Source organism: Drosophila persimilis, unplaced genomic scaffold (assembly GCF_003286085.1).
Source record: "Drosophila persimilis strain 14011-0111.01,24,50 unplaced genomic scaffold, DperRS2 tig00000124-arrow-pilon, whole genome shotgun sequence".
In the NCBI taxonomy this organism is placed as follows: Eukaryota; Metazoa; Arthropoda; class Insecta; order Diptera; family Drosophilidae; genus Drosophila; species Drosophila persimilis.
The window spans coordinates 13,768,915-13,841,003 of NW_020825294.1; the positions used below are offsets into that span (position 1 = coordinate 13,768,915).

At 42.4% G+C, this 72,089-nt stretch overlaps 1 protein-coding gene across 1 annotated transcript; it reads right to left on the bottom strand.

Moving 5' to 3' along the window:
* Positions 1 to 4,433: 4,433 nt before the first annotated feature.
* On the bottom strand, positions 4,434 to 32,200 carry LOC6603118 (cystathionine gamma-lyase). Its single transcript, XM_002028100.2, has 6 exons — positions 32,042 to 32,200; positions 27,162 to 27,358; positions 25,760 to 25,850; positions 10,266 to 10,536; positions 9,878 to 10,205; positions 4,434 to 4,616 (listed from the first exon to the last, which is right to left on the bottom strand). Exons 1-6 carry the CDS (start codon positions 32,183 to 32,185, stop codon positions 4,466 to 4,468), a joined length of 1,182 nt encoding a protein of 393 aa, XP_002028136.2. The 5' UTR covers positions 32,186 to 32,200; the 3' UTR covers positions 4,434 to 4,465.
* Between the last annotated feature and the right edge of the window lie 39,889 nt (positions 32,201 to 72,089).

A 72,089-nucleotide genomic window follows, 5' to 3' on the forward strand; every position in this document is an offset into this window, starting at 1 on the left:
AGGATGGTGATGTCTCTGCTCTATGTCACGATCGCCATGTGTTGTTACTCCAGTAACAAGGCAGGATTTGGCTGTTTAATGGTCGGAGCGCCTGTTGCTGTCGCTCCGAACTCTTTTATTGATATGTGTTCTGCATTTTGTAATTAGGTATAACTTAGCCTAACGCAGCGCAGTCTTCAGTGGCAGCGCTGCCCTTTTGTATATAAGTCGTTATATGTAATACGTATCTAAAACGAACATATATATCTTATATATAAGTAGCAAAAACGTCGCTGTTGCGATAGAGCGTGGCTTGCACATATATATCTTATGCAAGCGGTCTCTGCATGGGACATGCATGCTGACGCGGCTTGTCTGTGGTTCAAGTCATTTACTGCCGATCATATTTCGGATACTTGGACTGCACTTGAACGTGAAATATGTTTATGTAACAAAGACTAAGTGTCGTTTTCTTCTTATTTATGTTTATTGGTATATATTGGACATAGTGGACCACAATAGGACCACAATAGTCCTTTGCTCGACCGATTTTATATCGTTATAAAACTGTTCGTGCTTACGTACCTGGGGTTGGAACGAGAGTGGGGTTGGAATTTCTAATAAGTAGATTGAAAACATCTTCTTCTACAACTGAACTTTTAAGTTGTTTGGGCAAAGCCTGAGTGTAAATTTTGTACCATCTTTCTATTGCCTATCAATTCACTTTCTTTTCCATTTTGGTCATTATACTAAACTAACGTAACGTAAACGTAGCTTTATCTACGCTCGCTCAGCAACATTCTCTCATTTAATCATCTATTCTTTATCTATGCTCGCTCTTGTTATATACCGCTTGATATAGTTGGAGAACAGACCTTTTTTGTCCCCAATCAATTACTTTCGCTCGAGATCGGCTCGCTTGTCTCATCCAAGTGTATCACTCTCTAATACTATTGTAAAAGGCTCTGGCATCTTCGGCCACCCCCAACACACAAATCACCTATAATAAAATTTATAACCTTTCTGAAATCATTAATTTGTAACTTTCTTGAACAATTATAGTCAGCGAAAAAGCTCGTTGTCTTAACAATTGGTGACCCCGAAGGCTGTTGTCAATTATGATATTGCAATTATGATATTGCATTGGACATTTTAAACAATCGTTTCAATAATAAACGTTTAATCTTTCAGGCACACGTCGCTGAGATTCTGAGGCATGAGAAGGTTGAAGAAGGGTTGAAGGGTCAACTACAAAGCTACGTACTTTATCGGAAAAGCTTCATCCTCACATGACAGCGCTTAGGTCGATGGGTACCATGGAGGAAATAGCAGGATGCATCATCGTTCACTCCACATACAAGTATCTCCCAAGTCACCTTTAACTGGCTGGAAAGGGATCCAGCCACGCTAGCAACGTTTGTGGCCAATAGGGTTGCTGAAATCCAGGAATCTTCAAGTGGGGTGATTTGGCGGCACGTTCATACTCAGCAAAACCCAGCCGATTTAGTGTCACGTGGAACAGATGTAGACGGTGTAACGTGCTCTTTGTGGACTGATGGTCCACAATTTCTGCTCAGGAATTCTGAGGAGTGGCCATTTCTACATCAGGTTGAGTTGTCCCCAGAAATGGAATGGTCGGAAAACAAGAAATGTTTGGCAACACATTCAGTGGCAAAGTGTCAGGCCAATGATTACATCGAGTTGATTGAAAGATGCTCTTCTTTTGAGAAATTGCTTCGGATTATGGCATATGTCAACCGGTTCCTACAAGGAAGCAAGCTAGTTGTTGGCCAAATTTCGCTGGTCGTTCCGCATCTTCAACGACTAAACCCGTTCATACATACGAGCAAACTCGATGGAGTAACGCTTCGACTGATTCGAGTGGGAGGCAGGTTGCTCAACGCAGAAATTCCGTACGACGCCAAATTTCGTCTGCTGCTGTCGCAAAAGTCAAGTTCGTGACGCTCTATCTTCGCAATTTGCATCGGACTCACTATCATGCAGGCGCCAAAGTCATGGGTTCGTTACTAAGGCAGCAGATCTGGCTTATTAATGCTCGAGAAGCATTCACAAGGATCCTAAGAAATCGTGTGCACAGTTTCCGATACAAGCCAGTCCTACAGGGACAGATCATGAGAAACCAGCCAGCTGACAGAGTGCGAAGGGCTCGCCCCTTTATGATTTGTGTGGTAGATTTCTGCGGCCCATTCTACGTGTCTCTCAAGATTCGCGGCAGGCCCCTTATTAAGATATATGTAGCCGTCTTCGTCTGTTTTTTATCAAAAGCTGTTCACCTGGAGCTTGTTGCAGATTTGTCCACTGATAGTCTTTTATCTGTTTTTAGAAGGTTAATCGGTAGAAGAGGTCTTCCGGAGAAGTTGAACAACGACAACGCCACCAACCTCGTGGCCGCGAGCAAGGTGCTGAACGAGCTTCATCAAGGGTACCGGAGGGACCAGGACCGGCTCAAGGCGTACGCAGCGCGCCAAGGCGTCGAGTGGAATTTCATACCACCGAGAGCACCGCACTTCGGCGGATTGTAGGAGGAAGCCGGCAAATCCGCCATGCAAAGGTGGGTCCGCGGAGTTGGCAACGCCAATCTTACCGCGGACGAGCTGTGCACCCACCTGGTAGAGGTAGAGGCCCTTCTGCCAATCGCGTCCCCAGGCAACGGTCCCAGCGATGGAGAAGCGCTAACACCAGGGCACCTGCTGATCGCCGCCCGAATCAGATCAAGACGACAGATGCAGCATGGAAAGCTTCGCATATTTGAATCGGTAGCGAATGCTGTCAGCAGCAGTTTTGGCAGTGCTGGTCCAAGGACTACCTGGTCAACCTGCAGAAGCGTCACCAAAGGGCCAGACTTGGACATTGGCTGTCTGGTGCTCGTCCACGAGGACAACACATCGCTACAGAAGTGGACCACAGGACGAGTGTGGCCGTAATCGAGGGAGAATATGGGAGACTGCGTGTGGCCGAGGTGCGAATACCCACGGGCGTAATTAAACTCCACATGTTGTGAGCTGAGCTTTTGATCTCACAAGCGGCGCTCTTGTACTGCTCTCTGAGCATTCAAGATCGGCTCTGCGTTGGAGGTTCTGGCTGCGACCAGTCGAATAAATACTTTGAAGTCGACCACTTGTTTTATTGTTCTGATATTACTTGACAATTTGAAGTGAAAAAATCGCACCTAGAGCCGGCTGGACCGGAGTCATCGTAAATTTTAATTTGGAAAAATTGTTCCCAATTTTAATGTTAATTGAAGGTTTGAGGTTGGTCTGACAATAAGAAGTCTAATGAAATCTTTATTCGTCAGTCAAATTATAAGCGGTGCATACACATCGACAAGGACATGTTCGGCAAACGTACAAGCCAGCGTTCTCAATGCTATAGGAGTTACCTATCTCGATGCAGGATGCGTTTTTCACAGGACCCTTATCAGTTTTACAGCTTCGTAAAAAGTAGCTGGGAACGTCCGCACACCCATCCTCGCAATCATTTCGTAATACGTCGGCAAACGACGATAAGGAAATTTGCGATATTTTTGCGCAATTTTGCAAACTAGAAGGAAAGCTAATCTGGTCATCCGTATCCATACGATTTACTGAGGTCGAACGTCATTTTCAGTCCCTTTTTAAATGAATGTTGTCCACTTCATGATCTTCAACTAGTTAAGCCGGTGTTTTCACCGGGTCCAGACGTGGTTCCAGGTTGTGTACTCAGGTACTGCGCCGAGGCTCTGTGTGGACCATTGCTTAAACTATTTACTCTGTCCATTGATTCTTCCTGCTCCTCTTTCATTATTATAGGCTTCAAAGGAAACTTAACGGTAACTTAGAGGGATGTTATTTGTAACAACTTTAGTAAACCTTGGGACAAGGGCTGCATTTTGTCTGGGATCCGCGCGTAACAGCCTTCTGCTGACGTTACACGGGCCACTTGATGGCGCATTAATTGCATCGCCACTTGAAAGATGCAGCCATTGCATATCAACGCCCAGAATATTCTATATTTTTTTCCGCATATGTTTTTGATTTCAAAGTCAAATCTTTCAAAGGCCGTTTTTTATTGTAGCATTTTGGTCCTCTTCGTGACGTTTCTTACTATTATATTACCTTTGCTTTAAGTACGGAGTATATCGAGTTACAATTCCAGCTGTTAGATTGCATTATACGCTTATATACAAACCACAATTTTATTAATATCATAATTTTATTTATATTCTTGGATTTAAAAGAACAGCAAGTAGAATCGATAGTCGATAGCCGGTAGGATAATTATTTATATATCAAATTTGCAACTTTAGTTTTAAATGCCGTGAACTAAGCAATATTTGTATGCTAGTGTTAAACAAATGACACAAAATGTTACATATCCCATTTGGTGCTACAGGATTGTTTATAGCTTCCGAGACTGAGCAACAATTAGAAATAGAAAAATATAGCGTTCTACTGTATATGTGCGAAGTAGTATTCATTTCTGCGAATTATATTTTTGAAGCAATTTCAAGTGCAAGACTCAAGTCATTTATCAAATCATCGGAATCCTCAAGACCAACCGAAAGCCGTATAAGCGCATCAGAGATTCCTAAGGATTTCCTGTCTTCAATTGGAACAGATGCATGCGTCATTATGGATCTAAGAAATGAATATATAGAGTAGGTACGAAATTATTCAAGATATTATTTTGGAGCGACGGTACAAATGAGAACCTGAAAGATGATTGTTATTGATTGTTGAAAATGTTTACGAATAAGTATAGGAGACTAAAACGACTAATTCTCAATTTCTCTCAGTTCACTATCTGAAACTACAGTTAGTTACGTTTATAAGACATATATTCAGGCAGGCTCCGTTGTTCCCTTACTTTTGCGGATTACGTTTTCAGCTAAAACGTTTCCTTTTCGTTTTAAGGTGCTCCAGTTTTCCTATATTTTTGGATATGTTTCATCTTTAATCGTTTCTGGCTGACCTGGCTGCTGTGTAAAAATACAGCCTTTTATTTTTTCAATTGCTTGTTTTAAAGCAAAACGACGGCAGATCTAAGATCTAGACATCTTAGATGCAACACTTGAGTATCTAACATGTCTGACGAACTGTGAGTAACAGCATGCAAATTGAAAATTAAACTGCCAATGGTCAAGATTTCAGATTTGTGAAGTCATTTTGGATCGACAACAAACTTTCAAAATGATTGTGGAGAAAGACGACTTATGCCTTCCCCTGGATATAAAGAACAAAGCGGTAATTTTAGAATACAAAATTAATTTGCTGCACTTACATTTTTAACTCTGAATAAAATGGGGCGGGAAACAGCTGTGCTCACCCAGATGTTCTGTTAAGCGCATGCTACAAGCACAGTCTGAGCTGTTACATGGAAATTTGTTCTGTTATGTGGGAACATTTATTTCTTGCCAACCAAATCGGCTGTTTTTGCACCAAAACGAAAACTGTTGTTATGTATAAAGAAAGCACAAGTTAGGCCGTCAGCCATCGGGTGCTACAGGGGGTTAAACGGATGACGGGGTAGGGCTTGCCCTGTATTTTTGTTTGTGCCCCACACCCCGAGGATAAGGACGGTTGCGAGCGAGCCGTCACCTGCCGTAACTGTACACACCGGTGAGGGTGCAACTACACTTTTCCCGTGAAGGTGGCTGTTATATGCCGAAGGATGCATGGCCGAGAGGGTGCTCAAATATTAAAAACAAAAACATTGCAAGGGAGCTCGGTACTGTTTTTATAGTAGGATGGACAAGACCATTCCTCTACATCAACGCCTGGGAAACCAGGTCTAAGAAAGACGGGGAAGGAGACTCAGTCGGACCACCGTCTTCAAGAAGCAGCCTGAGCGAGGGGGGGCCCGAAAAGCCAATCGGGTCGTTCCAAGTCTGGTGGATCCAAGGGCGAATCGCGTACCGGTGTGGGTGCTAAGCAGAGCGTAATCGCGGCTGGTAAGCGCTCCGGGACCGAAGATCCCATGGGAGCCCCGGCGGCCTGCGTCTCTGCACTACGGGGAGGCAAGCTGTCGTGCTAGGACAGGAGACGAGCGGCCTTTTATCCTCGCCAACGAGGACCCCAACTACAGGTCGTCAACCGATGGAGTTGAGCAGAGTCTGGTGGCCACCTTAACCATGCCGCTTGATCAGCCAAGGCCCCCAATAAACAACAACGCTTAGCGGAGGACCCCGCTACTCAGACAGACCAAGCCCAGCAAGCCAAGCGGGTGAAAACCCACCTCAACAACCGATCGTTCGCTGAGGTGGCGAGAGGCAAGACCCTAATCGGCGTCCTGGACAGGGGCGCCGAGGACGGCCATGTCCCTCGGGACAAGTGGCATCTAGTGGAAAACGAGCTTCAGGACCATTTCCTACAAGAACTGGAGGAGAATGGCGGACCACCGCCAAAGTGTGAGGACGCAGGGTGGCATTAAGGCAAGGTGAAAGCCATTGCCTGCCAAGAAGCTCGCTCTGCGGCCCTCTACATGAAGGCGGTAGATGCCCTCGTGGAGGTCTACCCAGGGGCCAAGCTGGAGGCCGTGAAATGGGAAGATGGCCCCAGTCGACCGAGAGCCAGAGCATGGGTGACGACTAAGCCTGCAGATCCTGAGAAGATCCTCAGGTTACTGCAGGTCTACAACCCCCACCTTGCTACAGCCGATTGGAAGGTTGCCAAGGCAGAGGACATCCAGGGGCAGAGGCGCCAGATTATCCTCGTCCTAAATGACGAGTTGCTAGAGCCCCTCGCCAAAACGGACGGTGTGGTCGACTACGGGTACAAAAAGGTCACCATAACAACCTATAAGTCGGATCGCAAGGGCAGGCAAGCGGAGGTCGAGCCAGACCCGGAGCTGCCGAAGATCCCGAAAGAGGGGCCCTCGTGCGAGTAAGACAACCCGGCGTCGGATGCGGCGTCCATGATGTCGGACGACATCTTGGATGATTACACATTCGGTGAGAGCGACCTAGCCAGAGGTCTCAGCCACATCGTTGTCGGGGTGGAGCCGGAGTTCCCTGACAGCGATCTAGAAACTAAAATGGTGGAGGTAAGCCTCAGGAATGTCATTGACGCTCCTGCAGATAAACCTTCACCATTGTAAGGCAGCATGCGCTGCTCTATTGCTTCACCTGGCCAAGGGTGGAGCCGACATAGTCCTCATTCAGGAGCCCTGGATCCTCGGAAACAGGGTCTCCGGTCTGAGGACTTTAGACTACAAGCAATACGTAGCTGAAACCGTAGGTAAAACTCGTACCTACATTCTTGCAAAAAGAGAGTTGCACTTATTTTTGCTCCCAAATTTCCACAATGAAGACCACACCGCAGTGAGCCTCAAAGGCCAGGAGCGCTCACTGAGGATCTGCTCCGCATACATGGGGCATGATCAGCCAGACACCCCTCCACACGCGCCTCTCCGGGCTTTAATCGCAGACTGTGCGGCCAAGGACATCAGCCTAGTTGTGGGGTGCGACGCCAACGCACATCAGAGCCAGTGGGGAAGCACTGACACAAACGAAAGGGGTGAGTACCTTTTCAGTTACCTTCTGACCACTCAGATGGTCTTATTAAATCGGTACTCTGACTACCTCTGTAGTGTTCTCCATGAGTCCCCACCACAGCCAAGCAGCTATTAAAGTTTTACTATCAGTTTTACAGTCACCCGAGCAATCCCGGGACACTGGCAGTTAGGCACTCACGCCTCTAGACTGTCAATCCCTCATAACGACTTCTGCAGGAGTTGTCGCGACTAGGAAGAGGAGGAATCAGTCCCCCCTTCTTCTGCCACTGCCCGGCTCTTGGAAATCGTCGTCTTCGGATTGTTGGACACGGACATTTCGGACCTATCCGATATCAAACCAGAGACCTTGTCCAAATTCATCATAGCCTCCGAATGGGACTGCCCTTAACCTGCAGTAGTCTGCTCTCACGGTTCAGGCAACGAAAAGGGCACAAGCCCATGCGGCAACACAATGGACCTCTTATAGGTCCAAGTGAGCTTGGGGGCGCTGGTTTTTTATCCCCCCTTCCAGGCTAACGCGTTAACCTAACCTAAGCTAAGCACAAGTTAAATTACCCTGATATAGGTGTCAAGTTTGTTTTAATGCAGCAATAAGTCATCTAGTTAATTCCTTTTGCAATTAAGTTTCTTTTTATACCAGATACTCAAAATGAGTATTGGGGTATATTAGATTTGTGGTAAAAGTGGATGTGTGTAACGTCCAGAAGGAATCGTTTCCGACCCCATAAAGTATATATATTCTTGATCAGCATCAATAGCCGAGTCGATTGAGCCATGTCCGTCTGTCCGTCCGTCCGTCTGTCCGTCTGTCCGTCCCCTTCAGCGCCTAGTGCTCAAAGACTATAAGAGCTAGAGCAACGATGTTTTGGATCCAGACTTCTGTGATATGTCACTGCTACAAAAATATTTCAAAACTTCGCCCCGCCCACTTCCGCCCCCACAAAGGACGAAAATCTGTGCCATCCACCATTTTAGAGATATGAGAAAACCAAAAACGCAGAATCGTAGAGAATGACCATATGTTATAGACTGCAGAATCTGAATTGGATCGTATAATTATTATAGCCAGAATCAAGAAACCAATTTTATTCTTTCTCGCTCTGTCTCTCTCTAACACACAGGTTTCATTGTCGGTTTTGCCAATTGTAAAATATGAGTTCAAGGATCTCAGAACCTATAAGAGCCAGAGCAACCAAATTTGGTATCCATACTCCTGTGATATCGGACCTTGACCGTTTCGTGTCCAAATTTCGCCACACCCCCTTCCGCCCCCGCAAAGGACGAAAATCTGGGGCATCCACAAATCTCAGAGACTATTAAGGCTAGAGTAACCAAATTTGGTATCCGCACTTCTTAGATCTCACTATAAAACGTATATCTCAGAATTTCGCACCTTTTGTCGTGTCGTTTAATATTAGCGGCGTCTGCCGGAGGAGAGCCATACTGACTAAGCATCGGGTATAAATGTAGAGTTGCGGTGTCCGCAGAACTTACAACGTTCCCCCTCGTTTTTGTATAAGTCGTTTACTTTTCATTTGGTCAACGAAAATGTTTTCGTTTTGAAAACGAAGAAATCTTGGGGGTGTAAAACGCTTTCAAATTTATGTAATTTCAATCAGAAAACTTTTGTGAAAGTGTAAGACGGAGCCTGGCCGATATTATAAGACATAAGACCGCTTTTCTAAAACCAAATATTCAGCCAGGCTGCGGTTTTACTTTTACAAAAAATTTTCTATTTAATCTCGAAATCACATAAGCTGGTGCTCCTGTTTTCACATTTTCAAAACAAAAACATTTTCCTCGACTTAATGAAAAGTGAACGGATTTCACAGCTGTTTCTCGCCACATTTGATTCATATATTTCAGTTTTTTCTTTTTATTTCAATAATATACGTTCAACAAATTCATTTGTGACCATGAGCAATTATAATTGTCAATATAGATGCTGTTACAGTCTTCAAACATTTTAAGTACACAGGTGATGCATTTAAGATGTCTTTATCTTCTTTAATGGCGGACTTTTTTTACATCCTATGCTTCAAAGCAAGCAATGGGAAAAATAAAGCCAGGTGAGCCGTTTTTGTTTGCCAGAATCGATTAGAAAATGAAACATAACGATATCAAACATTTTTGGAAACGGGAGCATTTTGGTTGAAAGCGTAATCCGCCATAGTAAGTGAAAATTGGTGCCTGTCTGATTACATTATCTTAAAGTGAACCAAGCTTTTTATGCGCGGATACTAGCAGTAATTCTAAAAACGACCAATGAGATCTTCCAGATGAAAAGTGCATTACAAATGTTAATTGCGTTAATACCAGCTATGTTTTTTTACCTACCCTTTTAGGGTACAGTATTGGTAATTCGTACTTAGTACGTACTACTTACGGTAATTCGGCCAAGCTTTCGTATCCTCCGAGACTCTCAGCTAATGTAAAAAGCTTTAGAGCTTTTAAAAAGGCAGTAGAGTGCTTTAATTCTCCTTTTATATAAAAAGAGAACACTCCGCTATACCCGTAGGTCTGTTTAAGCGCGACTTGGTGCTGAGGGTGTGAAGGTAAAGCAGGATGCAGTACCTTATCTACAAACTCATGTGCTTCCAGAAATTTAGCTATTTTAATGGCGTTGTGTTGATGTTGCTTCATTCGGAGTGAAAGAGTTTTAAGACTACGATTTACTTGGTAGCAGTCGAATGGCGAGGGAACTATACCAACAGCTGAGAATAAGATTATATTATACGTATTACAAGCAATTTTTCTTTAAGTTGTGGACATACCATTTTGCAAAAACTTCAGACTGTCATAGAGATTATCACAATTCATGGTGATTCCACCCATTACCACATCAGTATGCCCATTCATGTATTTGGTAAGTGAATAACATACCAAATCAGCACCCAATTCAAGAGGCCTTTGGAAATATGATGTCAGAAACGTATTGTCCACGGCTAAAATTAAATCATCTCTGATGTCGTGGCATATAGTTGCTATTTCTTTTATATCCGCAACTTTAATTAAAGGATTGGTCGGAGATTCAATCCATATCAGCTAAAAAAAAAATAAAAATAATAACGAAAGATCAAAATAGGTGAATGGAAAATCCAAAAAAATGTAAATAAAATAATAATAATAAAATAATATAGTTCTTAACGGACCCGATCATATAATTATTTAAAAGTCCAGAGCAACTGGCAATTGCGGACATTTCGTTACAGGATTTGCTTTCCCTACAATTTTAAAATCCCTCAGAAAAAGAAAACTTGTAAAACCAGACCGAAATACCTTTCCAGGTTCCAGGTCCAATTTTTAATTTTAAACATCGTCAATTTTTGCATTCCTGTCGTTTACCAATACTGCAATAAGCATATTGATAATTATGAGTCATAGTTTGGTTTAACTATTACATCTGCCCTCTTTCAAAGCTTACGCTCGTGTTAGCAAGCGCACAGCGTATTTCGCGCAGAGCATTTACGCTCTTTGCCAGATTTAAAAATTCCTGTAACACAATTGAACACACTAAGTTTAAGTTTCATGTTTGCAACGCATTTAAATGACAGGATAAATAAAATTATTCATTTATGTCAAACTGAAATGACAAAAAATTAGGCGAGTACTGATTACTTTGAACTGTAATTGTTTTGGGATCGGTTCCGAAAGTTAATCACTTTTTAGCTTTAGCTTACCATCTGGTAAATATTAAGCTTTCAAATGTAAAACTGATCAATTTACTTGCGGTATTTTTTTTTAGCCCAGGAAACGTCGAACAAAAACATTTTTTTGTGTGTTTTTATACCCGATATTATTATTATTAGCCTGATTTGGGTCCCGGGCCACCAGGACATCGAGGGCAACTGTATAGCGGACGAGCTGGCCAGATCTGGCACTACAATCCTCTTCTCCAAGACAAGGAGGATATCTGTATGCCAATGGCCACCTGTAAGCTTATTATAAAAGAGCAATACAAGCGAATAACAAACGATATGTGGCAAATAGTGCCACGATGGCGCATAACTCGGCAAACATGGCTGACCATGGACAAGAAGCGCACCTCCGAGCTCTGCAAGCTAAGCAGGAAAAGGTGCAGCGTAGTCATACGCTCCCTCACGGGACACTGGCTAATAGGCACCCACGCTAACAGACTGGGGGCCCCACATAACGATTTTTGTCGCAGCTGTAGAGACGACGAAGAGGAGGAGACAGTGGAACACCTGTTCTTCTCCTGCCCAGCTCTCAGCAGAAGAAGGCTACAGCACTTGGGCTCAGCCTTTCTACACGACATTTCAGAAATGTCCAAACTATGTCCCAGGAAGATAGCGAACTTTGTGAGACCATCTGGATGGGATAATTGCATACAGGAACTCTCACAACGCAGGAAGGAATGATCCTATGCGGTATCACAACGGGCCGAAACCGGCCTAAGTGTGACGCGCTCCGAGAGAGCCGCCTCAACCTAAACTAACCTATACCCGCACCGCTTACTTCCGCCCCCACAAAGGGCGAAAATCTGTGCCATCTACAATTTCAAAGATAAGAGAAAACAGAAAATACCGAATCGTAGAGGATGACTATATCTTCTAGAATGCAAAATCTGAACCAGATCGTATAATTATTATAGCCAGAATCAAGAAAACAATCTCACTCTCTCTCGCTCTGTCTCTCTCTAACACACAGGTTTTATGGTCGGCTTTGCCTATAGATCGCAGATACTATAAGAGCTAGAGCAACCAAATTTTTGATCCACACTTCTGTGATATCGGACCTTGACGAGTTAGTTTCAAAATTTCGCCCCACCCCCTTCCGCCCACAGAAAAGACGAAAATCTGATGCATCCACAATATTGAAGATACGAGAAAACTAAAAACGCACAATCATAGAGAATGACCGTATCTATAAGATTGCTGAATCTGGATCAGGTCGGAACATTTTTATAGCCAAAAAGAACAAATTAATTTGCGGTCGCCGCAGCCACTCACAACGTTCCCCCTCTTTTTATACCCGATACTCAAAATGAGTATTGGGGTATATTAGATTTGTGGTAAAAGTGGATGTGTGTAACGTCCAGAAGGAATCGTTTCCGACCCCATAAAGTATATATATTCTTGATCAGCATCAATAGCCGAGTCGATTGAGCCATGTCTGTCTGTCCGTCTGTCCGTCCGTCCGTCTGTCCGTCTGTCCGTCCCCTTCAGCGCCTAATGCTCAAAGACTATAAGAGCCAGAGCAACGATGTTTTGGATCCAGACTTCTGTGATATGTCACTGCTACAAAAATATTTCAAAACTTTGCCCCGCCCACTTCCGCCCCCACAAAGGGCGAAAATCTGTGGCATCCACAATTTTAAAGATACGAGAAAACCAAAAACGCAGAATCGTAGAGAATGACCATATCTTTTAGACTGCAGAATCTGAATTGGATCGTATTATTATTATAGTCAGCATCAAGAAAACAATTTCATTTTTTCTCGCCCTCTCTCTAACACACACGTAGCATAGGCGGCTTTGCTTAGAGTAAAACATTAGCGCCTAGATCTCAGAGACCATAAAAGCTAGAGCAACCGAATTTGGTATCCACACTCCTAATATATCGGACCGAGACGAGTTGGTTTCAAAATTTCGCCACACCCCCTTCCGCCCCCGCAAAGAATGCAAATCTTGGGATATTCACAAATCTCAGAGACTATTAAAGCTAGAGTAACCAAATTTGGTATCCGCACTTCTGTTAGATCTCACTATAAAACGTATATCTCAAAATTTCGCCCCACCCCCTTCCGCCCACACAAAGGACGAAAATCTGTTGCATCCACAATATTACAGATTTGAGAAAACTAAAAATGCAGAATCATAGATAATGACCATATCTATCAGATTGCTGAATCTGGATCAGATCAGATAATTTTTGTAGCCAAAAGGAACAAATCAATTTGCATTGGCTACGCAGCGCCCGACGTCACGCTCAGACTGATTTTCTGTCTCTCTCGCACGCACTCTTTGTCGTGTCGTTTAATATTAGCGGCGCTGCCGGAGGAGAGCCATACTGACTTAGTATCGGGTATAACTGTAGAGTTGCGGTGTCCGCAGCAACTCACAACGTTCCCCCTCGTTTTTTTTTGTTTACATACATTAACTATGCTTCGTTTAAGGTATCATAGCTGAAAATCTATAGATAATGGTTAAGGTGCAGCCGTTTGACGTTTGTACCTTGCGTGAACTACTCGGTAGTTCCTCTTCTTTCTCGTTGACATAAACGGGAGCCGGAGAGTTTAATGCAAGGTGCTGAAGGGTCAGCACCTTTTTCAGTGCGGTAAATATCCTTAGTGGTAGGCGCTGAAGTTATATTTACATACGTTGACGTATTGAAAATATGGTTTCTTGCACCGAGAGCTTGTGATTATGTTCAGCGTCCAGATCGCAGACTCTTTGCATTATTGCTCGCGCCACGCTCAACTCTTTTCCAAGGAACACCACTCAGTCTCTAGGCTGCTGTATTTGACCTGTTATTAAGACAAGTTTTTTAAAGTTAATCAAATTCGCCGACTCCTTTAAAATTTATTTCAGTAGTTGTTCTGTCAATATAAGAAAAAGTGGAGTGGTACTTATTTTTGGGACGGGATTATATTTTCTTATTCTAAATCATAAGAAAATATAAATCTATTAGAGCGATATTTGGTGTAGCTGCTATAGGAATAGCGTACTTTTCAACATTAAGCTCAAGGCTACACCTATAAATATTCTTGAATCGGGACACAACTTTCTATTTTACTGTTTTGTACCAAAATAAACATTTTTAGAACTTTTTTAGGTGCTGTTGCAAAGGAAGAACCAAGCAGATGTGAAACAGATGATATAGGATGATTAACACAGACGTGGCGATATATGGACGACGAAATTCGAAATATCGTGTCGAAGATCGTATCCGTCAATTGGAAGTGATAATTAAGTGATGACTATGACGCTGTTAAGCGTATGGATATGGAGGTGACCACATACGGCAATTTCACAGCCTGAAGGAGGTTACAACGGTAGGCGTTTCTCCTGGCCAAGCCGATTTTCTGGTAAGATTCTAGACTAATGGTTTTATCGTCGGTGTCAGGGATAAAGAAACGCGTTGCGCAATGGTTTTGATGCAAAGAAGGACGATCGAAGCAGCAGTCATTCAAACGCCGACTTCTGAAGCTTTGCTCTTAATAAGCCGTCCATCGCAGAAAGCGCATCTTGTACGGACTGCGGTGAATAATGGTAATCATCTGGAGCTTCATAGGGAGCAGAACTTATCTCCAGAGCAACTCAGGGACTCGAGATGTGTCAATCTCACTATCAGAGGCATAGTACATGGAAACGAATGTGTGTTGACTTTGGACACATGTGCTTCTCATTTAATAATTAGAGCTGGCTTACTTAAAGGAAAGGTTGAGCCTCTACTTTGGATACGACTACAGCTTCAGCTACACAGAAGCTTGAAATTTCGAAAGCAAATTTAGAGCACAACTTTGCTGTAGCTGATCCCATGGACGACATCTTAATCGTAGTGGAATTTTTGATCCGTTATGGTTGTACATTCAATGAAAGAGTTCTGAGAAATAGCAATATGGAATTGCCCGTAAGGGAAAACGGGTTTGTGAGCAAGATTTTCACATCGAACAAAAAAATGTCAAGAGAAAGATCGACGCGGAGTCCAGACAGAAACCGATACAAGGATCGATAAGGTTAACATGCTGGACTTTGAAACCGAGATAGCCCAAGAGATAGTTCGAGCTTAAAGCTGAATAGAAAAGGTGTGAAAAAGCCAGTTTACGTCCAAAAGAAAGTGACAAAACATTACAATTTTCTCAGGAAAGAAAAACACTCCAAGTGTAAAAATATGAATATATTTTACATTTTTGGACCCCTAATTCTATCAGAAATATTTGGTTTGATGCCAAATTTTTAATGCTGTTCCATAGTGTAACCATCTGAAAGCTGTACAGAATCCGTTGAAATAAACTTAGTATTATTCTTGGAATTGTTTTTTTGTATAACTTCCTCTGAGGTGATGAACTTGCACGCTCGGAAATGTGGGTAGTCTACTTCCTACATTAACCAAACTTTGGTACTGTGATTAGGCATCTTTTAATGTGTTCCCACAAAAATGTCAGCCATATTATTATAGTTATCGAAATTATATTATCGTTGAAAAATCGATTAAACAATTCGATTTGAAAATGGGAAAAGATGAATATTGTGCTGTCATAAGATATTTGATTTTTAAGGTATTACCTAGACAATTTAAAGCCGAGTTGGACGGTTACTATGGGGACTCTTCCCCGTCATTTGCAACTGTGAAGTTCTGGGCTGCTGAATTTAAGCGTGGACGTACGAGCTTAGAAGGACGTGTCTCGCCGGGGTGGCCAAAAACTGTGACCCGAAGATGTCAAAAGTCCGCGTTTGCCATATTTTGAACAAAAAATTGAACATGGGAAAGCTTTCGGCGTTTGCTCACTTTTGATCAAGATCGCAGTTCTCTTGGCAATGTTTACGCGAAATAAATCAGACTTTTGGTGCCGACTTTTATCTGTGCTTAAAGTTGCGCTTGGCCGACAGAAATTAATTGACTTGAGAAGTGTATTAAATTAGGAGAATGTTATAAAAAAATATATACAAATTTCCTATAACAGCTATATGATTTAATGCACTTAATGCGCTGCGCGGCTGGCAAAAATCCTCTAGCTGAACCCTCCACGAAGGTGCCGGCAGGGCAATGGACACTGCATTATCCCGGGCGAGGATAATGCACTGTCGCTTGCCCTGCCCGGGGTAATGCAGTGTCTAGCTAAGGCTATGGTCCATAGTCTTCCCGATCTAAAGTCGGGGGAACTGAACCAAGGCCATGGCTAGAGGTGCCTGGCGGACAGGCATAAAACGCTAGGGGGTGGTCCCCCCGAAAAACATTAATCGGTATGGACCTTCGGGCCAAATATGGAGGCTGAAAAGGAGCGAACACGGGTTGGGATGTCGGTGGAAAGCGTGACTGCTACCACCGGCGGGCACAGGGAGGAGCAATCCTCTCTGCGTGTCGCCAGCGGTCACACCTCGGACACGGCGGGAGCAGGCCATGTCAGTTGTATTACTACTGCCACGACGCGATGCAGGGTGAGCCGCGCGGGTGCCGCTGTCGACACAGACTCGGACGCGGAGAGCGTGCTATCCATCAGCAAAACAGAAGAAGAAAGCCTTCTCCGCTCCGAAGCGTTCCAGGGAAGGGATGAAGGCAAAAGCTCAGTATATGGCGGCCCTCAAGTTACTGAGCCGGCTCCAGGGCAAGGCGGATATCTCCCAAGAGTAGAAGTCTAAGCTAGCTTGGGCTGAGCAACGGGTCCAGGAGGGTCACGAACACTACGCGCAGCTGCCCCAGATGAAGGCAGCAAACGGTGGATTCGCCAACAATGTGGAGAAGATGTTGGCCACCAAGAGGCAACGCTCGATCGAGAGTGCTGCCAAAGACACTCCGGCGAGCAAGCGGCAACGCGGGACCAAGGCGGCCACCCCCCAGCCGAAGGCAAGAAAGCCGAGACAAAAAGCCACGAGCGAAGTGTCCAAGAGACATCTCATTGTGGCCTTGATCGACCGCAGCGACGAGAACGGGAAGATGACGGCGGCGTAGTGGAAGTTAGTCCACGCGCAGCTCGTTGAATCACTGTCCACGCGAATGGAGGAGGACCCCAGCGCTCCCATGCTCACGTTTGATGGAGCGGGATGGCTGAACGGGGTCAAGATCCTCAATTTGCAACGACGACCCAACGCGGCAGTGGCTGGTGCAGAAGGTGCCCCTACTGGAAGCTCTGTGGGAGGGGTCAAGCTGGAGGTGGTAGACAGGGAGCTGATCCTGTCCATACCAAAGGCGAAGGTGCTCTTCCCCATTGCTGCCCAGGGGGAACGAGCACTGAAGCTGCTGCAAAGGCCAAATCCGGACGTGCCAACGGCTGACTGGAAGGTGCTGTATGCGAGTAGCCCACTACGCAACGAGGGGGGCCAGCATGTTATCCTCGAGATCAGCAAGGAGACAGTATCTTCTGTCTTGTATCCTAAGTTCGAGAAGATGGCGTGGGGCGTAGGTAGCGTATACCTACGATTGAAAAAGCGCCACCCCGGGGACAAAGATGCGCACAGCCTCCTGGCAGGCGAGGTCGAGACCATAGTGGAGGCCGCCCAGGGTCTTGCGCTGGACGACTCGGAGGAAGAGGAGGACGGTGACCTGACAATCATAGTCAACCCGTCGTTTGTTGTTGAGTTAGCCATCCATGACGCTAAGGGTGCTGCAGCTCAACCTCCATAAGAACAAAATAGCGTCGGCGGAGCTCCTCATTGCCATGGAGCAAGGGCCCGCCGACATAGCTTTAGTCCAGGAGCCGTGGATTTCGTCAGGCAACTCAGTGGCCGGACTAAAGTCCTCAAATTACAACCTTCTCTACTCAACATCGGTAAGCAGGAACAGAACCGCCGTACTCGTATGGAAGGGAATCCATTCTCATCTTATGTCTCATTACAGCACGGATGACCTGACGGTGGTGATGCTGGAGAGCGAGGAAAAGCGCCTAATGGCAGCTTCCTGCTACATGGCACACGACAGGCCCGCTCCACCGGAAGAACTTAGGAGTCTGGTGACGGAAGCCGGCTCCAGAAATCTCCAACTCCTCATTGGCGCAGACGCCAACGCCCATCACAATGTGTGGTGAAGCCCCAACATCAACGATAGAGGTGAGTCACTCCTAGACTTTATCTTATCCACCAACTTAGACGTAGCAAACGTCGGGGAGGAACACACCTTCTTAGGTCCCACCTCGTCAAACGTGCTAGACCTAACTTTCGTCCCGGGAAAGAGTACTCTGATATCTGACTGGAGAGTCCTCGAAAGACCATCCTTCTCAGACTATAAGTACATCCAGTTCAAGTGCGAATTCGAACACTCTTCGAAGATAACAATTTACAGAAACCCCCGGAACACCAAATGGGTAAAGTTTAAAAAGACAGTTGCTTCGAAGCTCGCGAATCCGGGCTCAGTTAATTCTGCGGAGGATATAGAGAAATCCCTAAAGATCCTATCCAACGAGCTACTGAACGCCTACCACGCAGCGTGCAAACCTTCGAGAACGAAGAAGAGGTCCAAGCCACTCTGGTGGAACCGAGATCTCTCTCTCCAAAGGAACAACCTCAAGGAATTCTTCAAGATCTTTAAACAAGCGAACGAAGAGATTGTCAATGAGGAATATAAAATCCTACTTAGGAGCTACAAGAAGGAAATACGTAAGGCACAAAGGAACTCGTGGAGGAACTTCTGCTCCAATATCGAGAAAGTGCACGAAACCGCTAGGCTCCGGAAGCTGCTTTCAAAGCAGCCCACAGTACAGACAAACTAAAACTAGATAACGGACAGTGGACAGAAGGCAGTAAAGAAGCCCTAACAGCACTAATGGAGGCGCACTTCCCTGGATGCACCAGGGTCACTGACGCCAAGGAGCATCAGGACCTGGAAACGGAGAAACAGCACCACCCAACAGGTATGTTAACCACTAAGAGAATCCACTGGGCTGGACTCCTTCGCGGCCATAAAAGCTCCAGGACTGGACGGGATATTCCCAGCCTTGATGCAGTTGACCAAAGAGGTGATCACCCCATGGCTCTTCGCAGTATCCTCAGCATGCCCAAGTACGGGCTATACGAGGGTTGCTATTTATATTTCGGGAATAGGAAATAAGAACAACAATTTTTAAATGAAAATGGTTTTATTGTTTTTCAAAATAATCCCCCCGATGATCAATACACTTTTGCATTCGCTTGAACCATTGGTAATAGCAGTTTTTCCACTCCTCTTGAGACACCTCCAAAAACATGGTTTTTAAACTCTTCAACTGCTTCTTCGGCGCTCGTAAAACGTTGACCACGCAGTTTTTTTTTATGTTAGGGAATAAAAAAAGTCATTGGGTGCCAAGTCACGACTGTAGGGAGGATGAGTCATCAATTCGACGTTTTGACTGCTTAAAAATTCACCTGTTTGTCGAGATGTGTGCGAGCTCGCATTGTCATGATGGAGAATGATTCGTGCTCGGCAGTTGGTTTTGCGAATTTCTCCGAAGACCTCCGGCAAACAAATGGTCGTGTACCACTCAGAATTGACAGTCCTACGTTTCTCTAGCGGAACAGTGGTCACATGACCCATTCTCCCGAAGAAACAGGCGACCATTTGCTTCGAAGTGCTTCGTGCTCGAACAACTTTTGTGGGATTTTGCTCATCTTGAAACACCCACACGGTTGATTGCTGTTTAGTTTCCGGCTCATACGCATATATCCATGATTCATCACCTGTCACGATTTTATAAACATCTTTTGAAGCACTTCGGTCGAACTTTTTAAGCATTTCCTTACTCCAATCGACGCGAGCCTTTTTTTGAGCGATTGATAAGTTATGGGGTATCCAACGAGAGCAAACCTTTTTTACAACTAAGTGTTCATGTTAAATGGAATGTATTGAAATGGAACTAATGTGCAAGGATGCCTCTATCTCACGATATGTCACATGTCGATCTTGCACTATCAGTTCACGCACACCATCGATGTTTTGTGGCACAACAACCGATTTTGGGCGACCTTCACGGAATTCGTCAGCGACTGAACTACGACCACTATTAAACTATGCAAACCAGCGATAAACTGTCGTTTTTGATGGTGCTTTCTCGGCATATAAAGAACTAAGTTCATCAACACATTCTTGTTGGGATAATCCACGTCGAAAGTTGTGAAAAATAATCCAACGAAAACCCTCTCGGGAAATTTCCATTTTTTTGCCAAATTGATTTTTTTAACTGATCGTGAACAAAACAAAAACCAATTGTACATAAAAACGTTGTACGTACATATATGCTAAAAAATGACTAAGTTTATTATGGCGTTGCCAGATTTTACGTATTGGCTTTAGTATTGCCCATTCCCGAAATATAAATAGCAACCTTCGTATCCCTATCCAATGGAGAACCTCGATAGTTGTCTTCCGCCCAAAGGCAGGAAAGTGCAGCCATGTGAGTCCCAAGGATTACAGACCGATAAGCCTTACCTCCTTTATACTAAAAACACTAGAAAAGTTGTTGGATTACACATCTCCGGACATCTCCGGAGCATTTAAGAACGTGGCCACAACCGCAATGACAAGTCGCCTAGAAGCGAATAACATACACCCAGCAATCAACGTTTGGATCAAAAACCTCCTAAGTTGTAGACGGGTGCAATCGGAGTGGGGCACCGCTTCCATGGTTAAGACGGCACACAGAGGCAGACCTCAGGGTGGAGTCCTGCCGCCACTACTGTGGAATATGGTGGTCGACGACCTCATCAAGACATTTGAAAGTAAGGCCCCAAAGATAACAGCCTATGCAGATGATATAAGCATTCTTATCACGGGTGTATGTCCATCGACCCTCAGATCCTTAAGGAACGTACACTCAGGGAGATACGTGAGTGGGCGGAAGAGGTAGGACTCAGTATCAACGCGGACAAGACGGACCTCATCCTCTTTACCAAGAGGTACAAGGTACCGATATGGAACCCCAAAAAATTGACCAAACTAGGCTGACTCAAAAAACACATGTGAAATACCTAAGCACAGTACTGGACAGAAAGCTAGCATGGAGACCCAATGTAGTGAAAAGGGTGAAGATGGCCACCATTGCGCTTTATGCATCCAAGAAGGTGCTCAGCAGCACATGGCGCCTGTCACCTGCTCTAATGCACTGGATCTACATCTCGGTGGTGCGACCAACTCTGCTGTATGTAGCCTTAGTGTGGTGGCAAGCTACTGAAAAGAAGACATACCATAAGCTTATGGAAAAGACTCAGCGACAGGCTCTGCTCTGTATTACAGGGGCGCTGAGGTCAACCCCAACAACGAAACTGTACTCGGAATCGACCCCCTGGACATTCACGCTCGCCTGATTGCGGGAAAGGCAGCACAGCGCCTTATCACAATGATACGGGCACAGTTTAATTGGCAGGGACATGACCAGATGATCCCCCAAACTTTCCCCGACATCAAAACTATCTTATCTCTGAGACCCGAAGACTGGAAAAAGGGAAGGGACCATTGTTAAGCACCTCAACATACACTACTGGCCAAAATAATAAGTACACGCTTATGAGCTTTCTTTCGTGTCCTATAAAACTTTTCTAAAAAATCAAATTTACTTTTAGTTTGCTAACCTACAATAGACTATAAAAATGTTTATCATAAGCATTTTTCATTTCAAATATATATTTTATGACCGATTAAACCTTAAAAACATAATCAAGGGCTGTCCAAAATAATAAGTACAGCAATTCTCTACAGCGAAAAACTAAAAGCGTATCAAAATTTGTCCACTTTTTTCTTATAATTTATTATCCTTTACTAGTATCCTATATAGCCACACTTATTTTTGATGACTTCGGCCATTCTTCTTGGCATACTAGCAAAAAGTTTGCGGCAAGTCTCCACTGGAATCTCATACCACGGTTTTTGCACAAATTCTCCAAAATTATTTTTCTTTTCGAAAACGATTTTTACCAATTCGACGTTTCAAGTTACGCCAAAGGTTTTCAAATCAGTTTAAGTCAGGAGACTGACTTAGCCAAGCCATAACGCTTACATTTTTTCCCGTAAACCAAGCCTTGACCACCTTTGAGGTGTGCTTTGGGTCATTTTCCGGTAGAAAAACCCATCTCAAGCGCATGTTTTCCTCAGCATAAGGTTGTATAATGTCAATAGGTTTTTATACCCGAATCGGATCATATGATCAGTTATGCGATGTATCGGGTCAACGCCATGCCAAGAAAAATAGCCTTAGATACCTATACATCGGCCTCCGTTCTTTGTGTACCGGAAGTCGAATTCTTTGCCTTTGGGTCGTTGTATACATCTTCTGGAGTCATTATCAAAAATATTTAACTTTTAAGACTCATCTGAACCAGACCATGCCAAATGATTATCAACGACTTTTTGCCTCATCTTCACATTTTTTACTCGGAGTAAGTCGAAGTCTTCGACGAACCATCAGACCTGATTTTTCTTTCCCACTTTGAGCATATTTAGCCTTGGAAGACATGAACTGATCCTTTTTTGCAAGACTAATGATGCGGGTGTCCGTTGTTTGTAAAGATTTCTTCTTCCATCCTCGATTTTCAATAAGCACTTTAGATTTTAAAGTATTCTGAAGCAAAAATATCGATCGTCCAAGACTTATAGAAAACTTCTTTTCTTCAGCAGTACGGCCTAACTAAAGAATTTTTTTTAACTCTCATGTAAATAATAAATATGAAAGAACTCAATAAAAACCAACAATCCTGTGACCAAATCCTTATCAAATCCTTTAAAATTTATAAATAACACCAGTGTACTTATTATTTTGGCCAGACCAAAAATGCCCATTCAGCATAAATTTAAGCATAGAATTTTATAAAGATGGTTCCCCACTTTATTTTTTGATTTAAATATTTGGCAAGACTGTAACCTTTCCAAATATAAACAATTGGCATCCATACATTTACGAAAAAATCCGAGCTATTCCATAACAAACTAGCTCGACACCGATATACTCATTTTTTTGGCCATTAGTGTATATACAGACGGCTCCAAGATGGACGGAGGAGTAGGAGCGGGCTTATTCTGCACAGACCCTGAGATAAGGCTGTCGTATAAGCTACCGGACCGATGCAGCATATTTCAGGCGAAAGTTTTCGCCATGCGGAAAGCAGCAGAGGTCGCTCAGCTTATAGAGCGAGCACACGACGGGGTCAATCTATTCGTCGACAGTCAAGCGGCAATCAGATCCATGCAGGCGTCCGTGGTCAGTTCCAGAAGTGTCTTGGCGAGCAAAGAGGCACTAGATACCCTAAGCACGACAAAGTCAGTGCGGATCTATTGGGTTCCCAGCCACCAGGGCATCGAAAGAAACGAGGCGGCGGACGTACTAGCTAAGGAAGGCGTCGGGCTGCAGAATAGGAGAACCGAGAACGTGCCTGTCTCCCTTAGAACGCTGCAAAGCGATCTAGAGAAGCAGGCTAGATCACAAACCGAAAGCAGGTGGAGGAGTACCACCACCTGCAGAACCTCGAAACTTATGTGCAAGGAACGCAATGAAAAACTTAGCCACTACCTACTGCACCTACCACGAAAGGACTGCAGATTGTTAGTGGGAATACTAACAGGTCATTGCCTGGCAGCTGCACATGCAGCAAAGCTTGGCATCACCAACAGAGACAGTTGTAGGAGATGCGATGACCCTGGGGCTATCGAAACCCTGGAACATCTCATCTGCAACTGTCCGGCTCTCTCAAGGGCTAGGAGGAGATACCTGGGCGCGCCAGTGCTGGCATTACTGGTCGATGCCTCCAAAAGGACGCCACAGGAACTGCTCGCCTATGCTAAAAACACCTCGATTCTCGGGGACTTTTACAACCACCTCAACACTCCCGCGATGGTTCATACCACATCTGGGTGTTACTCCAGATAAAGTTTTGGCAAATAGCAACATAATTGCATATTCAGTATAGACAGTATCCAGTCTAATATTTAAATACCAATTTTGGTTAGACTGAATTTACTGCCAGGTGCGTTAAAATTTAGCTGTTAATTTGTTTTTATTGCGTAAAGGACACACAAAAAAAAATATGTGAGTATACTGTGTAAAATGGCTATGAATTATTTTAAATTTTTCTTAAACAGTAATAGATGCTTGTTTGGTTTGACTATGCAGTTCTTATCTCTTATTGTTGTGCTCAGTTATTACAAATTTTCGTGTTCTTTAAACCACATTTGTGGTACCATCAGAGATCAAAGTCGCGCTCTACGTTGAAAACATATATGTGCAAAATCAAGGCAGAACTCGGGTTGACAATCCCCAGGCAACGTGTGAGCCCATTTTTGAACGAAAATTGTAACCTCACATATCAAAAGAAAGTGGGCAAACACCGCTTAACTAAACGTCATAATGATGTCCTTTTGAAAAACACAAGTTCTGGCACCACGAATTATAAAATTGAATTTTTAGTGATGAAAAAAATTGATTTTAGACAATTCAGATGTCTATCATATATATATTGGAGAGACCCGCGTCATCCACGGGCAACTTGCTACAAGCCAAACCATGGTGATGGATCGCTTATGATATGGGCTGCCTTTAGTGCTAAAGTCTCCAATATGTTCAATATCCAGTACAAAACCTTAAAAGAATTAAAAAGCGATCGTTGCAGAATGGAATAGGATAGAGTTATTAACTCTACAAAACTTGGCAGGCTCAATGCACAGTAGGCTAAATAAACTTCAGGACCATAAGTTCAACTGCATTAATTATTAAGAGAGTTCATTTCCCAAAAACTTGCTCTTAGGAAATTTTTTTCCATACAAAATATATTTTGCTGTTATAGCCATTTTCTATGTCAAACATATAAAACTATTTTTATACCCGATACTCAAAATGAGTATTGGGGTATATTAGATTTGTGGTGAAAGTGGATGTGTGTAACGTCCAGAAGGAATCGTTTCCGACCCCATAAAGTATATATATTCTTGATCAGCATCAATAGCCGAGTCGATTGAGCCATGTCTGTCTGTCTGTCTGTCCGTCTGTCCGTCCCCTTCAGCGCCTAGTGCTCAAAGACTATAAGAGCTAGAGCAACGATGTTTTGGATCCAGACTTCTGTGATATGTCACTGCTACAAAAATATTTCAAAACTTCGCCCCGCCCACTTCCGCCCCCACAAAGGACGAAAATCTGTGGCATCCACAATTTTGAAGATACGAGAAAACTAAAAACGCAGAATCATAGATAATGATCATATCTATCAGGTTGCTGAATCTGGATCAGATCAGATCATTTTTATAGCCAAAGGGAACAAATCAATTTGCACTGGCTACGCAGCGCCCGACGTCACGCTCAGACTGATTTTCTGTCTCTCTCACACGCACTCTTTGTCGTGTCGTTTAATATTAGCGGCGTCTGCCGGAGGAGAGCCATACTGACTTAGTATCGGGTATAACTGTAGAGTTGCGGTGTCCGTAACAACTCACAACGTTCCCCCTCGTTTTTTTTGTTATTAAAACAATTGATATTGAATTTGTTTATGCCTTTTTGTTTTGTACTTATTAACAGATAACAAAATAAAAATACAAAATAAATCAAGAAAATACGCGTTGAAAAAAGACGTCATTCAAAGCAGTGCACATATAGCCATTTTACTAAAGTATATCCTAACATCATAGCAGTGAATATACATACCTTTGTAACAGGTTGAATTGCAGCTTTAACACTTTCCAAGTTTGTTGGATCCACAAAAGTAGCAGATATTCCCAAGCGTGAGGCTACGTGTCTGAAACATATTGCCTATTTAATGACTTCAGTTATTTATTCTGATTATAAGATGTTCATTGCTGCTCATTTATGGTGTAATAATTGGAAGGGTTTTTTTTACGCGCGTCAAATGGGTTGCGCAGCCGCTGCAATTTTATTTATTTTATCTGGCTATAATAATGGTCAGTTTCCGTAGATATATTCTTGATCATTAATAGCCGAGTCGTTATAGCTTGTGGTTTGACGACTAGTTCTCAGGGACTATACGAGCTAGAGCAACCAAATTTGGTATCCACAGTCCTGTGATATTGCACTGTTACAAGTGTATTTCAAAATTTCGCCCCGTCCCATCCTGCACCCACAAAGGAAAAAAATGTGTGCCATCCACGGTTTTGAAGATACGAAAAAACTAAACAGTACTATAGAGAATCTTTCAGACTTCCGAACCTGGATCAAATCGGATTATTGTTATAGCCAAAAGCAACAAATCAATTTGCAGTGGCTACGCAACGCCGTCTACGTGCTTACTTATTTTCTGTCCCTCTCTCAGAGACTTTTCGTCGTGCGCCCTCTGGCGGAGAGGAGCCTGATTGAGTATTGGGTATGAATGTAGAGTCGCGGCCGTAGCAGCGACTCACAACGCTCCCCTTCGTTTTTAATTCCTGTTTTGAAAGACATCAACATTTTGATGTGGTCAAAATAATAGTAGGAATACAAAAAGTTTTTTAAATTATGAAATCAACTACATTTTTTGCATGGTTTTTAGTGTTAAATAATACTTGAATGGTTTATTTAACAGTCTTAAGCTTTTATAGTTTTTGTTTTTTTTGTTATTTGGTGTAGCTTTCATGGAGCATGGCGCGAAAAGCGCGAAATAATTAAAATGTTCACTTCAGAAGGAAAGTAATAAGTCGAGGTGGTTGTTTAGTAAAACCTGCAATCGGCGAAGTTAGAGTTAATTTTTTTTTTTTTTTTGTAGATCTTGAATTTTCCCCAAAATAGAATTGCAAAACTGTAAAATACGGTGGATACTCAATAATGGGTTGAGCGAGATATTTTTACTACGCAATTTGTCCAGTATATTGACCGAAATGAGCTACCTTATGCCTCAAAGAACATGCATTTGTTTTGAGGGGTCCCCTGGGTCTAAAAATTTGGAGGAATTACCTTAGTTGTTTTCTGTTATTATAATCTGTAATTAGCTAAACTACTATAAAAATTAAAAATTTTTGTGAATGTGCCTTCAAGTCTTGTTATAAAGGGAAAACTGAAAAACTTGTCTGGGCACTACTATTATTTTGACCGCAGCTATATGTAAATGTAATGTTACCTCACAAGTCGATTTGTTCCACCATACACATCATCGCCCACAATTATGTGATCTCCACTCTTCAGCATTGTTAGCACTGCAGTTGTCGCTCCAAGTCCAGAAGAAAATGTTAGACCATACTTTGCATTGTCAAGCGCAGCCAAACAGGTTTCCAAAACGTTCCTTGTGGGATTACCACTCCTCGAATACTCATATCCCTAAAAATGGATTTAATATATACATTTTTAGATATCGTAAAAGACTTAAGGTGTTTCTTAAAGTTAGGTTGTATTTCGGTATGTAGGCCAAGGGCTTGGTGGCGGTTTCTTAGAAGTCCAAGATGTCTTAAACCGTTTCTACTCTTTCTTGCATCTACGACAGTACGTTTTCCTGTGCCCATTATCGTGTCCATTCGGTCGATAAAACAGTTCCCTCTTTAGTTTGCTGCTTCTCACCTGATTTTTCTAAAGCGTTGAAAGTAATATTTTTGGAGGATCGGTGTTTAAAGGTCATGATATAAATCTACATAGTTATGTATGCCTATCTTTGTTATATGCAAAAGAATGGCTAAATTAATAGACGGACAAACAGAAATGGCAATATACGAATATACTTTATTGGGTCGGACATCTGCAAGAATCTAATAATTCCTTTAATCTTTAAGTACCGGGAATAAAAATGAGTATCAAAATTATTGTTTATCAACTAATATTTCGTTTTTAACCTGTGGGTTAAATGAACAACAAAATTTACAGGTTATCTTGCGGTCAATATTAACACAATAACAAGGCTAGACGAAGCGTTCGAAAATATTCTAATTACACTAGTCAGCAGCCGAAAAAATGTACAAACTTTTTCTAACAAATTCTAAAAAAAATTGTATTTGATTTTTTTAACGTTTTTACAGAGATAACCTTGCATTTTTGTATATGTTACCCAAGCTTAAATAAAATTCCAATACTGAAAAGCTGATGAATACAGCTATCAATTGACCCCTTGCAGCGTAAGCTTTCCGTATTATACAATGAAATTATATTTATACCCGATACTCAAAATGAGTATAGGGGTATATTCGATTTGTGGTAAAGACAAGTTTGTTTCAAAATTTTTGCACGCCTCTTTTGCCCCCGTAAAGGACGAAAATGTGTGGTATCCACAATTTTGAAGATACGAAAACACAAGAGAGAATGTCCATTTCTACCTGTCTGCTGATTCTGAATCAGATCAGATTATTATTATAGTCAGAAGATACAAATTAAATTTCAGTGGCTACCACAGCGTAGAAACGCGCTTACTCATTCTCTTTCTTTTCTCTCTCTCTCTCTGTCTGTCTCTCGAGCTCCCCCAGCGGAGGGAAGCGCAGACTGCCGTAAATCTCTTCACGTCATAGTTCATCAATTTGCTACATGTATCTGTATCTGGCTTTTATGGGTCCCGGGGCATCAGGACATTGAGGACAACTGTACAGCAGACGAGATGGCCCGATTTGGCACTATAATCCCCCTTCTCCAATGCAAGGATAATATTGGCCAATGACCAATGGCCACCTGTAGGCTTATCATAAAAAAGCAATTAAAGCGGCTAATAGACAATATGTGGATATTAGTGCTACGATGTCAAATAACTCGAAAAATGCGCAGCGATTTTTGCACTCCCTCACAGGACATTGGCTATCAGGCACCAACGCAAAAATGCTGGGGTGGAATAAAATGAAAAAAAAATTTATTTTTATGAACATTTTGTTCAATATCCTATGTTTGCCAAAAACACCCAATTAGTGACGATGTACAGTGGCGAGCACGTGTGGATACATGTTTATCACTTTGCACTTTAAGCGCCTGTAAAATCTTTAAAAATCAATCAATCCTTGTGATTTTTTTTTTAAAGATTCATTAATTTATTGAGAATAAAAAAAGACAACAATTTCAATTCAAAGAGATCCTTTTCCTTAAGAGATTTTAATTTGTTCAAAAAATGAGCATGTATCCACTTTTGCACGTTTCAAATTTTTTTACTTTAATAATTTTTTAAAAATATTTGTTCCAAAGGGCCTTAGTTTTTATCATATTCCGAATAAGTATTGGCATACTCTCGACTAAATTTAGTAGGTGCTGGAAAGGTATCATGCCCCACTCCGACCTCACGCGCTCTCAAAGACTCACCCAATCCCTTTGGTGCAGACTCGTACTTTTCCAATGTTTTTTAAACAGAGCCCATCGATTTTCAATGGGATTTAGATCTGGACTATTCAGCAGGCCACTGGATTAAGTGAAAACTCGAATTATTGGGACGATTTTTCACGAATTTAGCCGTGTGCGTCGGGCTACCGTCTGGCTGGAAAGTGATCTCGGATATGGGGAAGTCACATTTCTCTATAAAATTTGACAAAATGAGTTCCTAAATACTAAGATAATATTCTTTCTTCATTACTCCATCGATTTTAACCAATTAATTAACGCTCCACCAAGTGTAGCAGCCCTACACCGTCAGGCTTCCTCGTCCATGCTTTATTGTTTGTTTGTGATTTTTTAGCTTTCCACATGAGCGGTATCAGTAGTTTTCATTTCGATCAGATTAAAAACGGTTTATTTTGGTATATCTGACCCAATTACCTTCTTAAAATTATCCCTGGTCCAGTTCCTATGCTCCTCGGTAAATATAAGATGCGCAGCCCCTTTTTGTGAGAGAGGGCAGGTTTTTTCTGGCTATCTGCCGGTGTCATGCCGATCGTACGCAGAGCGTCCACTCATGGGACGTTCTCCAATTGGTTAAAATCGATGGAGTAATGAAGAAAGAATATTATCTTAGTATTTAGGAACTCATTTTGTCAAATTTTATAGAGAAATGTGACTTCCCCATATCCGAGATCACTTTCCAGCCAGACGGTAGCCCGACGCACACGGCTAAATTCGTGAAAAATCATCCCAATAATTCGAGTTTTCACTTAATCCAGTGGCCTGCTGAATAGTCCAGATCTAAATCCCATTGAAAATCGATGGGCTCTGTTTAAAAAACATTGGAAAAGTACGAGTCTGCACCAAAGGGATTGGGCGAATCTTTGAGAGCGCGTGAGGTCGGAGTGGCGCATGATACCTTTCCAGCACCTACTAAATTTAGTCGAGAGTATGCCAATACTTATTCGGAATATGATAAAAACTAAGGCCCTTTGGAACAAATACTTTTAAAAAATTATTAAAGTAAAAAAATTTGAAACGTGCAAAAGTGGATACATGCTCATTTTTCGAACAAATTAAAATCTCTTAAGGAAAAGGATCTCTTTGAATTAAAATTGTTGTCTTTTTTCATTCTCAATAACTTAATAAATTAAAAAAAAAAAAAATCACAAGTATTGATTGATTTTTAAAGATTTTACAGGCGCTTAAAGTGAAAAGTGATAAACATGTATCCACACGTGCTCGCCACTGTATGTATACAATGGGGCGAAACCTGCCCAAGTGTTTCAAAAAATTAAAAATAAAAACCAAAAAACTCCCATATACTCACTTCTTATTAAAATTAATGTAAATAATAATATTAACATTTTGTGCATAGACCCATATTAGATATTACTTTTTTAATACGGTTTGGAATGCTTTTTATCAAATTCCTAAAAATATGATTGCATTCCGCATCTACACGTCCTCAGAGATCGCCTCGGGTAAAAATTCGCTGATGTAGGTTTTCAATCGTATTAAGTTCGGTTTGAGTTCTTTGAGATGGGATGCGATTTTTAATTAACCAGCCATTCTCGAAAAATTGTCGCAATTTGCTTCGGATTCCTGTCTTTTTAAAAAGTTATTTAAATTCGGGATAGATACATTTCTCCGGAAAATTAAGAAGTTAGGCTTGCAGAAGTTTTAAATAGTCCTCTGTGAACAGAATACCCTCAATTTTTTGTAGAGGACTAACGTGCTACCATGTAAAGCAACTTCAATCATAGTAATATGAAATATTGAAATAATTTGGCTGCTCCCTACTGTATGTATACATTTTCTCAGGTCCCCGCCAGCGGGCGCACACTGTACCACCAGCGCACCAGTAAGAGTTTGTGAAAGAGAGGGAATGAGTAAGCTCGTGGGGGCAGAAGGGGTTTTGGAAACGGTTGAAACGAACTGGATTCAGTGTGACTAGGCGTCAAACAAGACGGACCGACGGCCATACGGATAGACAGAATCGGTTATTGATGCTAATCAGGAATACATATACAATGTACATATGTACTTTATAGGGTCGGAAACGCATCCTTCTGGACGTTACACACATCCTTTTTCCGCACAAATCGAATATACCTACATGCATATACATATCATTTTTTTAGAGTGCTAAACGCAGCGGCCAATGATGTAAATATCAGTAAACACTTAATTATACCTATGGATATGCATGTAGCCTGTCGAGTTCGAATACATATGTACTTATGTACAAACATATGTGTCTACAGAAACAACATAAATATGTATATGTACATATGTACCTACACAATTTACACATTTAATACGTCGATTCTTATACAAACTTCGACTTTTATTTCGACCGATCGGGATCGTAACAATTTACATATGTACATACATACATATGTAGGTATTTATGTACATACATATGTATGTACGGCAATATCTATTCCAACGCATTGGAACACTTTTATTGAAATGTAATATGTATACATATGTATGTAAATAATTGCAATTCATAGGGATATTTAACTTTTTCTGTTTACCAATAAAACATTTCACATATTCGTGTGCCATTTGGACATACATACATATGTACATAAATATATATGTACATACATATGTATATATGTAAGTATAAAGATACAGAATACCAGTTCATATTAATGTGCATTCATGCTTATTTATTGGAAAATTAACATGGTAATAAAAGTAATCACATTTCCTTACCCTGTGTTCCCCCGGCGCATCTTGTTTAAAAGTAGTACTTAATGATATTGGGGGTATTACGCAAGCGCTTTTCCATTGTTCAGGACTCTGTCCTGCGTGAATGGCTTTTGTATCAAAACCATTTGGCTGAATTTTGAAACTCATAATAGCTGACTGAGAGGCAAGAGACACGTTAGTTGATGCTTATAGAAGTGATTTTACTTAAATGAACAAGATCATCAAAAAAAGTCACGTGGCGTTTTGAATTCTATATTGAATTGTTCCCAATTTCAATTACTTTAGAAATTGTATTTCGTTAAAATTATAAAAAACTATCGATTTGTGTTCTTAATTCCGAGCGAAATTCAATCCAAATTACTGTTGAAAACCACTGACTCTATTAGGATTAGTTACGCGTTGTTATAAATGTATGGCACACGCTTCTCACCAGTGTAATGTCGGCATAAGTGTATTTTTTAAATTTTAGATTTGATTCCTGAATTACAATAAAGAAAAAAAAAATCATTTTAGAACATTTTTGCGGAATACCCCTTTTATTTTTTGCGCGCTTTCAAAGTCAGCTGATGCAATTCAAATTGTCCATATTTTGTAACATTTTTCTTAGTTTATTTAAACTTTCTAAACTTTTGTTCTCTGGTTGCATTTTTGTAAATACATTTTTTTAGTTTCATTTTTTGCCTAAAAAGTTTTGAGTCAACACATTCACTTTTTCCTAAAATTTAGAAATTTTAATTCTGGTTCTGTATCCGGCCAAAATATGTTTCTGAATATTATTTTTAGCCAGGCCGCGTTTTTCACTTACTTTACGTTTACTTTTCAATTTAAGGGGCTTCCGGTTTCACAAATCGATATATTTCATTTTCTCTTTTAGTAAACAAAAACAGTTGCTTTGAAAATGTACAGCGTGATAAAAATGCCTTTATTTTTTCAATTGCTTGCTTTGAATTAAAAAGTTGCAGAAAGTGCGCAAGTTAGGAACCCCTTTGTATTTAACATGTCTGATAGTAACAGCATGCATATTGAAAATTAAATCATAAAAGGAATTTGTTTCACTTACATTTGGATTTAAACGTGGCCGGAAACAGCTCTCTTTACCCAGATATCCTGTTACGTGCGTGTTACAAGCATTGTCGGTGCTGTTACAAGCACAGGCTGTGATGTTACTTGCACATTTCTTTATGCGCAAACATAAATTTCTTACCAAAATCGGACTGCGTCAGCTGTTTGCACCAAAACGAAAATAGTGGTTGCCCTGACCATTTATTTCCGAGTCTAATTTGAGGTTGGGTTAAGAAAAATTTTTTTATAAAAATTTATAAATTTATTCGTTGTTCTCTTTCGTAGTGACCAGAAGTGTTTTTTTTTGCGTTCTGGTTCTTTTCCATTTATTTTGCAAATACAGTCGGTGTTTTTCAAAATAAACCTTGATAAAATCCCCTTGATAAAATCCCGTAGCCTTTGCTGTAGCTATCGCTATCCCCCTATTATCACTAACCATACAGTATACTGTATGGTTAGTGTCCAAACTCAATCAACTGTTCTTTCCCTCTCGCTCTTTAAACTTTCTGAGCAATAGCGCTCTCTGTTTAATAGCTCTCGCTATAGCCGCTCTCCAACCTCTCCAAATTTTTTGTTGCAAATTTTAAAATAAATAAATAATAAAAATGGAAGAAGCAGATCACCCACGGTCAGGCGAATGTCCCCTTTCTGGCCTCGTGAGTGATGCTATAGCCAAACGTAATGGGTTGCATTACAGTTGCGAGGCATGCCGTGCGGTGGAAAATGGTATGGTGGCTTTTATGAGACAGACGCGGAAGGGCTTTAAGGAGCTAACCGTATGCCTTAAAGCAGTACGATCGGCTCCTAGCCATGGAGCCATTTGCCAGTCTGCAACTGCTGAATGAGTCTCCGAGGCGTAAAAGGGTCACTTCGCGGGATCTGCAAGTGCCAACCGTTACTCCGCCGAAAAACTGACTTCGACCACTCCCGGTGTGCAGCAGTTGCTCTCGTTTGCCACTCCAAGGGCAACGACAGCTGCTGGCGATGCAGGTTCGGTAGCCGAATTCATCGCTTCGGAGAACGTGCAGCCCAGTACGTCTGCAGCGTCCGTTCCCTGATATTCGTGACAAGTTAATGTCAATTTATCAATAAGTTATATATGTAAGAAGGAGTGGGCCAGCTGGCCAATTGAGGGGGCAGCGGTGATAAGGAACAGCAGTAATAACAACAGCAGAGGAACAGCTGATGAGCAGCAACAGCAGCAGATCAACAGCGGACAGAGAAGAAGAGGAACCGAGCGAAGCAGTGAAAAGGAGAGAACAGCAGCATACGGACGCGACTCAAGCAGCAGAAGAAAATCAGCAGAACATTTAGAACTTTTGTAAGCACACATACCAGGCCACCGCGATAATAATACGAATAAACAATACTCTAAATAATATCTTACATTTGGGGGCTCAACCAGTCGCGTACTGCCTGTGTAAAGTGGAAAAAATCAGAAATTGTGTGTCTCATGTCTCAGAAGCCGGCAGCAGACGAAGCAAGACGGAAAAGCAAAAATTCGGTGCAAAAAAACTGCGCATTAGACTCTCAGAAGCCGCAAGCAGAGGAAGCGAGACAGCGAGTGGGTGAAAAGAAGAACCGAGAAAAAAGGGTTGTTTCAAGCCGGCTGACCACAGGAGTATTGCGCAGTAGAATTATAATGGAAAATACAAGTGGACCACCAGCCGGGAATATGCAGCAAAACGAAGGCCCAAGTGGATCAGAAGCGAACAGGATCAATCGCCAGCAAAACGCGAACGAGGAAGCGATGAGGTCAACACTCCTAGAAGAAAACACACAGACGCTCCAACAGCGGGTTCAACTGCTCTCGATGAAAATAAATGCTGATGAAATAGACAAGAAAAATTATAAAAATTATAAAATTATACAAAATTATTCCAGAATTCAACGGAGAAAATATGTCGGTACAGCAGTGGTTTATTAACTTCGAGCTAAACGCTGAAGCATACGGACTAAATGACAAACAAAAATACGTGCAAGCCCGAGCAAAAATTACAGGTACAGCCGCTCTTTTTCTCGAGTCCACAGCAGTGTATGAGTACGGCCAATTACGTCACCAACTTTTACAGGAGTTCGAGTGTGAGCGTTTATGCAGTGCGCAAATTCACAATAAATTGTCTATGCGAGTGAAGATTGCCGGCGAAAGTTTTCACGAATATATACTACAGATGAAACGCATTGCTGCACGTGGGACAACAGACACGGAGTCGGTGATTCGATACATTGTCAACGGACTGAATTTAAAAACGGATTATAAGTACACCTTGTATGGATGCAGCTCATACAAGCAGCTGCGAGATAAGTACGAAATCTACGAAAGAACGCTCGCGGTTGATGGGGGTTTCGCCCCGAAACAAAAAGACTCACAGCCGTTCGGAAAGAAGTCCAATTTCACCAAATATGAAAGGAAGCAGCACTGCTACAATTGTGGATCCCAGGAGCATCTACGCAAGGATTCCCGAGCTGCATTAAAGTGTTTCCGCTGCAATCAAACTGGATACATGTCTAAGGATTGCCCGAGTGCCGCTGCCGTAAACGTTGCATACGTTGCAATTAACGACGTGCAAGTCAAGCGGCTCATAGACACCGGTGCAGATGTTTCCCTATTAAAGATGTCAGTGTTCGGCAAAATGAGTGGTGTCCATCTGCAAGCCAGTTCGTCAACTCTGAGGGGACTTGGAAACAACATCACACGCTCCGCTGGGCAGTTTACGGCAGAAGTGGAGATCGACGGAATGCGACTGGCACATAAATTCCTTGTGGTGGCCGATCATGCCGTCGGATGCGAATTGTTGCTTGGACACGTCTTTATATCCAAGTTCACAATGACAACAACGCCAGGAGGATATAAGTTTTCTCCCCTGCCGGGGCAGGAAACTGAGGACACCAAACAGATAAGTATTTACAACGTGGTGGAAGCAAATACTGACATAAACATTCCATCGCAGTTCAGAGATGCCGTCCAATCAATGATTCAGGACTGAAAAGAAGCAGACTGCAGTGTGCCCGATCATGCTGAAGATCGTACCGGACGAGAAAATAGCGCCGTTTTGACGTTCGCCAAGTCGAGTGGCCATCAGCGAAGCCGACGTTGTCAAGCAGCAGATCGATGAATGGGCCAACGCTGGGATAATACGACGCTCATCATCAAATTTCGCCAGTCGGACTGTAATTTTCAAGAAAAAGGATGGGAGCAGCCGGGTCTGCGCGGACTATCGTCAGTTGAACAAGATGGTCTTGAAAGATTGCTTTCCCATTCCAATCGTTGAAGAGGTGCTGGAAAAACTGGAAAATGCTAAGGTGTTCACCATCATGGACTTAGAAAATGGGTTTTTCCACGTTCCTGTGGAAAAAAGCAGCAAAAAATATACGGCGTTCATAACGAAGGAAGGCCTCTTTGAGTTCTACCGTGCGCCTTTCGGTTTACACGCTGAAACCGCCGACGAATGCCTGGGAAAGCTGAAGGTTTTTGATTCTGCAGCTGAATACGGGCTGAAGATGAAGTGGAAAAAGTGCCGATTTCTGAAGTCGACCATTACATTTTTGGGTCATCAAGTTGGAGGAGGTGAAATCAAGCCTGGATTGGAGAAAACCAAAGCCGTCAGCCAGTTCCCGATGCCGAAAAACAAAAAGGCTGTGCAGTCGTTTTTAGGATTAACTGGGTTTTTCCGTAAATTCATAAGAAACTATTCGCTAATCGCCAAACCACTGACCAATCTGCTGCAAAAAGATGTCCCATTTAAAATTAGTCTGGAGGAGCAGCAGGCGGTCGCTACATTAAAGGAAGCATTGGTGAAAGAGCCGGTCTTGAAACTTTATCGCAGGAATGCAAAAACCGAGGTACACACTGATGCGTCAAAGGACGGGTTTGCAGCGGCGTTGTTACAATGGCACGAAGGACAATTGCATCCGATCTTATTCTGGAGTAAGAAAACCTCGGTTCAGACTCCGAGGTCTAGGTCGAGGTCTAGGTCTCCGAACACGACAGCATAGCTATATACAGGAAGCCAAAGCAATTTTCCTAGCGTGCAAAAAATTTCGTCAGTACATACTCGTCAACCAACTTTAAGCTCGTAACGGATTGCGCTGCTTTCAAGCAAACGTTAAGCAAGAAGGACGTTCCGCGGGAGGACCAATGGGTCCTGTACTTGCAGGACTACGACTTTGAAGTGGAACACAGACCAGGAGAACGGCTGAAGCATGTGGATTGCCTGAGTAGGTACCCAATTGATGTCATGATGGTATCTTCGGAAGTCACAGAAAGAATTAAGAAAGCCCAGCAGGAGGATACGATGATCAAAGCAGTTTCCGAAATTTTTAAAAGTAAACCATATGACAACTTTAAGTTGAAAGCTGGTCTCGTATACAAAGTGGTGCAAGGCACGGACTTGCTGGCAATACCGAAGTCATTAGAAAAAGAAATAATAACCGACGCTCACAACGCAGGACACTTTTCCGCTCAAAAAACAATGCATACCGTACAGCAGAGCTATTGGATTCCACATCTGGAAGGAAAAGTAATGCAGATCATAGGAAACTGTATGAAATGTATAATCTACTACAAAAAGATTGGCAAAAAAGAGGGATTTCTGCATCAATTCGACAAAGGATCACAGCCGCTGTATACTATACACGTGGATCACCTTGGGCCTATGGATGCTACTTCAAAGCAGTACAAGTACATCTTCGCAATGGTTGATAGCTTCAGTATGATCATATGGATGTATCCCACAAAAACAATAGGAGAAGACGAAGGGAGTGGTCTGATGTATTTGGTAATCCGGCACGCATAGTAAGCGATCGTGGAGCAGCATTTACATCTTCAAGCTTTGAGGAGTTTGTCAAGGAAAAGAACATCGAACACATATGGAGAACCACAGGGGTACCAAGAGGAAACGGACAAATTGAACGCGTAAGCCGATCTATTCTGAGCATCATTTCCAAATTGTCGTCGGAGGAACCTTGAAGATGGTATAAGTTCGTACCGCGAGTTCAGAGGGCACTGTTCATCTGTCTACAAAGCGTTGTCCATTTGAGCTGATGATCGGGGTAAAAATGCGTTGTGGACCGGATAGCGACATACTTCAGCTAATAAAAAAAGAGATGGTTGATAATTTTGAAGACGAGAGACAAAAGATGCGACAAGAGGCAAATGAAAATATTCAGCAGGCCCAGGACAGATACAAGGAACAATTCGATAAAAAGCGGAAATGCGAATACGGATACAAGGTCGGAGATCTCGTAGCCATACGTAGAACACAATTTGTAACCGGAAGAAAGATGGCCAGCGAATTCTTAGGACCATACGAAATAACCAACGTGAAACGAGGCGGACGCTATAATGTTCGGAAGGCAACAGACGTCGAAGGACCAAGCAATACGACCACAAGCAATGATAACATGAAACTATGGAGCTTTTCTGAAGAAAACGAGGACGCATGGTCATCTGGGACTGATGACTAATCAGGATGACCGAGTGTAAGAAGGAGTGGGCCAGCTGGCCTATTGAGGGGGCAGCGGTGATAAGCAACAGCAGTAATAACAGCAGCAGAGGTTCCTCTGATGAGCAGCAACAGCAGCAGCAACAGCAGCAGATCAACAGCGGACAGAGAAGAAGAGGAACCGAGCGAAGCAGTGAAAAGGAGAGAACAGCATACGGACGCGACTCAAGCAGCAGCAGAAAATCAGCAGAAATAAGCCGCAACATTAAGAGCTTTTTTAAGCACACATTACAGGCCACCGCGATAATAATACGAATAAACAATACTCTAAATAATATCTTACATATATATAGTTAAATATGCGACACTGCAGTTTACGTTTTAAAAAAGATTTTATTCTTTCACTTAAACTTAGTGCACATTGATTAGTTATTTCCCCGACGATGACTGATGTCCGATGTCTTGAATGGAATTAGCTTTTGATGAAAGGCTTCCGCTGCGTATGATCGGTGTTGCATTACTTGGGGGTGGCTGAGAATAGGGCCTCTGATTGGTCAGCTACGATGGCGTGGTTCTTGAGAATCGATTAGTAATTGATCTCTGAAGAGTGGCGTGATTCTAGTGCGGCTGGATTCTAGTGCGGCATCTATTGTTTTATGTTCAACTTCTAGCTTAGGGTGTTTGTTTACATTGCCTGCAATCGGCTATGCGTGGTCCATTTCGAGCGTGAGATTGTTTATGGGGGTTCGAAGCTGATGGTGTCGGATTGTTTATAGTATTGTGGGTGCAGGGTAATAGACATAGACAAGGGTATGCGGAGCATGGACTATAGATATGTCACTCCCCCATTGTTAGATTTAAGCCTGTCCTCAGGCGATTATCCTTGGATATAGTTCAGGTGCGTCTAAAACTGTGCCTGCTGGGGATTCCTCGTCTTCGTCTAAGGATGTTTCTATGTGCGGGTCGGTTTTAGGCTTATTGCTTTTACTTAGATTAAACAATTTGTAGCTTAATCCTATTATGATTATGACAAATAGTAGTATTAAGCTTACATGTAATACATTATCGCGTATTTTCTATTACGATTTCTTTGGTTTGCAAATAAGACAGTGGTTTAATTTTTGTTACGTTATTGTAGATGTATATGCTTTGTGCAAATTCTGGTATTGAGTTGGATATTAAGAATTCGTTTAATTGTACACTGCAATCATGTATTTTTATTAATGCGTTACCTTCTACTTTTATTTCTTGGTTTAGGCAATCTTGGCTTAATATGGTTTTTGGTAATTTCCAAGTTAACAATATATTGGGTTCTATGAAACCTAATTGAAAGTTTTGGTGTGCTTTGGTGTATGGACATTTTGCTTCTACTTGTTTGACTATTCCTGAAATACATTCGTGATTTATATTTTGTTTTGATTCTTTTTCATATACCTCGTTTTCTAGAACGTAATAATTGTTTTGCGTTAGGTCAGTGAGGATGTTATTATCTTCATCTGGATATGGGACAATTATAAGTATAGGAATATTTCTGATCTCTCGTGGGATGTTGGAAATTATTAGTATTTCGTTAGTGTCTGATTTCAACCAGGTAGATGTTTTGATATTTAATAATTTCTCTGAATCGATGTGTTTCAGGTAATCCTGACTTAATAATTTTGGATTAAAGATACCTTACCTTGTTAGCTGCATGCCTAATTCAATATCCTCTATATACTCAGTAAAATGTTGAAGGTTAAATATTAATATTTCTAGTTGCTTATTTCTGTCATTATCCTTGTTTAATTTATTGACAACTTCTATGCCAGAATTTACTGCTTGAATTACTAAGTTTAATTCGTTAGCTTGAACACTGTGGCTAGCCAGATTGTCTATTTTCCCTTCTAGTTCGACCTTATCATCTTGATCTAACGTTCCAAATAGATATTTATATATTGTGCCTACTGCATTTATAAGGCCTCTTTTGTTTCTTTTGGCTATTTTTATGCCGTTGAATTCACGTTGCAATTTCTCGACTAAATATTGAACTTGGATTTCGTTATTAAATTTGGTTGCCTGTTGTAGTAAACTCTGATATGTTTCATCTGTTCTTGTTATATTAATTGTTAGATAATGGTATTCATAATTAATGGGTATGTTAATGGTATTTGTTTTGAATATGAGATATCCATTCCTTGAGTTGATGGGATCTATCTCTACATTCTGTCCGGTAGACTGTAAGACGGTGAACATTAGTAAGATTATAATCTTAATCATGTTGTAGTTCCGGATTCCCAGTACTCTCTTCGGGTACTCTGCAATTATCGCTTTTACTTTTATTAGATTTTTTCTTTCTGTTGAATTTTGTTTTATAGTGGGTGATTTTCCTCCCTCTATTTTTCTCTTCAAAGTGTTTTTCGTCTACCTGCCTAATTTCCCCTGTTCTTTTGAACGGGTTGGTTGTTTTTGTTTTAACTAGGGGTGCATTCTTGTAGCGTGTGTCTACTTCAAAGTCAATTCGATCGTTATTCAAATGATTGATCTTCCTAACTTTATTCAGTTGGGTGTTATAATCTGGTAGTCCGGCGTACAGGAAGATATCAGCTGGGGATCTTTTTGTAGTATTATTAACCGTTTTATGGTTATAAGTGTATAGAATTAACTCGAATTTTGTGAGCTTGTTTTCTATGTTATCCTCGCTTGAAATGATTCTTAATTTTTCATTGATCGTTTTATGTAGCCGTTCTACATCAGAAATTCCGTTTTTACTGGTAGTGATTTCGATATTCACATTTTCCGCATTCAACCATGCTTGCAATGCTGCGCACATAAAGGCTGAATCTTTGTCGGCTTTAATTCCCTGTGGCTTGCCCATTTCGTTAAAGACTTTTATGATGGCTCCCTTTGTTTCTAACCAGTCACGACTCTTAACTTCTACAAGGGTAGCGAATTTAGAATATATATCAATGCATGATAGGAATTGTTGATTGCCTACCAAATAGAAATGCATGACATACTTCTCTCTGATATTTTGTATTTCAGGGGTGATTTCGAAGGTTAGATTGGTGTTACGATGCTCTGTTTTAGCAACGTTGCACGTAGGACATTCATTGATAATATTTTGGATTAACTTTTGATAATCGGGGTAGTAGAATTTTCCTTTAAACCAATTAGTGGTCTTTTCGATACCTGGGTGAAGTAGCTCTTTATGATTCTTCAATATTTGTTCTTTGAATTCGGAGTAGTTCGGAATATCTATGAGTTTGGTACTGGATTTAATCAGCTTAGTGAAGTGATTTGGACTGATTATCTCCAGGAATGCCCTTTGGAACAGTGGGAAGTCTACTTCATTATGGAAAGATAGTGCACTCTTTTTGGTACACACATATTCCTTTATTATATCTTTTGCTAATGACTGTCATTTCAGTATATGTGATTTTTATCAGTATCTTGTGGAAATAGTGGGATGTTTCTACCTTATCCTCATTTCCTTTAATCAGTTCTATTTGCCTATTATAGTAATTGATTGGTCGCTCTGAAATTGGAATATAATTTGTATTATCTTCTTGCGCGCTATGGACCGTTGCACAATCACTATTAATGGTTTCCCCGAGTAGGTTTTCGTTAATCCTTACTCTTGATAGCGCATCGGCTACATGGTTCTCCTTGCTGGTAAATATTTTATTTTGAAGTCAAATTCATTTAATTTGATCTTCCATCGTTGTAGCTTCATATTTGGTTCCTTGAGGTTATTCAACCAAATCAAGGGTTTGTGATCACTTAATATCTCAAACGTTCTACCAAACAGGTATGATCTGAAATACTTAGTTGCCCAAACTATAGCTAGTAATTCCTTTTCTATTGCTGTATAATTGATTTCATGTTCGTTTAAGGTTTTACTTGCATAGCAAATTGGTTTGTGGTCTTGCGACAACACTGCTCCTAATGCAATTGTGGAGATAATGTTTTTTATCCCCAATCGGCCGACTAATTATTCCAATTAAATAAAACTCGGCGCAGAAATAAAATTGCGATATGTTCTTTAATGCGTGACATCCAAATTGCAAGTGTGGCTTGCCTGCCCTTTACATTGCCGCTCCGATCGCTAAGCGCAGCTTCGCTCGGCCGACGTCGGTAGGCAGACGCAAAGCGGAGATAGCGAAGAGCGAGCTGGCAGAGAGCGTTTAGCAGGGCAAGCAAGCGCAAAGCTTTAACAAACAAATGAGTGACATAGACATAAGTAACAAACAAAATAAGCGGCTGAGGGCCAAGAATTAGGTGCTATTTGGTAAGCAGCTAATCGGCTGGGTTCTGCTCCGAACATTCACCCCCCGTTGGAAGGCAAAGGCTTTCAACAGATCCATCCTGAAGGGGCAGAACCGCTATTTTGCCAACGGCCCTCTTGAAAAGGTTCCATCTTTTCCTGGGATGACGCTCTCAATGCGGCCAAGCGGCCACCTTAATGGTGGCAGCGTTTCCTCCTTCATCATGACTAGCGCTCCTAGCTTGATGTTTGGAGACGATGACCGCCACTTGCTCCGCTCCTGAAGAATCGAAAGATACGCCATGCTCCATTTTCTGCAAAACGCCTGCTTCATTTGACACAGCCGCTGCCATCGACTAAGTAGGTTGACCCGGAGATGCGTCACATCTGGCTCGTCGAATGCAGATTTCGGGGCTCCATTGAGAAAGTGGTTTGGCGAGAGCACATCTAGGTCATCGGGACTTTCTGTAATTGCATAAAGCGGACGGGAATTTAACAAAGCAGAGATTTCACAAGCCAAGGTCTGAATTTCATCAAGAGTAAAAATTTAGGTCCCGACGATGCGCTGAAAATGATATTTAGCTGCTTTAACAGCCGCCTCCCACAAACCCCCAAAATGTGGTGAGCGAGGGGGGATGAATTTCCAATCGATTCCACTAGAAATGCAGAGATGCGACACAGCCGACGTATGAGGATCGCTGAGGAACATTTGACGAAGCTCCAAAAGCTCATTTTTTGCTCCTACAAAATTTGTTGCGTTGTCTGACCAAATGATTCGAGGTTTGGGACGTAGACTTATAAAACGCCTTAATGCTGCCAGAAAGGATTCTGTAGATAGATCCCGAACGACTTCCAAATGAGTTGCTTTGGTGCTAAAGCATACGAAAACAGCGATGTAACATTTGATAGGAGGCCTGCTTCTGACTTCCGACTTGTGATAAAAGGGTCCGCAAAAATCAACGCCCGTTGTGTGGAATGCTGGATTAGTCCTTACGCGATCCGCAGGCAAGTTTCCCATGATATGTTCCCTCAGCACTGGCTTCAAACGAAAACATCTAACACATTTGCGAATGATTCCCGCAACATATTTGCGTCCACCAATAGGCCAGAATTTTTGCCGAAGCAGTCCGAGCAATCCTTGAGCTCCTGCGTGGAGAAACCTTTCGTGAAAGAAGATAATAATAGAGACAGTGACAGGATGTCCCTTAGGAAGCAGGATCGGGTGCTTCGCGTCGTAGTCCAATTCGGCATTTTGGAGGCGGCCTCCAACCCGCAGCAATCCAAAGCTATCCAGAAATGGATTCAGTGAGGCCATCGTGCTTTTTGGCGGTAATGCCTGTTTGCTGGCGAGGGCCCTTATCTCTTCCGAAAATTGTTGCTGCTGTATTGCCCTTATGAGCAAATGCGTACCATTTTTGATGTCGATTACGGTAAGTTGACCCTTCGACCGCGCTATGCCTTTGTCCTTGAGAATGTAGAATCGGTATATGTAAGCAAAGACGCGCTGCATGGATCCCAATGAGTTTTGAAATTTGCAATCGTACGATACATCCCTTTCGTTTGAAACAAGCAATGCTGCATGACGACGTTCTGGTACATCGGTCGGCAATTGCAAGCCTGCAGGCCACTCTGAGCTCTCAAGACGTAAGAATGGTGGTCCAGAGATCCAAAGGCTGCTATCCTTTAGTTCAGCGGGCGTGGATCCACGTGATATGATGTCGGCAGGATTCAACTTTGTAGGCACGTGATGCCAAGTCATTCCAGCGGTGTGCTCCTGAATCCGCTGAACTCGATTAGAAACAAATATATTAAAATTCAATGGTGATTCTCGAATCCAGGCAAGGGCTATGGACGAATCCGACCAGCAATGTATTTGGCATGGAGCTGATAATCCCTTAACTATGGTGGACACTAGTTCGGCTAATACGAGGGCGCGACTCTGGATTTAGAGCATAAGAGATGACTTTGCACAATGCCAAGAGCTTCCGAACGCATGTATACACAGGCGCCATATGCTGCTTGGCTCGCATCACAAAACGCGTGCATTTCTAATTTGGCTTGCTGCCGAAGCACGTAACGTGGAAACTTAAAGTTTTCAACCATCGACAACTACGAAGTCAGCTCAATCCAAGTCGTATGTAGATCCTGGGGCAGGCTTTCGTCCCAATTCAACTTTAGGCTTTCGTTCCATAGCGACTGCATAAATATTTTAGCTTTTGTGATGATGGGAGAGATGAGCCCTAGAGGATCGTAGAACCTAGCTAGTGTAGACAAGACCGAACGCTTCGATATTGGGCCTGCAGCGGTTCCGACGTGAGCGAAGCTAAACAGAAGATTGTCCGTGGTGGGATCTCAAACTAGACCAAGCGCCTTGGTTACTTCAATTCCGTCATGAAAGGTAAGGAACTTTTCGCGATCCGCCTCCGATACGCCTTCCAAAGCAGCGGGTTCATTGGAACACCATTTACGTATGGGAAAACATCCTTTCGAAAGTAGCTCCTTTACCTGCTGACGAATCTTGATGACAGAATCAATGCTGTCCCCTCCAACAACATCAGCGCCAAGCGGAAAACGCAATTCTTCATCATTTGCCAATTGATGCAAAGCACGAATTGCTAAGAAAGCGGCAGGTTTGGTTCCGTAAGTAACAGTCTCCACCTTGAACACCTGAATCTCCTCCTTCGGGTCATTGCGCCATAGGATGCACTGCACGTGCGTATCGGGATGGGAAACGCGTACACAGCGGTACATTTTGCAGATATCGCCACACAAGGCGACTTTAAAAAAGCGGAAACGAAGCAGAGTTATCAGAATTTTAGGTTGGATGGTGGGTCCAGCCATTAGCGCATCATTCAGTGATACTCCGGACGCTGTTTTGGCAGATCCATCGAACACTATGCGTAATTTGGTGGTTGTACTATCCAGCTCGTTGACGCAATGGTGAGGCAAGAAGTACTGCGGGAGGTCTGACTGCCGCGAAGCTGGCGACATGTGTCCTAAATCACGATACTCCTGGAGAAACTCCATATATTTTGCCTTAAGCTGTGCATTTTTTGCTAGCTTCCTCTCCAAATTGAGAAATCTACGTAGCGCCGCTGATACGATTGTCCTAATTCCTCTAGACTGAATTTGGTTGGCAAACGCACGGAGTAAGCTCCGGAATCTAGGCGAATGCAGTTTGTGACGAAATGCTGTTCGCAATGAACACCTTCCTCCGAATTTGATGAGGACGAATAATCTCCATCGACTTCCCAAAACCGCCTTACAATATCGCACAAATTAGTCTCGCAAGCGGAGATGACAGGGGGATCTTCAACGGCTGCTAGCGCCGCACGGGCTTTCTCAGAGTTTTTAATACTTCCTGACACAATCCAGCCAAGTTTCGTCTTCTGCAATGTTGGCAATTGGTCTGACAGTCGAATCTGTCCAACGCACATTAATTCGAAGAACAAACCAGCACCTATCAACAGATCGACACGCTGGGGCTTGGCGAAATTAGGATCAGCCAGTTTTAGATTATTTGGCATTGGCCAATCCTTTGCGTATAGGCCGAAGTTAGGCTGCATTCCTGTGATTGAGGCAGTGATAATTGCAGAGAGGAAACCGTGATAGCCTTTGTCTTGAGATTGCAGGACGATGTCTACAGCCTTGCTGGATGGTAGAATTGACTCTCCAATACCGGCGATTTGAACGTGAGACGGGTGAGGATCTAACTGCAGCTGATTGGCGAGTCTCGATGTTATAAAGTTAACCTGAGAAGCGGAATCTAAAATGGCACGACATGGAATAAGCGATCCAAAACGGCCTCTGACATATACGATTGCGGTAGCTAGCAGCACGTTTTGGCTGGGCAGAGATTTCTGACTCGAGGGGGGAGGGCTGGTATATTTGCTTGCTACTAGGGCACTTGCAGGATCATGCTGGGTCGGTTCCGTGCTCGGCGACGGCAACTCAGCGTCAGCGCCCGACTGCATGTGGAGCAGTGTGTGATGCTTGGCTTGGCAATTTCTACATGCCCCTGACTTGCAGCGTTGCAATGAATGGCCTTTGTTGAGGCAGTTTAGACACAAATGGCGCTTCTTCACCTCCTTGTATCGAGAAAAAACAGGGAGATCTAGAAATGCCTGGCATCGGGATATGTAGTGATCGGAAGATTTGCAATACTTGCATGTTGAGCTATTATGATCGTTAATGGAGGTGATTAGGGTGCTAGGTTTACTTTCTCCCACCTGCTGGCTAGGAATTGTTACCATAGCCGATCCCAAATTTTCCAGCATCCGACATCTTGCTTCCAAGAATGAGGCCATGCTTGACCAACGGGGCAATCCTGACGTCGGCAAGTTCTCCTCCCATTTCTCCTTGGTCTTGTGGTCCAATTTCGTGCCTATGATGAAGATCAGCAACCCATCCGAAATCTCCTGCGGGGTCGCCAAGGTCTGAAGTGCACGCAAGTGCGAATTGATTTTGTCGCTGAGCGCGCGCAAGCCGATAGCTGAGCCCTTCTCCACCCCTTGCAGCCCGAAAATAGCCTTGACGTGTGCCTGAAAATGTAACAGTTTATTATCGAATCGCAACATTAGCAAATTCAACGCCTTGTCGTAATTCTCCTCAGAAAGTTCCAAGGAACGAATCGTATCCAGCGCAGCACCATCTAGACATCCACGAAGATATTGGAATTTTTCTATGATTGGGATACGATGGTCTTTGTGCACCATTGTCGAGAACATCGAGTGGAATTCTGGCCAATCCATGTAGTTTCCACCGAATCGCGGAAGCTGCAACTCGGGCATTCGAGAACGGCCTATACTATTATAGGCGAACAACGACGAATTCCCCTCGAGAGTATGCCGAGCTGTTGAATTGGCAACATTTACCGTGCGAGCAGCCATCAACTCCCGCGACAGCCTGGACCTAACCTTGACATAAACATTCGAAAAGTCCAGCCGGGCATCATGGGCTAACTGCAGGAAATCCAGCCTTTCAAGGCTCGTTTGAGCGGCATCGAAATCGGCATTTATTCGCTCGATTTGCTCTAAGCGAGCTTGAAGTTCTGCCTCATCTAACTTGGCAAGCTCTTCCTTGGTGAGAAAGCGATCCATGGCCTTTAGTTGGCGCGCGATGGACTCGGCCTTGTGCTTGTAGAAATCTACATCACTCGGCATTGCTGCGTTCGCGACATTGGTATGCTCAGGTGCTGCCATGTTGAGGTTTTAAAAGAGTCAGTCAGCACGACCGAAAAAAACACCCTGTATACGTATAAACGTGGGAACCGAAGGCAAAGGGATTACAGCTAATGCCTTTAGCTGTGCGGCTGTGCGAGCTGTCCGATTCCGCTTGTGTGTATTAGTGAGTTCGCTGCACTGCACTGACCGAATTGTCGCGACAGAGAAATTAATAGCCAGCAATGCGTGTATGTAGGTGTATGTAAGTGTGTTTTAGCACCGAATTGTGCTTAAACGCCGAAAATTTGTTAAGGCTAACGAATGTCGATCGCGAATGATTATTAATTGACACTGCAACTCAGAAATCACGTCGGGGTCACCAAATTTTATGTGGAGATAATGTTTTTTATCCCCAATCGGCCGACTAATTATTCCAATTAAATAAAACTCGGCGCAGAAATAAAATTGCGATATGTTCTTTAATGCGTGACATCCAAATTGCAAGTGTGGCTTGCCTGCCCTTTACATTGCCGCTCCGATCGCTAAGCGCAGCTTCGCTCGGCCGACGTCGGTAGGCAGACGCAAAGCGGAGATAGCGAAGAGCGAGCTGGCAGAGAGCGTTTAGCAGGGCAAGCAAGCGCAAAGCTTTAACAAACAAATGAGTGACATAGACATAAGTAACAAACAAAATAAGCGGCTGAGGGCCAAGAATTAGGTGCTATTTGGTAAGCAGCTAATCGGCTGGGTTCTGCTCCGAACATTCACCCCCCGTTGGAAGGCAAAGGCTTTCAACAGATCCATCCTGAAGGGGCAGAACCGCTATTTTTCCAACGGCCCTCTTGAAAAGGCCTCTTTGAGTGCGGACGACGGCTACCCTGATGGTTCCATCTTTTCCTGGGATGACGCTCTCAATGCGGCCAAGCGGCCACCTTAATGGTGGCAGCGTTTCCTCCTTCATCATGACTAGCGCTCCTAGCTTGATGTTTGGAGACGATGACCGCCACTTGCTCCGCTCCTGAAGAATCGAAAGATACGCCATGCTCCATTTTCTGCAAAACGCCTGCTTCATTTGACACAGCCGCTGCCATCGACTAAGTAGGTTGACCCGGAGATGCGTCACATCTGGCTCGTCGAATGCAGATTTCGGGGCTCCATTGAGAAAGTGGTTTGGCGTGAGCACATCTAGGTCATCGGGACTTTCTGTAATTGCATAAAGCGGACGGGAAATTTACAAAGCAGAGATTTCACAAGCCAAGGTCTGAATTTCATCAAGAGTAAAAATGTAGGTCCCGACGATGCGCTGAAAATGATATTTAGCTGCTTTAACAGCCGCCTCCCACAAACCCCCAAAATGTGGTGAGCGAGGGGGGATGAATTTCCAATCGATTCCACTAGAAACGCAGAGATGCGACACAGCCGACGTATGAGGATCGCTGAGGAACATTTGACGAAGCTCCAAAAGCTCATTTTTTGCTCCTACAAAATTTGTTGCGTTGTCTGACCAAATGATTCGAGGTTTGGGACGTAGACTTATAAAACGCCTTAATGCTGCCAGAAAGGATTCTGTAGATAGATCCCGAACGACTTCCAAATGAGTTGCTTTGGTTCTAAAGCATACGAAAACAGCGATGTAACATTTGATAGGAGGCCTGCTTCTGACTTCCGACTTGTGATAAAAGGGTCCGCAAAAATCAACGCCCGTTGTGTGGAATGCTGGATTAGTCCTTACGCGATCCGCAGGCAAGTTTCCCATGATATGTTCCCTCAGCACTGGCTTCAAACGAAAACATCTAACACATTTGCGAATGATTCCCGCAACATATTTGCGTCCACCAATAGGCCAGAATTTTTGCCGAAGCAGTCCGAGCAATCCTTGAGCTCCTGCGTGGAGAAACCTTTCGTGAAAGAAGATAATAATAGAGACAGTGACAGGATGTCCCTTAGGAAGCAGGATCGGGTGCTTCGCGTCGTAGTCCAATTCGGCATTTTGGAGGCGGCCTCCAACCCGCAGCAATCCAAAGCTATCCAGAAATGGATTCAGTGAGGCCATCGTGCTTTTTGGCGGTAATGCCTGTTTGCTGGCGAGGGCCCTTATCTCTTCCGAAAATTGTTGCTGCTGTATTGCCCTTATGAGCAAATGCGTACCATTTTTGATGTCGATTACGGTAAGTTGACCCTTCGACCGCGCTATGCCTTTGTCCTTGAGAATGTAGAATCGGTATATGTAAGCAAAGACGCGCTGCATGGATCCCAATGAGTTTTGAAATTTGCAATCGTACGATACATCCCTTTCGTTTGAAACAAGCAATGCTGCATGACGACGTTCTGGTACATCGGTCGGCAATTGCAAGCCTGCAGGCCACTCTGAGCTCTCAAGACGTAAGAATGGTGGTCCAGAGATCCAAAGGCTGCTATCCATTAGTTCAGCGGGCGTGGATCCACGTGATATGATGTCGGCAGGATTCAACTTTGTAGGCACGTGATGCCAAGTCATTCCAGCGGTGTGCTCCTGAATCCGCTGAACTCGATTAGAAACAAATATATTAAAATTCAATGGTGATTCTCGAATCCAGGCAAGGGCTATGGACGAATCCGACCAGCAATGTATTTGGCATGGAGCTGATAATCCCTTAACTATGGTGGACACTAGTTCGGCTAATACGAGGGCGCGACTCTGGATTTAGAGCATAAGAGATGACTTTGCACAATGCCAAGAGCTTCCGAACGCATGTATACACAGGCGCCATATGCTGCTTGGCTCGCATCACAAAACGCGTGCATTTCTAATTTGGCTTGCTGCCGAAGCACGTAACGTGGAAACTTAAAGTTTTCAACCATCGACAACTACGAAGTCAGCTCAATCCAAGTCGTATGTAGATCCTGGGGCAGGCTTTCGTCCCAATTCAACTTTAGGCTTTCGTTCCATAGCGACTGCATAAATATTTTAGCTTTTGTGATGATGGGAGAGATGAGCCCTAGAGGATCGTAGAACCTAGCTTGTGTAGACAAGACCGAACGCTTCGATATTGGGCCTGCAGCGGTTCCGACGTGAGCGAAGCTAAACAGAAGATTGTCCGTGGTGGGATCTCAAACTAGACCAAGCGCCTTGGTTACTTCAATTCCGTCATGAAAGGTAAGGAAGTTTTCGCGATCCGGCTCCGATACGCCTTCCAAAGCAGCGGGTTCATTGGAACACCATTTACGTATGGGAAAACATCCTTTCGAAAGTAGCTCCTTTACCTGCTGACGAATCTTGATGACAGAATCAATGCTGTCCCCTCCAACAACATCAGCGCCAAGCGGAAAACGCAATTCTTCATCATTTGCCAATTGATGCAAAGCACGAATTGCTAAGAAAGCGGCAGGTTTGGTTCCGTAAGTAACAGTCTCCAACTTGAACACCTGAATCTCCTCCTTCGGGTCATTGCGCCATAGGATGCACTGCACGTGCGTATCGGGATGGGAAACGCGTACACAGCGGTACATTTTGCAGATATCGCCACACAAGGCGACTTTAAAAAAGCGGAAACGAAGCAGAGTTATCAGAATTTCAGGTTGGATGGTGGGTCCAGCCATTAGCGCATCATTCAGTGATACTCCGGACGCTGTTTTGGCAGATCCATCGAACACTATGCGTAATTTGGTGGTTGTACTATCCAGCTCGTTGACGCAATGGTGAGGCAAGAAGTACTGCGGGAGGTCTGACTGCCGCGAAGCTGGCGACATGTGTCCTAAATCACGATACTCCTGGAGAAACTCCATATATTTTGCCTTAAGCTGTGCATTTTTTGCTAGCTTCCTCTCCAAATTGAGAAATCTACGTAGCGCCGCTGATACGATTGTCCTAATTCCTCTAGACTGAATTTGGTTGGCAAACGCACGGAGTAAGCTCCGGAATCTAGGCGAATGCAGTTTGTGACGAAATGCTGTTCGCAATGAACACCTTCCTCCGAATTTGATGAGGACGAATAATCTCCATCGACTTCCCAAAACCGCCTTACAATATCGCACAAATTAGTCTCGCAAGCGGAGATGACAGGGGGATCTTCAACGGCTGCTAGCGCCGCACGGGCTTTCTCAGAGTTTTTAATACTTCCTGACACAATCCAGCCAAGTTTCGTCTTCTGCAATGTTGGCAATTGGTCTGACAGTCGAATCTGTCCAACGCACATTAATTCGAAGAACAAACCAGCACCTATCAACAGATCGACACGCTGGGGCTTGGCGAAATTAGGATCAGCCAGTTTTAGATTATTTGGCATTGGCCAATCCTTTGCGTATAGGCCGAAGTTAGGCTGCATTCCTGTGATTGAGGCAGTGATAATTGCAGAGAGGAAACCGTGATAGCCTTTGTCTTGAGATTGCAGGACGATGTCTACAGCCTTGCTGGATGGTAGAATTGACTCTCCAATACCGGCGATTTGAACGTGAGACGAGTGAGGATCTAACTGCAGCTGATTGGCGAGTCTCGATGTTATAAAGTTAACCTGAGAAGCGGAATCTAAAATGGCACGACATGGAATAAGCGATCCAAAACGGCCTCTGACATATACGATTGCGGTAGCTAGCAGCACGTTTTGGCTGGGCAGAGATTTCTGACTCGAGGGGGGAGGGCTGGTATATTTGCTTGCTACTAGGGCACTTGCAGGATCATGCTGGGTCGGTTCCGTGCTCGGCGACGGCAACTCAGCGTCAGCGCCCGACTGCATGTGGAGCAGTGTGTGATGCTTGGCTTGGCAATTTCTACATGCCCCTGACTTGCAGCGTTGCAATGAATGGCCTTTGTTGAGGCAGTTTAGACACAAATGGCGCTTCTTCACCTCCTTGTATCGAGAAAAAACAGGGAGATCTAGAAATGCCTGGCATCGGGATATGTAGTGATCGGAAGATTTGCAATACTGGCATGTTGAGCTATTATGATCGTTAATGGAGGTGATTAGGGTGCTAGGTTTACTTTCTCCCACCTGCTGGCTAGGAATTGTTACCATAGCCGATCCCAAATTTTCCAGCATACGACATCTTGCTTCCAAAAATGAGGCTATGCTTGACCAACGGGGCAATCCTGACGTCGGCAAGTTCTCCTCCCATTTCTCCTTGGTCTTGTGGTCCAATTTCGTGCCTATGATGAAGATCAGCAACCCATCCGAAATCTCCTGCGGGGTCGCCAAGGTCTGAAGTGCACGCAAGTGCGAATTGATTTTGTCGCTGAGCGCGCGCAAGCCGATAGCTGAGCCCTTCTCCACCCCTTGCAGCCCGAAAATAGCCTTGACGTGTGCCTGAAAATGTAACAGTTTATTATCGAATCGCAACATTAGCAAATTCAACGCCTTGTCGTAATTCTCCTCAGAAAGTTCCAAGGAACGAATCGTATCCAGCGCAGCACCATCTAGACATCCACGAAGATATTGGAATTTTTCTATGATTGGGATACGATGGTCTTTGTGCACCATTGTCGAGAACATCGAGTGGAATTCTGGCCAATCCATGTAGTTTCCACCGAATCGCGGAAGCTGCAACTCGGGCATTCGAGAACGGCCTATACTATTATAGGCGAACAACGACATTTACCGTGCGAGCAGCCATCAACTCCCGCGACAGCCTGGACCTAACCTTGACATAAACATTCGAAAAGTCCAGCCGGGCATCATGGGCTAACTGCAGGAAATCCAGCCTTTCAAGGCTCGTTTGAGCGGCATCGAAATCGGCATTTATTCGCTCGATTTGCTCTAAGCGAGCTTGATGTTCTGCCTCATCTAACTTGGCAAGCTCTTCCTTGGTGAGAAAGCGATCCATGGCCTTTAGTTGGCGCGCGACGGACTCGGCCTTGTGCTTGTAGAAATCTACATCACTCGGCATTGCTGCGTTCGCGACATTGGTAGGCTCAGGTGCTGCCATGTTGAGGTTTTAAAAGAGTCACTCAGCACGACCGAAAAAAACACCCTGTATACGTATAAACGTGGGAACCGAAAGCAAAGGGATTACAGCTAATGCCTTTAGCTGTGCGGCTGTGCGAGCTGTCCGATTCCGCTTTGTACTCCGCTTGTGTGTATTAGTGAGTTCGCTGCACAGCACTGACCGAATTGTCGCGACAGAGAAATTAATAGCCAGCAATGCGTGTATGTAGGTGTATGTAAGTGTGTTTTAGCACCGAATTGTGCTTAAACGCCGAAAATTTGTTAAGGCTAACGAATGTCGATCGCGAATGATTATTAATTGACACTGCAACTCAGAAATCACGTCGGGGTCACCAAATTTTATGTGGAGATAATGTTTTTTATCCCCAATCGGCCGACTAATTATTCCAATTAAATAAAACTCGGCGCAGAAATAAAATTGCGATATGTTCTTTAATGCGTGACATCCAAATTGCAAGTGTGGCTTGCCTGCCCTTTACATTGCCGCTCCGATCGCTAAGCGCAGCTTCGCTCGGCCGACGTCGGTAGGCAGACGCAAAGCGGAGATAGCGAAGAGCGAGCTGGCAGAGAGCGTTTAGCAGGGCAAGCAAGCGCAAAGCTTTAACAAACAAATGAGTGACATAGACATAAGTAACAAACAAAATAAGCGGCTGAGGGCCAAGAATTAGGTGCTATTTGGTAAGCAGCTAATCGGCTGGGTTCTGCTCCGAACAGCAATGTTACTTGCATCGGTTGTTACCGTGAACATTTTGTTGAAATCTGGAAATGCGAGGATGGGGTCTGAGGTGATAAGTACTTTCAACTTTTCGAAGGCCTCGACGTATTTTTCCTCGGTTGGGTCTATGACTGCTCGTTTCTTTAATTTGAGTGTCATTGGTTTTGCTATATTATCAAAATTGGGAATGAATTTCCTATAAAATCCACATAAACCTATAAATGATTTTATTTTTGTGGTTGTATTGGTTATTGGGAAGTTTATTATGGCGGATATTTTCTTCGGATTAGGAACTATGCCGTTAGTTTTTACTACATGGCCTAGGAATTCCGTTTCTTTCTTCAGGAATTCACACTTATCCATTTGAAGTTTGAGGTTTGCATCTCTCAACATTCCAAAGACCCTTTTAAGAGACAACAAATGTTCTTCCAATGATGTGGAATAGATAATGATGTCGTCTAGATACACAAGGCAATCTTTGAAAATTAAATCTTCTAACTGATTGTTCATGCATCTTTGGAATGTGGGGGGGGCAGTGGTTAGCCCAAAAGGCATACGAGTGAACGCGTAATGACCATGCTTCGTGGAGAAAGCTGTTTTTGGGATTGAGCTAGGTTCCATAGGAATTTGATGGAATCCCTTAGCTAAATCGATTGTGGTAAAATATTGGCACCTACCTAGTTTATCTAGTATTTCGTCCATACTGGGTGTATGGAATTTATACTTGATTGTCACCTCGTTTAGACTTCTATAATCTACTACCATACGATATTTCTTCTTTCCTGAAGCATCTATCTTCTTTGGTATCATAGCAATGGGTGCACAATAGGGAGAATTCGACTTACGATTGATTTCCCATATTTATATGGTCGAACATATACAGGATCTTCGTGATGGGTTTTAATTTCGTGCTTTATAGTACTAGAGAAGGTCAAAATGTCACCTTCTTTATACTACACGTCCTTAAATTCATAAAGAACTTTCTTTATTTTCTCCTTTTCTTCGTCATTTAAATGTTCCAACCTTAGCTGGTTACATTCCCTTAATTCATTCTCTAATGCGGAAGCGAAGTATTGCTCTCCTTCAGGAGATGGGTCAAGGCACTTAGGTGTAGTTATATCTTTCTTTGAAGATGACTTATCACCTTTGTGTGCGGTCTTGCCGTCGGCAATTGCTTCTCCACTTTGGATGATTGGGTATAACCAAAGACTATACAATACCAAGATGTTGCATGAGAAACAAATTCTTTTTCAATTTTTGTTTGACGCTTCATGGTACGGGCGCGCGGGCCTATTACTTCAATTCTCTTTTACGCTACGAATCGTCTGCGTGCCGAAACCGTAGGGCAGCGTGGTCGCTGATGTCTTTGGCGCGGCACAGTGGGGCGGAAATAGTAAAAAAAAATTGTATGAGTGCTTTAGATAAATTTAATGTACGCATCTAATAGAGAATTTTCCAATCGAATTTTCAAGATAGTTTTAGTTTAGGAGATACTCAAAGTTAAAAATTTTTTCAGTGTGCAAATATTTATTGAACTCATATTCACTAACTAATTTATCAAGATAAAACGGCCAAAGGTCCCACTGTGCCGCTCCAAAGACATCGGTGATCCGCGACCACCGCTTCGACGGTGCTGAGGCTCGAGAGTCCAGAATTGCCGATCAGACGAAACCGATGGGCAGCGGGGTCGCGGTAGAGACGAAGTACAGGCGAAAAGGGAATTGAAACCCCGCGCGCTCCCTCGTGCCTTTTGGGTTCTAATTTTAGGACCCGCCATAGAACAGCTTTTTGGTCGCTCATGCAACATCTTGGTATTGTATAGTCTTTGGTATGACCTTTCTCCTAACGTTACCGTTTCATTTCGGTAATCGATGACGGCTATGCTGGCCATCAAATATTCTCTGCCTAAGAGTCTGTCATAATTTTCAGAAAAATTATGAATACAAAATTTTTGTTTTGTTGGACAGTTTTTGGTTGCATTACGTGTAATGCTCTGAGTCAGACGGACGGGTCCCTTGATGGTATGGATGGTGAGGTTGTCGCTATCGACTTTGGAATCTGTATAGTTTTCTTTTATTATATTTATTGACGATCCCGAGTTCGCGATACCTCTTAATTTTTTATTATTTACAATTATTTCTATATATGGTCCTCCTCGATTTCTTCCGAGGCACTCTGCTGAAAATTAAATCCATTTTCATATGACCACTTTGGCTTTCCCTAGATCGTTTGACTGGCTGATTCGGTGCACTGCTACCTGCCTGAGTCAGGTTGATTTGATAGTTAGTGGGATTCTGTACTCTGCCTTGGTTTAAGGAATTTCTAAATTCGTTAAATAATACTTTATTATTTACTGCACTATTTCCTGAATTATTTCGATTCGATCCATGATTATTTCTGGAAGTACTTGGGTTTTGATTGTTATAATCGTTACTACTATAGCAAGGGTAATAAGTTCCAACGTTCCTACGATTGTTATTTCCGTTTCTTGAGTGTTCGTGATTCTTGTTATCGTTTACGAAATTTTCGTAGATTCCTAACTCTAGAGCTGACTTTTCTAGTTTAGCCATAGTAGAAATGCCTTTCTTTGCTAAGATATTGAACAGTCTATTGGGTAGAGCATCTTCTATGGTATGTCTGGTGGCATTTTCCAGAGCGTTTTTAAAGATTGTCTTATTTTCTGCGGTAGTTTCCAGATTTAGTTTACTTACTATAACATTGGACTTAATTTCTAGTTCCTCTATGAACTTACGAATACTCCCATTGAATTTGGTATCGTGTAATTGTTGTAATAGCGTCTCGTATGGAGTGTGGTTGTTGAATTTGCTGATTAGGGCTTCCTTTAGATCACTCCAGGTGTTGGGTTGAAGGCTCCGTGATAAAAGTTGTGCTCGTTCGCACAGTTGACCCTCAGTGGCTCCGTACATGATGCTTTGTTGCCGGAGGTCTTCTGTTGGGTACAATCCGGAGATGTACTCAATCCTGCTTATGAACGAACTTAGACGTTCTTGGCATCCGTCGTATGGTGGAATTTGCCTGGTTGACTTCAAGGCTTGGTTCAGGTGTGTTTCTGTCAGCGGCATGTTGATTTCTTTTAATTTATTTTTATTTTTTCTAATATTAATTGAGTTTGAATCGTGTGTAGATTCTTTGGCGGATCTCTTTAGTATTAGCGTTACTTTTTCTCTGATCACTGTAGGTTATTACGCACTGTAACTGTCACTACGCCAATTGATCGTCTTAAAAAAAGGGTTCACTTTTAACTGAGATCCTACCGACTGCGCCAGTTAAATATGCGACACTGCAGTTTACGTTTTAAAAAAGATTTTATTCTTCCACTTAAACTTAGTGCACATTGATTAGTTATTTCCCCGACGATGACTGATGTCCGATGTCTTGAATGGAATTAACTTTTGCTGAATTCTCCGACGGTGTCGCGATTGACGTTTGTCTTGAACAGAACTGATTTGCCTTCTTAAATGTAGACTATTTATATCATGATGCTCGGCTTGGGATTCGGATTTGGATTACGTGACTCGATCGATATGTGGGAAAGGCGGCTTTTGATGAAAGGCTTCCGCTGCGTATGATCGGTGTTGCATTACTTGAGGGTGGCTGAGAATAGGGCCTCTGATTGGTCAGCTACGATGGCGTGGTTCTTGAGAATCGATTAGTAATTGATCTCTGAAGAGTGGCGTGATTCTAGTGCGGCTGGATTTTAGTGCGGCTGGATTCTAGTGCGGCATCTATTGTTTTATGTTCAACTTCTAGCTTAGGGTGTTTGTTTACATTGCCTGCAATCGGCTACGCGTGGTCCATTTCGAGCGTGAGATTGTTTGCAGGGTAATAGACATGGACAAGGGTATGCGGAGCATGGACTATAGATATGTCACTATATATATGTAGTTAAATATCCGCAACTCGATTTTAAGTTTATAAAAAAGACTTTTATTTTACAAACTTAATATCTTTATGTTACTAGATTTAAATGAATTCCCCGACTTGACTGTGGGTTTGCTTGTCTCAAACGGAACTGATTCTTCTGTCGTTGGTTAGTTTCCATGAGCCCTTCTCTTGGAGCTCTCTGGCTTCGGGCGTTGCTCTCCTCGGCTGCATCTTCGTGTAGGTGGCGTACGTGCCTGGACCGATATTTGGAATGCGTCGGCTTTGATGAAAGGCATCCGCTGCTGGCGATCGGTGTTGCATTACATGAGAGAGCTAGGAATGGTTGTATGTCTGATTCTAGGAAGAATCAGTTATTGATTCTTGAGTGGAGTCCTGTTACTTTGTGGATAGGGTGGGTGAATTGGACATAAACATCATTTGTATGTCACTCCCCCAACGTTTGTTATTAGCCTGTCCCTAGGCGATTACCCTCGGGTATAGTGACGGTGTCAAGTGCGGTGGCTGGGGTTGGATTGGGTTCTGCTTCTTTGGGGTTCTCTTATATTATGGGGTTAATACATTTAACAGTGATTCTCTTGGGAGGTTTCCTAAATTTAATGGCTACATAGCTTAGTAGTCCTTAAATAACTGTAACAAATGAAATGAGTAAACTTATTTGTAATAGATTACTATATTTAGTTTGTTCCATGATTATTTCTTTAGTTTGGACATATGATAGTGGTTTCATTTTCGTTATGTTGTTGTTAACATAAACATTTTGTGCAAAGTCTAACATTGTATTTGATATTGTGAATTCGTTTAATTGGATTGAGCAATTGTAAATTTGTATAATGGTATTTCCTTCCGCTATGATTTCTTGGTTTACACATTCTGTGAAGTGTTGTAAATTTAATATCAAAATCTCCATTTGTTGGTTCCTGTCGTTTTCTTTATTTAACTTGTTTATAATGTTTATTCCGCTATTTACCGCATCTATTACAAATTGAGTTCATTCATTTAAATGCTGTGGCTTGCTAAATTTTCTATTTTCTGTTCCAAATCGTACTTATCTTCCTGCTCTAGTGTTCCAAACATATACATATATACAAACATATTTGTAGGCTGTTCCTACTATACTGATTAGGCCTCTTTTATTTCTTGTGGTTATTATTAGACCGTTCATTTCTGTTTACAGTTTGTCTACTAGATATTTTATTTGGATTATGTTCTCGAATTTAGTGGCTTGCAATAATACATTTTGGTATAGTTCTTCGGTTTTAGTTAAATTAACAGTTAGATAATGGTATTCATAATTTATAGGGTTTTCTATCCCACTTCTTTTCTTCATAATGGCTTTCGTCTACCTGTCTAATTTCAACCGTCTTTTTAAAAGGGTTCCTTACTTTAGACTTAACTAGAGGTGACTGTTTATAGCGGGTATCTACTTCATACTCATACTTCATACTTTTTATTTAGTTGTGTTATTTTATTTATTTTATTTAATTGGGTATCGTAATTGTTTCTCGTCTTATTCCTGAGGCAACAACGGAGGATGTTAAACAACATCTTTCCTCTAAACTTAACACTTCGCCTGTTGATATAGTTGTGACTAAATTTACATTTAAACATAAGCGCTACATATCATCCTTTAAAATTCTTCTCCCCGATTCTTTACTATCCAGTTCTCTAGAACCGTCAATATGGCCTGAGCATACAATTATGCATGAGTTCCTTGTCAAAGATTCGAACTCGAATCCAAGAATTATCGAACCTGCTCCAAAAAACTGATGTACCATTTTTCCATTCACTATCAGAACGTTCGCAGTTTGTTGTGAAAATTGCGTCAAATTCATACTAATAGTGCGTCTTTTGATTTCGATGCCATCACGTTTACCGAAACCTGGCTTAACTCCTCTGTCAATGATCATGAAATTTTCATTGATAGTTACACTATTTATAGAATGGACCGCCCAACTTTTGCAGGTGGGGTTCTGATTGCAGTTAAATCTGTTTTCTCATCTGAGTTATTCCCATTCAATAATATCCATGGAATTGAATTTGTTGCAGTCAAAGTTCGTGTTGACTCCGCATTTTCCTATTTAACCTGCTATTACATTCCTCCCAGGTCTGATGCTGAGCTTTACTTACACCACCTATCTGCATTAGGGTGCAATGATCGAATTATTGTCATGGGGGACTTTAGCCTCCCATTTCTTTCTTGGCTGCCTTGTGATGACGCTAACCTGTTGTTTCCCAATTGCCATAATGACTTTATCAATGGGCTAACGGATATTTCCCTTGTCCAAATTAATGCCGTTAAAAACATTAGGGACAGACTTCTTGACCTCGTTTTTTTTAACGATGCTTCTCTTGCTACGGTATCTAGAGCAAGCCCAATATCACTCCCTGAAGATCCTTACCATCCAACTTTGTTGATATCCCTGGAGTGTACACAATCTGGTGGTATCGACAGTTTCATGGCTCCTTGTCACATAAAGTGTTTTCGCAAAACAAACTTTATCGATTTAGATCTACATCTCTCGCGTGTTGATTGCTCGTTTCTTTATTCATTACCGAACATAGATGCAACTGTTAACTCGTTTTATAGTTTTATTTACTCCGCCCTTAATACTTTTGTTCCAGATATCACTGTACCTGTATTGTCCAAGCCTCCCTGGTTCTCCAAGTATTTGTCATACTTAAAAAATAATAAATCCCGGCTCTATAAAAAGTACCCGAAGTCGGGCTCCACGTCTGCCTTAGCTCTATACTCCTCCGATCGCTCTCTGTTCCTCTGTCAATAGTCAGTGTTATAATCATTACCTTTCACAATGTAGTAGTAACTTTCGTAGTGATCCTAAAAAATTATATTCGTTCGTTAACTCTAAGCGCAAGTCAAACGCTTTTCCTCCGTCCCTTCATTACCAGAACAAAACAGAAGCTTCTGCTGTTGGTATTGCAAATTTATTCGTTACCTTTTTCCAAAAAACGTACTTGTTCAAACATGAACATATTATCGTCAATACAATGCCACTTTCGGCCCCTTGCAGAATGTTTAAACACTCATGTAACAACACCAGAATAAAATTTAGTTTGAATTTACAACTCAACTCGCAAATGTCTAGACTTTTCTTTTAAGGTCTTAACATTTTGGTCCTTCGAGACTCTCCGTTGTTTCCCCTCTGTGGTAAGAGCACGGAGTTAAACCAGCTGCCTTGAGACTGAACAAGTGTCTAGTTCACTGAAGGTAGCTTCACAGCTAAAGGTAGCAAAATAAAAAACTTTGATTTCCCTCCTATAGGAAGGAACAGAGTATAACATAAATTAATGAAACGAGAGTTTCAATTAATAATTTGGAAAAAAAACGAGCTAAACAGGCTGTATTTTTAATAGATAACTGGGTATATCTATTGTGATCGGAGAATACAAAAAAAAAAATAAATAAAAATTCATGAAACGGAAGTTTCAATTAATAATTTTGAAAAATACGAGCTGGACAGGCTGTATTTTAATAGATAACAAAATATGTATATCTATTGTAATTGAAAAATAAAAATTTTTCGCGACGGTGGCGTTTTCGAGGCCGGAACATCGAAAGAGAAAATAATAATAATAATCCGAAACATCGAAAGTGCTTAATGGCTAGAATTGGAAAAAAAGTGGCAAATAACTGTGACTGTGAAAAATAAATATATAAATGGGTTTGTGTGTGCCCACTGTGCCAGCAACAATAACTGCAGCGACAGGAAGATCAGCGACAGCGACGTCAGCAGAGGAAACACCAGCAGCAGCGACAGCGATATCAGCAGCAGCGACGTAAGCAGAGGCAACACCAGCAGCAGCAACAGCGATATCAGCAGCAGCGACGTAAGCAGAGGCAACACCAGTACAGCGACAGCGATATCAGCAGCAGCGACGTAAGCAGAGGCAACACCAGCAGCAGCAACAGCGGTATCAGCAGCAGCGACTTCAGAGGCAGCAGTAACAACAACAGCAGAAGCAGAATTCATCAGCTAAGTCTCATATTTCAAATTGTTTTTAAGCCTAATTAAGTAAAAGTAAAAAAAAAGTAAACTAAGATGTTGTCGGAACAAATAATTAAGCTATTAGAGGCTCAAGCAGCGATAGCAAGGGAGATTAAAAAGATTGAAGCTGGTCATTTGACCAGCGATGTAATCCAAAGGTTAGGAGACCTTAAAAACAAAGTTACAGGCAATAACTCTGCACTGTTAACATATGGAGTAGTCGATCATGACTACTACTTAAAGAGACAGCAGTACGAAAAAAATGATTAAAAATATAGAGGACATACATAAAAAGTATGTAGAGTCAAAAAATAATGAAACATTAACGAAAGGGAAGGTAGAAAAAACAAAGTTACAATCAGTTGAGACTGGAACTTTGAAGGAAGACATAGAGCCCAAAATTGACAATAGCATAGAAAAAGTATCTGAGGAAATCGACAGAATAGTGGAAAATCTGAAGTTGTATTTAGAGCAAACCATGCAGAGGTTTGAGCAGGATAAGATGGGAGAGTGTAGAATGAGAAAAGAAAAAATTGAGTTCCTCAGTAAAAGACTGAGCTAAAAATTTAAGGAGTATTATCATAGCAATGAAACAAACGACAGCTTCGACAACCAGATCGGAGATTTGGAATTTGATATGCAAAGCATGTTGAGCAACCTAGAAGTTAGGATGCAAACCATAGCTGAAGAAAACAGCATGGATACTAAAGAGGCAACGGTAAAAAAAAGGATATCGATTTGCCTGATCTTCCGAAAGTGGAAGTACCCACATTCTCCGGCGAAGAAAAAGAGTGGGACGGCTTTTCAAAAATATTTTGTGAATTAATTCATAACAGAGATAGTCTGAGTACATCTCTAAAATTCAATTATTTGAAAATCGCGATAAAGGGTGAGGCACGGAGTATGGTAGCTTACCTTTTAACTGGGCCGCTGGAGAATTATAATGCCGCTTGGGAATTATAATGCCGCTTGGGAATTGCTGACCAAGCGGTATGAAAATAAGCGAAAAATTTTTGCGGATCAGCTGAATCGTTTACTAGACTTACCAATGCTAGATCACGATTCAGCGAAACATATTAAATGGTTTTCTGATTCTATAAATGAGTCAATACATTTAATTAAATTAAAGTCACATTTAACAGAAGAAGTTGATGTGATTTTCGCGCACATTGTGTTGAAAAAATTCAACAAAGATACCTTACAATTATATGAAAGTCATATAAAAAGGACAAAAGAGATCCAAGCATTGCCAGATGTAATGGAATTTTTAGAACAACGGTACACTTCTCTTTACACGTCGCAGGATAAAGAGTGAAAACCGTTGAAAAAAGTAGTGCAATATGGAAAAATAAAAGAAAATTGTCCGTTATGTAAAATGGCAGGACATACCATAATGCACTGCTATAAGTTTAAGGGAATGAGTCCGATAGATAGAGGCCAGTTTATTAAAAAACAGCGCCTTTGCACAAAATGCTGTAGGCATGATATGTATAAGAAATGCTTTTCTGAAATTTTATGTGGGATTTGCAAAAAACCTCACCATACGAACATGCGTTCTTAGCCACAGCACTTATAAAAGTAAGGGCAAGGAATGGTGGCTATCAAAACCCTAGAGCTCTCATTGATTGTAGGTCGCAATGTACCATAATTTCAGAAGAAGCTGCGCAAATATTAAACTTAGTACAAAAAAGAGCGAACACCGAGGTAAGTGGAGTGTTATCTACAGACTCTTGCACTTCAAAGTACAAAATTACTTTATCGGTAAAAACTCGTGATTATAATAAAGGTCCTCTAAATATTGAAGCAATTATTCTTCCGAAACTGATGAAAGCTTTACCATTATCATTTCAATATTGATAAAACTAAGTGGCAAGATTATGTGCTGGCAGACCCTAACTTTAACAAACCAAGTAGGGTAGATGTAATAATTGGGATAGATTTGTATACCCATATTTTAAAAGACGGAGTAGTAAAAATACCGGACTATATCCGGTTGAACCAAATCAAAAGGTGATAAATTTATTGTGGCGACAACAATTGATGTTGGGGACTTAGAGCGGTTCTGGGAATTGGAAAGTGAAAAGAATGACGCAGAAGAAGAGGTGTGCGAGGAGCATTTCTTGGAAACAACAAGAAGATATGAGAATGGTAGGTATGCGGTTAAAATACCATTTAAAAAAGAAAAGGATCTAGGAGAGTCAAAACCCCGAGCTATAGCGTGATTTTATAGTTTAGAAAGAAAGCTCAGCAATAATAAAACATTAAAAGAAAATTATGTAAAGTTCATGCATGAATATAAAAACTTAGGAAAAATGGTAGAGTCCAAAGAAGATGGGAAATATTATTTACCCCATCAAGGAGTCATAAGAGATTCCAGTCTAACGACAAAGCTGAGGGTGGTTTTCGATGCTTCAGCAAAAACCACAAACAATAAAAGTTTAAATGATATCATGTGGGTTGGACCAAGGGTCCAAAAAGATATCTTCGATATTATGGTGAAATGGCGTAAATGGCCATTTGTAATATCTGCGGACATTGAAAAAATGTACCGGCAAATTAATATTGATAAAGACAATCAACAATATTTGCATATAATTTGGAGAGATAATCCAAACGAAAAGTTAAAAGATTATAAACTTACAACCGTTACGTACGGTACAGCTTCAGCACCCTACTTAGCAACCAGGGTGCTTGTTGCAATAGCAGATGATTGCAAAAATCAAGCAATTAGGAATATCATAAAGAATGATTTTTATATGGACGACCTGATGACAGGTGCCGACACGATACTGGATGCTAAAAAGCATGTAAAAGAAGTTACCCGGGAGTTTAATAAGGTTGGGTTTAACTTAAGAAAGTGGATAACAAATATCCCAGAAATTATAGAAGGCATTAGAGATGACCAAGAAAATAAAGTATTAACCATTGAGGATAATGAATCCGTCAAAACATTACGACTACAATGGGAACCGGTTAAAGACGAGCTTAGGTTCAATTTCCACTATGAACCAGTTAAGAAAAATAACAAAAGAATAGTATTATCTACCTTAACCAAGATATATGACCCCTTAGGCTGGTTGTCTCCAGTGACACTTGTCGGAAAATTGTTTATTCAAAAACTTTGGCTAGAAGACAAAAATTGGGATGAAGAATTATCAGAACAGGATACTCGGGAATGGAATTCGTTTAAAAATAGTTTAACAGAGTTAGAGAGCATTCGGATACCGAGATGGCTAAATTCTCAGCACAATAAGTCGATGCAAATTTATGGGATTTCCGCTGCATCCGAAAAGGCTTATGCTGCCATAGTGTATGCCAAGGTAGATAGTTCTACAATTATAATAGCCAGCAAAAGCAAAGTTAATCCAAAGAAGAATCGGAAAACTATTCCAAAATTAGAACTTTGTGCAGCACATCTTCTGGCAAAATTAATTCAACGGGTGAAAGTAGCGGTTGGAAGTAATGTAGAGTGTTATGCCTGGAGTGATTCTACTATTACTCTAGCCTGGATAAAGAATGGAGACAATAAAGACAAGTTTATCAGGCGTCGAACTGACGAAGTAAGAAAGATTAAGGAAATCAAATGGGGACACGTTAGAACTGAAGACAATCCAGCAGATGTAGCATCAAGGGGCATTAACGCAGATAAGCTAAAAGATTTTAAGATTTGGTGGAAAGGGCCTCAATGGTTGGCGAAATCTAAGGAACATTGGCCAAAAGAGGAAATTGAAGAAAAATTAGTTGTTGGCACAACCATTGTTGTGCAAAAATAACATTTTTTGTGAATTATTACAAAAATATTCGTGTATGCATAAACTAGAAAGAGTCATTGCATATGTATTGAGGTTTACTCAAATCAAAACCAAAAAAAAAGAATTTCCTTCATTTTTGACAGTGAAGGAGATTAAGAGCGCCAAAGTATTAATAGTAAAACAACAACAAGCTATCCAATTCGGTTCCGAAATAGCTAGCCTAATTAATAAAAAGGAAATAGAAACAAAAAATAAACTATTAAGCTTAAATCCGTTCTAAGATAAAGACGGATTGTTACGAGTTGGAGGTAGATTGCAAAACTCCAACGCGGAATTTGAGGTTAAACATCCCTTGATTTTAGATCAGTGTCACTTGACGTCTTTAATTATCAAGAATGCACATAAAGAAACATTGCACGGTGGGAATTAATCTGATGCGAAACTATATCCAGCGAAAGTTTTGGATATTTGGGCTAAGAAATTGCTTAAAGAAAAAACTTAAAGAGTGTGTCACCTGTGCTAGGTATCGACAGAATACTGCAGAACAAATTATGGGAAATCTGCCGAAACACAGAGCTACAGTGTCGCACCCGTTTACAAATACAGGTGTAGACTTCGCCGGGCCTTATGTAGTGGACAACGGTCAGTAGGACTGATGTTTTCCTCAGAGGTCGACCATTGCGGCTACTGTCTCGTCGGCAAAAGGGTGGTGTTCTTTTTATTTGTCTATTCTGAGACCTACGATATTTGTTTTTATATTAAAAGAGCGTGCAAGAAACTTGATGACATGTACAAGTACAATTCCAGAACCGGAGAGAAACAAAACTTTTGGCCATTAGACTTCACTTGCACACGGACGCGACACGAACGGATCAACAGTCGTCCTCAGCTGTAATGAAGGACCACGCCCACCCTTCCTTGGTCATATTCTGCCATCTTCCTCTATTCTTTATGACCCCTTTTCTTTAGGGCTCGCTACTACAGGGGCTGGGTATCGGAAATCAAGATCAACGTTTAAGGAGACATTATAAGTTTATTCGTTAACAACTAAAATTTAAATACATTACTAGCACTTAGTTTACCCGCTCCAAATATTTTCAATTTCCCTTAACTTAACTCCCCTGCGCTTAAACTTGGTTTTTATTTTTATTCTTCGAAACTCAAAGATTGGCCTTGCTGCGTCAGCAGCTGATCCCCTCTCTCAAACTTAAACTCTCGATTGACGGCTCGACAGACTTACAAAGTAACCGCATTTCTTTTTCGTTTCTCCCCAATAGAACAAGTGTGATTAAGCCAATTGTCATCATCGGCAGAACCGATTATTACAATGATTTCGCTTTATGGTTTTATTTACTCACTGTTTCTTTTGTTGTGTTGCGGTCCATCGGCGAAAGCGCTTTCTCGATGCCAGCTGATAAATCTTCGTGAGGCATCAAGAGTTTTTCATTTATTTATTTTTATTTTTTGGTTTGTACCTGTATGTGTAAACTGGCACTTGCACTCACACTCGCCCTAGAAGAGCCAACGAAATCCCCCTTACCCCTTTGCAGTGGAATTAATAGGTATGGTTTTTTTTTTCTTTAACTTATTATAAATTCATTACTTTACACATTTGCTCTACATCCTCTTCCTATTCTTTTCTCCTTTCCCGTCCACTCGCACTCTCTCTCTTTCTGCGTTCGACCGAAAATTTGAGCCGATCCCGTTAGCTCGCTCTGGCTTTTCGGTTTCGGTTCAACCCTGGAGTTCTATGACACTGCGGCACTGAGACGAAGTGTTCTTCCGTTTACAAAAAAAAAGTTTGATCGAAAATTGGTTTTCGTTTTCTTTTGATCTGCTCGCGATACGCGACGTGCTACTTCCCAACGGCAACTGTCTCTTTCCTCAGCTAGTTAGGCCAGCCTTGGTCGAATTATTCTCGTCTCTTTTTCGCTCTAGCTTCCCCTTGTTTGTGGTTCCCCTCTGCTTTGCATTCCCCTTGCCAGGTGCATTTATTTTGAAACGGTGCTCTTTTGCCTAGAGATTACACTGAGATTCGGGTAGGCCAGCTTTAGCCGAATTATTATCGCCTCTGCTGTGCTCTAGGTTCCCCTTGTTTAGGGTTCCCCTCTGCTGTGCCTTTCCCTTGCCAGGTGGATTTATATTGAAGCGGTGCTCTTTGCCTTGAGATTTGATTGAGGCTGAGGCGCCAAACCTAAGGGGTAGCAAAAGTGCCGACTGCTTGAATACATGTACTGCGGCGCGCTGCAAAGCTCTCCTCCACTTACCCGCGGATCTGCCCCAATTTAGCAGTGGAATTCTTTGCTGACTGCTTTTCTTTCTCTTTCTAGCAAGCTCGCGCACTTTGCCGAATATAAGCAAAAAAAAATTTTCCTTTACTCTTCACACTTCACTTCAAACCGCTAGGTTGATCACGTACCTACTTCCTGAGCTTCACTAGAAGCTACCAGTTGGCTCAGTGTCCAAGACGAAAAAGAGCGAATGCTATTCTGCCTCGACACTCGGACCCTACTTTCTCTGTTCGACCCTTCAACTGTCAACTTCCATTACTCTTTCCTCAGATACGATCCTTGACCTATAGGTGGCGCGTTTATTTTTCTTTTTCTTCCACCCCCAGTGCTGTTAGGACGCACAGATGTACCTGAATTTTGGTCTGCCGAGAAGCTATCCTATTCCCCGAGTGAATTTCCCCAAAGCTACAGGTTACTTTACAAATTCCCCCCTGCCAAAATCAGACTTGGGGTAGCGGACAGAGCTGTCACATGGCCGAAAGCACAAGGCTGATCCAACCCGTAGCTTAGGTGCCACTACTGCCGCATGTCCTTCCCATGATACCTGCCAATACTTTTACCCTGTAAATCTTCTAGTTCATAGATAGAATTCCCTATCTTTTTCCGAACTCTCGCCTTCACAAATACCTTGCCAAGTTTTGCATTGTAACCAGCTGGGAAACTGCTTTGCTTAAAATTTCTCCTAAATACCTCTTGTCCAACTTTATACGACACTTCCCGAGATCTTTTATCGCTGATTTCTCTCATTTTGCTTTTGCATGACCTCGCTGGCCATTTGGTACATTTGGGTGCACGTTGAAAAACACTTTAAAGTGCAAATTCAGTGAGAGTGTGGCTGGAATATTTAGATACAAATTCCGGTACTTTAAGCGTCGAATCTCTCATTCTCTGCGCAGCTGCAGCCGCGGCTCTTGACTTTTCGTGTCTTGCATTCTAGCTCTCGCGTCTATACATCGTCGCTTAAGAGGTATTTCAATTTCCGTTGTTGTGTCGAATTGCACAACGGTTAACATGGACAACGATCCGAATACAGGCGCGGGCGGAAATATTGTGGTGGCTGATTCCAGACTGAGTCTGTATAAGCGTAAAAGTCAGTCATTATATGATCGATTGCACAGGTTTGGCGAATCCTTCGCGGAGAATAAAATCGATAAGTTGACCGCCGCAGAAGTCAAGGTGCGTCTTGATACGTTGGCAGAAATTGGAGGCTCTCGATCAAAACGAGATTGGGAGTGAGCTGCGCGAAATCTTCGATACTCTTTTCATATCGTTGAAAGCTGAGTTGCTGGCTGCTGTTGAAGTAAGCCAGTCACACGCCGCTGCCCATTCTACGACTCTGCCCAGCCATTCCGGACATAGTACCATCATCATGGCTCACAAGCAGCGACTTCCTGAGCTGAAGGTGCCTAAGTTTTCTGGTGGATACGTCGAGTTCTCGGATTTTATGGCAATGTTCAAATCGGTGATTGAAGCGGATGCGGATCTCAGTGACATCGAGAAATTCCAGCACCTTCGCTCTTGCCTCGCTGATGCGGCTTTGGATTCGGTTCGATCGTTGGAGCTCTCCAGTGCCAATTATCGTGCGGCTCTGGATGTACTTAATAAACGCTTTAATAACAAAAGACTTGTTTTCCAGGCACACATCAAGAAGATTCTTGGGCTAAAGAGGGTAGACTCGCCTTCTGCTAAAAGGCTTCGGGAGTTTTCGGATGCAGTCAATTTACACATGCGAGCGTTGCAGACATTGGGAACTGCTGAGGAGATTTCAGGATTCATGGTCATCAACATGCTGCTGCAGAAGTTGGATTCGAAGACGCAAACCAAATGGGAGGAGCACACATCGTCGGATGCTATACCTACCGCAGAGGAATTCTTCGAATTCTGGCAGCAACGCTGCCAGAAAATGGAGCGATTGGAATATGCTACAGCGACACACGCTAGTAGCGATCAGGTGGGAAAAAACCATTCCTATACGCAGGTTAAGAAAACGTTTGTAGCTTCCAACTCTTCCGCCGACCCGTCTGTATGCGTCTTTTGCCACTCAGCGGGCCATGGAATATACTCGTGCAAGATATTCGGAAATCTCTCACCGTTGCTGCGCCACAAAGAAGTCAAGAAGCTTTCCCTATGATTCAATTGCCTAAAACCGGGGCACCGGACCAGCGCATGCAATAGTGGAAAATGTCGAGTATGCGGCGGTAGGCATCATAGTTTGTTGCACTTCGTTAGTATACAGCCCACAACACAAGGCTGCCCAGGTATTTCTCCTCCCGATCTGGCCGTTCAACCGGACACTCTTTCCGTTGCTCAAAATTCTGCTAGCAGCTCGTCTCTACCTTCGTCTACCTCTCTTGCTGCCCAAGGTCTTCACTCTGATGTCGTGCTTCTGGCTACAGCCGTGGTTCTCGTGAAGAATCGGTCTGGCGTTTTAGTTCCTTGTCGTGCCATCTTAGATTCAGGATCGCAGCTGCATCTCGTCAGCTTCAGCTTAGGAGAACTTTTAGTTTTATTTAGGTGCTATTTGGCAAGCAGCTAATCGGCTGGGTTCTGCTCCGAGCAACCACAATCAGCGAAGTAAAATCGAACTACACTCGGTTTGGTAACATAAACACCACGGAGACATCACCCTCGACACCGCTGTGGCAACTGAAGAAGCAGACATCAGACTATCTTCAAGAACTTGATGATCTACGCCAGCAACTATCAGCCATCAATAATCACGAGTTGCCACACCATCTCACCACCGTGCAGCACCATCAAATCGCTGCCTATGCAACCCTAGCAATATCAATTCTATTGATTACTTCCTACATTTTCCAAAAGAAGTATTAATTATGGAAACCAAGGACATCAAATCACGCTCCAGCTTTGTCATAACCCCCTATTTCCCGTACACGCCGATTTGCCGACAACTTGTACGATGGTTGAAAACCAGTTCAACGGCCGAGAGAATGTTCAGTCACAGACATATATTTAGTTAATATTACAGAATATACAGTGCAATCTCACACACAAATACTCATAAATAAAATTTTCCATGTCACTTCATGTGAATGAATATGACGACACGAAAATTACATTAGCAACTAAGAATAGACAATAGCACTTGTAAACTCGAACCCACCAAAAGGGAGCATTTTGCACGACAACTCAAATCTACTGCTATCAAACACTATGGAACGCTTATTTAAGGGACAAACTCAACTTTTGGAGAGGATTCGGGACTCATCGGGAACCACAGAGCTGAAGTTCGAAAAAATACGTGTTCGGGCCAGCCGCTGAGGAATAACCGTAACTTTAACATTATTATTGTATGAGCAGAGAGAGACGCCTATGTTGTAAGACGTTGACGTTCTGCAGAGCTGCTGTGCTCTCCCGCTAAAGGGGCTCTCTGCCGCCGCCACTTCGCTAAGCTACGAATTATAAAGTTTAACCCAAAATCTCTTTTCATTTTTGAAACACATAGGTGCCAAAAAAGCTTGGCATCTCAAACATTGGTGACCCCCCGACGTGATATAAAACCATTGCTTAATCGCGTTCCGTTAAAACACTTATTA

Bases quoted from the DNA above. Each gene is read 5' to 3' on its own strand.
- LOC6603118 (XM_002028100.2), bottom strand. From the start codon at position 32,185: ATGAGTTTCAAAATTCAGCCAAATGGTTTTGATACAAAAGCCATTCAC. The intron at 10,537-25,759 runs GTATGTATATTC...TTTTTTTTTTAG, and splicing joins CAATTCAACCTGTTACAAAG to CTGATATGGATTGAATCTCC. The intron at 4,617-9,877 runs GTAAGTAGTACG...TTCATTTCTTAG, and splicing joins GAAAGCTTGGCCGAATTACC to ATCCATAATGACGCATGCAT.